This window comes from Glycine soja, chromosome 14 (genome assembly GCF_004193775.1).
Source record: "Glycine soja cultivar W05 chromosome 14, ASM419377v2, whole genome shotgun sequence".
Classification (NCBI taxonomy): Eukaryota; Viridiplantae; Streptophyta; class Magnoliopsida; order Fabales; family Fabaceae; genus Glycine; species Glycine soja.
The window spans coordinates 46,077,608-46,138,555 of NC_041015.1; the positions used below are offsets into that span (position 1 = coordinate 46,077,608).

Here is a 60,948-nt window from a genome sequence, read left to right on the forward strand (position 1 = left end):
AAAATTTAAAATGATTTAACCATTCATAAGCATGCAATCATATAAAATAGATCTTTATTTATTGTAAATTACATATAATACCTTAAAGTAAAGTAATAAAATATCGATTAATTTTTTATTGTATAAAATTTTGTAATCTTTATCAATAAAATTTCAGGTAAACTATGATTTTAGTACCAGAACTTTTAGACATTTTTAGTTTTGGTTCTTACACTTTTTGTTGATCTTAACTAGTTTTTCAACTTTTTCTTTTGTCCAACATTTTTGTTATGTCCTTTACTTTAAAAGGTAAATGATCAAGTGACATTAAATTTATTATGATTTGGTCTCTAACAATTAAAAACCAGTAAAAATTGAAGAAAATATATAAATAATAATAAAAAAAACTAGATCTGAAGCCACACGAACCAGATCTCCAACTCATCAATCATATTAGACTCAAGTGTAAACTTCTCCTCACAAACCAAAATCTTAATAAAATCAAATACAAAAACAAAAAAAAATCATAAAAAATATTGTCGCAAAACCTAGAACAAAGCAACCATCAATTCTACATTAATATTTTCACCATGCAGAATGTGGACCAAGGGCAAAAATGTGGACCATCAACTCATCTTGATTTGTTCATCATCATTTTTGCAAACCTTCTCTGATCTGGTGCCCCTCGTCCCCATTTTTGCCCTTGGTCCACATTCTGCATGGTGAATATATTAATGTAGAATTGATGGTTGCTCTGTTATAGGTTTTGTGACAATATTTTTTACGATTTGTTTTTGTTTTGTATTTGATTTTATTAAGATTTTGGTTTGTGAGGAAAAGTTTACACTTGAGTCTAATATGATTGATGAGTTGGAGATCTGGTTCGTGTGGCTTCAGATCTAGTTTTTTTATTTATATATTTTCTTCAATTTTTGCTGGTTTTTAGCCGTTAGAGACCGAATCATAAGATGAGTTCGACCTCCTCACCAACATTGCAAAGGATGATAGTGGAGACACAGAAGCAGCAGCGAACATCTACCTGGGTTGTGGGGGCAGAGATGAGGACATCGTGTGCGGAGGAGATATGAGACCGAGAGAGCATCTGAAACCACAAACACACCATACCACAAACGCTCCAAAATTTTATATCTGGGTTAGATTTAGATCGTGACGGAAGGAGGTGGAGTCATATTTGTGGGGTTTCGAGTGAGAATGGAAAGAAGTGTCAAGGTTGCATGTTATCGGTGATAACAAGAGTTGTGATGGTTGTCTCGGAGGTGCGGAGGTCCACAAGCTGGAGAAGAAGAACATGATCCCTTTGCTTTTGCTTCCACCAGAGTCGTCACCTCGTAGATCTCGCATCACCAGATTCGACAAACTGGAGCAACACCAGAACTTTGGGTTGTTGGTGGTGCTAGATTAGGTTCAGTGGTGGTTGTTGGGGTTGCAATGTGGGGGGTGATGGGTTTGGATGTGGGTTAGTTTAGGACGAGATGTAGTCATGGGTTTTGTTGGGGTGGAGACAAGGGAGTAGGAGGTGGAGGATTAGGCTTTTTTACCAATTAGGGGTAAAATTTTACTCAATTTTCCAATTGGAGGTATATTTTAAAAAATTACTCAAAACAAAGTAAGTTGTAATAGGTGTTACGACTTCTAAATTAGAATTTGTAGCACTATTTTTTTTAACTGCTTTTTTTCTATTCGTACACCTTTTTTGTTTTGTTAACCTGTTTGTTTTTTCTTTTCGTAAATATGTTTTTTCTTTTAAATTTATAATTGTTTATGGTTTTATTTTTATTTTAAATAAAAAAATTTAAAAATATATTTAAATATATAATAAATAATATTAAGTTGACTTACTTATTAGTATATTTTTTATGATTTTATTTGATGTGTTATTATTGTATTTTAATGTTTTATTATTTAAAACATGTTATATATATTTTTAATATAGTTTACTTTAAATGTTTTTTATTAAAAGTTTAAATAATCTATCAATAAAAATTAAAAATAACATAATTAATACATTAATATAAAATGCACAATACAAATGAAAGAAAAACATAAAAATTATAAGTTATTTTAGTCATGTACTTGTTTGTATGGACAATTAGTTCGATTATATCCTTCACTTCTACATAATGAGCATTTCTTAGGCTTATTTGAAATTGGTTCGTCCATCTCATTATGTATTTGAGTAGTGGTCGGCCTGCCTGATGTCTGTCGTTGTTTCGAAGGATCAGACATAAAATGCGGACCTAAATATTGAGGCCATGTGTCTTCACTTCCAAGGGAATGAAAATGATGTTTATAAACTTTGAAAATATTTGCCAACTTGTATACAGGGTCAACAAAGTCATCATAATTTAAATTGCAAAAAGCACACACTGCAATTGTATGCGAGCAAGGTAGTTGAAGTGCTTGAAATTGTCCACAATCACACGACCACTCATTCAATTTGACAGTGCATGCCATTGCTCGTCAACCAAGTCGCGTATTTGCAATTTCTTGAACCTCAAACTCTCATGTTTCTCGAACATACATGCGAACATAATGTGAGGTAGCAATGTGTTGATTTTCTTGCATCATGACATACACGTCTTCGGAGTACCTATGTTCTGCATTTATCATATTCATGATTTGGATGCCGTTAGTAACAAATGAATCATTTATTTTATTAAATGTTTCATTGACTAAGGCAGTAATAGGTAATGCTCAGGCTCCTTTCAAAACAGAATTCATACATTCAGCAAGATTGGTAGTCATATGGCCATACCGTTTTCCTTCATCATAAGCCTGAGTCCATTTACTCTTAGGAATTTGATCCAACCAATCTGCTGCTTGTGGAAACTCTGCTCGCATAGCGAGTAACTTAGCCTCAAATCGTGGTTTTCTCATCTCATACCCTATGCGAAAAGATAGAACAATGAGTAATAAATTTAGTGAACATGTAATAAAGCAAGAATATGATGCATGAAATAGGAAGAAACATACCCATATTGATGACTTGTTTTTTTTAAGTCAACATTTTAAAACTGTTTGTTGAAATTTGATGCAATGTGGTGAATGCAATACACAGACGAAACATCTGGTCCATTCCAGCCAACGCGTTCGGATTGTAAAGCTGCTAGCAGACCGGTTCCCTTGTCTGATATAATGCACAAATTTGGTTGCGAAGAAGAAGGACTCACATTTCCTCTTGCACAAAGGTGGTCTCGTCCAAGGACCGAAACAAATATTCCCACCAATTCAGTAAGATTGATACACATCATATTTGATAGATTACATATTAATGAGGTCCATTTTTTAATTTTCATGAAATAACTATTTTTTCTGGTTTCCTATTCGATTATAAATATTTTACAATAATAATGTATGTGTTGCAGTTCTTGTGGACTCCTTATGATACACCAGAAATAAGGCCATTAATTAATGATGTAAAGGTATCAATGATTGTTCGGGCAAAAGTTCCTCTCATATGTTTTGCAATTGTGGAATGACATCCAATAGACAGGGTCATGAGACACTTCGGACTGCGACAAATTATTCCAGATGACCCACCAAACCTAGATCAACTCCACGACATAGATATGAAAGGGAGAACATATATTTTTTGGCCTCACCATCATCGTCACTGGATTGTCAAATGGAATCATTGGAATAATAATATTGTTCATGGTGAAATGGACCAAGGTCTTTTACATGAAAATTCAGAATACATGCAATGGTATATACGTCGAACTAGACGATATATATCGCGTGAAGGAGTAGTATCTATTGAGGTTGTAAATCTACTTTACAATTTTAATCATTCTTAATATTATTATTCATTGTTATTTCTAACTTTGTAAATTTAAATCACAGCATTATCCTGGTCATCACCAACATCAATCATATGCAGAACCCAATGTATCTCCAGTGCATGTTCCTAGAATTTATGTCCCAACATCATCCATCACAAGCATAATATCAATCAACAAGTTTTTCGGGTCATGCGTCTCAAGGATGTCAACAAAGTTTTCAACCACTAGAGTTCTCATCATATATGCCTTAATACTCATTTCAAGTCTCTTCTATCTCAAATGTTTTTTATGACTCCTCACAAATGTTTGCCACCATTTTCCATACTCCACCATCTGCATATAATCTAGCACCATCGAGTTCTTGTTATCGTCCATCATTATCTACTCAAATACATGACATGGGTCACGAAGATGAGGACGAGGATGAGGATAACAACAGTAACAACGATGACGATGATGATGGTTAAGGTGATGATGATGATGACAATGGTGGTGATCATGTTCCTCAACAACGACGGACAATTACACGTGAGCGTCCTAGAATAAGAGGAGGTAGAGGTCGTAGACCAAGAGGACATCCAATCCAACAAGATGAGAGATTGAGATGCATATCTCGAAGAACTCGTTGTGAGACATCGTCTCATTATTAGTTTAGCAAATATGTAATTTTTATTTAAATATAATAATTTTTTAAATTAAAGTCTTTCAAATTGTTAATATCTCATTTTAATTTTTTTTGTATTTTTATTGATAGATTATTTAAACTTTAAATAAAAAACATATAAAGTAAACTATATTAAAAATATATATAACATGTTTTAAATAATAAAATATTAAAATAAAATAATAACATATCAAATAAAATCATAAATAAATATACTAATAAGTAAGTTAACTTAATATTATTTATTATATATTTAAATATTTTTTTTTTAATTTTTGTATTTAAAATAAAAATAAAACCGTAAACAATTGTAAATTTAAAAGAAAAAACAGATTTATGAAAAGAAAAAAAAGTAGGTTAACAAAACAAAAACAGATGTACGAATAGAAGAAAAAGAGTTTTTTTATAAAAAAAAGCAGGTTTACGACTTCGGTTTTAAAAAAATAAATTTTAAAAAAAATAACAGTTGAACTGAAGTCGTAAATAATTTTACGACTTCAGTTAAAAAAAATAAAAAAAAATAAAAAGTCGTAACAGATGTTATAACTTCTGAGTTAGAAGTCGTAACACCTGTTACGACTTATTCCGTTTTGGATAATTTTTTAAAATATATCCCCGATTAAAAGATTAGTTAAAATTTTACCCCTAATTGGTAAAAAAGTAAGGAGGATTAAGGGTAATTGGAGAGAGAAAGACAAATGTTGGAGCTTGATGTGTTTCTTAACTCTTTTGAAATTGTTATTTCTTTTTCTATATTTGATCGGTTTTTATCTTTTGTTTAATGTTGAAAGATTAAAAGTTTATTTTTTTTCTAATAAAAACAATTTTAGATGATTTTTAGTCATCAGAAATTAAATCATAATAAAATAATAATAAATTTATATATCACGTCATTATTTAACATTCTAAATAGACATAAAGATAAAATGTTGGACTAAAAAATAATTAGATCGAGGACTAGTAAACATCAACAAAAAAGTATAGGCACCAAAATAAAAAATGTCTAAAAGTTCCAAGACTAAAAATATAATTTACCCTAAAATTTATTTATTGTAAAATATCATTAGAAAAATGTGTTGCTAAGTTCGGATGTTTTCTCCTTTTATAGAGATAGATATGCAAGTATGTAGGGGTGTGTGTTGTCTCACAGAAGAAACATGCCAAGGCATTATGGTATTGCAATTAATTAAAGAGTAACCGTCTAATATTCTCATTTCAAATCGGGGCAGTGTCTAGATTCATAGACCATAAGCTAATACTACTTTCGCTGCTTCAATAATTACATCATTTAATAAGAGGAGAAATAAGACTATGGTGCAATTACCATCACAATATACAATCTATCAATATGTAGGAAGTAGGATGTGTAATCTTGTTAAGAAATCAGATAGACCGCTACTGCATGATGATCTTGACTTGTGTTATGGAATAACTTTTTCTCTGCTTTAATACCTTCCAAATGATAATCATGTATATATACTACTTTCTTCCATATGTAGGATATATAACATTTTAATTAATTAATAGTCACTGCATGATGATCATGATGGCCATCTGTGGAAGAACTGTTTTTCATGTCATGTATTTTTTAAAAAGAAAACAATAATTATCGTGTGAAGATGCGTCTTCCCCGGCCCTGAAAATTTTTGCTATACGTGAGTCGTGACTAATAGCAGTATTCTGTTGTCACATCACTACTACGTATCCCAACCCTTTGTACTTTTGTTAAGCATATATATGCTTCACCCATCAATGCTATTTTTTTTTATTTGGTATAGATACTATGGCAATATTGATAGGACTTGATTTCGTTTAGGAAACTAGGGACCATAATTTGGCTTTAGAAAAACACACACGACATCTTCCACCATTTTGATGATCTGTTCAGCTGACTAAATGAGGAAAAAGGATTGCACCTAATTAAAATATAAAATGAGGATTCACAAGAGCCTATTTATAATAGGTGCCCCTTATTTAGTTTGGTGTAGTTTTCGCACAAAAAGTTATCCGAAGAATAAGAAATAAAACATGTGATTCAGTTTGATCACTTTGGTGCAATATTCAATCTAAAAAGAAGCTCTCTAATATTATTAGGTCAAACAAATAGGATTTACTTCTTAAAAAAACATAATTACTTTTAAAAAAACAGTTCAAATAAGCATAAAATTACGTTTCTTTTTACAATGTTATGAATATAAAGTATCTATTACCCACTGATGAATAATTTCTACTGAAAAATTACCTTTTTTTTAGAAAGGGAATAATTTACTTATTTTTTGTTAGCCAAAAAGATATATTTATATAAGATAGAAGTTACCAGTGGTACCATAAACAATTACTACAGGTCTTTATAGAACCAGGTTACAGAAGGAAAGAACACTTCCCATGATCCTCATTCCCTACATAACTTAGCCCTTCCAAAAAGTTTCCTTTTTCAAACCCATCATACATAAAAACAAACCATATAACCTATAATATAATTTACATAAATTGTCAAAATATTATTGATACCAAATCTCTTTTATACAATTTTTTTGTCATCAGGAAATATCTATCGCTTTTACTTATGATTGATCTCTTTTATATCAAAATATTAATCACCTTTAATAAGATTTTCTTTTACAATTACATTTTTTTATTTATAAAATTCAAATTAAAGACATTACTTAAAAGGATTTAACGAGTTCCATTCGAACTAACAACATGTGATCTCTTTTACACATTATTATAAAAACTTAATAAATAATTAAAAAAGAGTACACTAAGGTTGAAAAGTAAATTAATAGTTTTTTTTTAACAAAAGTAAATTGATAGTTGAGATAATATAACAAACATTTTTCTGTATTCATGATCTGTTCTACAAAAATATATTCACACCTTTTAACACTTTAATTTCATTAATTATTATTTTGTTATATTTAAATAATTTATCCAATTTTACACCAAAGTAAAACCAATTATAAAATACCTTTGGGTGATTAACCGACTTTTTGGTACATGACCTACGTACCTGACCTCTTACTTTACGTTTCCACATATTTTGAATAAATTAATGCTACTCTTAATCCAACTTAGTGAGTTTGGGCCATAGGTCGTGAGAACTTTTATTTTAGTAGGCAAAGTCTGACTAACCTAAGCTCCTATGAAGAAGAAAAAAAAATCCACTCTATAGTATATTTTGATCAGTAGTCCCTCAATGGTATATAAATGAGACAACTTTTAAAAGGTAAGTTTAGACACGTGCCAACTTGTTAAAAATTTAGTTTTTCCTACAAATTATTTTGAAAACATTTTGGATAATAGCATTTTACTTGCCACATTGTTGAGGTATGTCTATCTTGAGAAACATTTTTTTTCTTTTTATTTTTCATTTTACACTTTTTGAGTGCCTGTAAAGTCTAATCTTTTTCATTTAAATAATTTCTCTAGCAGTTGTGAGTTCTTCAATGCGATGTAGCTACATTATTAATTTTTTTTAAGAATATTATCTTGCTCAACTGTTAGAACTTAGAAGGAACCCTACACATTTTATAAACTAAGTACCTAATTTAATTTTTACAATTTATTTTCAATGCAATTGATGGAATATACTATATAGTGGAAGAACCAAATGACTAATCTACCCACTACTTTTTGTTGTGTTTACCTTTTTCTAAAATTGTTTTTTGAACACCTAAGGACGCAACGTCTGCTACTTCTCTTTTTGTTTTAACCTTCCTGGTTTAACATATTGGTGGTGAGTAATTTTAATGGTTAATGGCGCCATTCAATTTTTTCTTGAAAACTATTTGACAAATGTTCAATGTGTATTTGATTTTGTATTTGTAAGTTATTGCTTCAACGCCTTTCCTTTACATCAGTTCATTGACACAATGGTCGGCTTCCATAACCACACATCTATTGCTACTTCTATTTAAGTTTTTTTTTTATCTAAATTATTTATTTTCTTTGTTAGTTAAATAAATAATGAGTGTATTTTAAATAAACACTTCTATTTAAGCGCTTTAGTTGTACTTGTTATTTGATCATAAATATGAAGCATAAGAGAAGTTTAAAAACGACAAGACACATTAAATTCAAAAGGCCAAGTTAGTTAGATGATCTACACAACAAATAAGTTATTTTAGAAAGTAATAAGGTTCGTTAACTTTTTCAGAATTTTTATTCCTTAATCTAAATTTTGAATAGTCAAAGTTCTTAATTCCTGAATTCACTGTTTTATGTGAATTTTAAACTTACTTTAATATAGATTTAACTAAATTTTTTGTCTTCATACTATCACCATTTTATAAATTTGGTCTTTTAATTTGTTAAATTTATATATGTTTTTAGTCTTTTAAATTTGAGATAAGCTTGTTTTTGGTCCAATAAATTTAAAATTAATCTTTTTAGTCCGTTTAATTTGAAAAGTGTATATTTTAATCCTTCTGTCTAAAAGTTTTCTATTCAAATGTTGTCAAAATAAATCCTTTAAAAGAAAAACACTCTTGTCATAGGTTGTTTGATAATAAGAATGCAAGAACAAAGTGACTTACCATCTAAGCTAATTTGTTAGTCAGGCAACCAAATATTTAAGGACATTTAAGCAAAGGTACCAAACAAAAGCTTTTTTCATATTACAAGAACTAAAATGATCAATTTTAAATTTAGGACAACAAAACTAATCTTATCCCAAATTTGAGAAATGAAAAATACACTTGAGACTTCTTTGTTTATGCAAATTTAGTCTTTCACTATTTTCTTTTGTGTATTCTTTATCCATTTGTTTACTCGACATCTATTATCTATTATTTAACATAAATGATGAAGTGACACTCCATTACACTAATGAGATATATCTTGATGTAATACTCTATTATTAAACTAACTTAAGATGCACAATTAAAGTGGTGAGATATTAAATTGTCAAAAAAAAATGAGGACCAAATTCGCAAAATAACAACCACGAATATCATCACATTTATCTTGAATAAAAGCAATAGTGCACACAGAGTCAGACTCCATAGCTCCTGAAAACCACGATTCCATAACTTAGCCTGGGTAATTGAACATCTTCCCAACTTGGACGAATAAGAGAGTATAACTTCACCAAAATGGTCACGCAACAATACCACTTTCCGCTACTGCACCATTGCAATTTAGTTTAAATTTCCCAACCATGTGTGGCGTCCATGCTATTAGCATGTTTCTATCAACACTACTCCCTCCACCATGCAACACTGCATGCAGAATGCTTCCAAGTATGGATAATACTTGCCCATGTATGTCGGATATTACGCAGATCATTAGGAAAGCTCTATTCATAGCCCTTGAAGATCGAAAACCCAATCCTTCAGATACTTTTGGGGCACAAATTAATCTCATTCCATGCTGTTTGTATTTTCCTTGCATCTTCTGTGTCTCCCCAAATGAAAGAGCGACATTGCACACTAACACAGGTAACAACATTGATTGCATTATGTAGGAAGGATTGCAATGCCGATTTCGCAAGAGTAATCCTGCCTGCCATAGATAGCAATCACGACTTCCAATTACTGAGTCTCGAGTTAACCTTCTTCAAAAGAAAATTGAAAAATAAAATTGTAAGTCTGCTTATTGTTGAAGTCCCACGTCAAATAAAGATAGTGTCGAAATAAATTATATAAGTGAGAATAATTTTATAAGTTGATTTTGTAGAGTTGAATTAAGTTTAAATTCACTTTCTAACACTTATTAGGACTTGAATGGAATATAAACGCACCTAAGTACTTGCCTAGATTGTCCTGACTTTGAAATCCACATTTCATTTGGATTTCTTCTTTCACTCTCCAATTTACATTATTGTAAAAGAAGATCATAGGGTTAAACTCCTCAAGAGCCTCCCCATTCCAAAGCATCTTCATCCTCACTGTGGATATGTAATTCCAAATTAGGTTGATGAAGCTACTTGAAATACCAATGTTAGATAAGGTATCTTTAACAAACTCCCACTTTAACCTATCATAGACTTTTTTCCAAATTCACCTTGATGGCCATCCACCCTATTAAGTATTATCCTTCTTATTGCACATAGAGTGCAATACATCTTGAGATTGAGATACTTTCTCTCATTGTTGATCACTCCTCTTATAATCTTAATTAGTAATAATTCATAAGAATCATATCTTTATGATCTTAGTAATAATTGTAGTAAAAAATTATGTTAGTAATAAATTTTGTACAATTTATAAAAATCAAGCATTTTTTATTTAAATTTTGTACAATAATAAAATAAAAAATTCAATTTCTCTTTTTTGCAATATGATGCAAACTACAAATTTCAAATTGAAGGAACATTTTTCCAACGAACACCATGGTCCATGGTCCCATCCACGCCAGTCAGTCACTCACCATGCGAGTGCGTGAGTCACACCTTTCCGCCACACGAAATCAAACTCCCCGTGCTTGCCAGCTAGCTATCTATTCCCCTCTCCCTTTCTCTCTCTCTCTCACAAAGCAATATTCTTGTTAACAAATTAACTAACTAATATAAAACACGAAGAATCATTCCCATAAAAATTAAAATTGATAATAACAAGAACACAAAAATAGAAGGAAAATAAACATATCACAGTAAAAACAAACACAAGATAAATAAATAAAATTAAAAGAAAAAAATTACTAACCTCTTTACATTTGTTCTTATAAACCTAAGATTTAATATATTTAACCCATAAGTATTCAAATAAAATAGTCATAATTTGTAGTCTTAGACTTTTTCTTAGACCTTAAAGTTTTTATCTATGTATAACATGTTTTGGGTGATGGTGAGATAAACTAAAATCAATTATCAAATCACGGTGAATATAAAGCAACATATAGTTGCTTTGGAAAAATCATGGTGACACCATGATTTTTGAGATAGTCACCATAATTTTAAAAGGTATCCAAACATGTTAGTAGTTGATTTACCCTGCCTTGTAAAATAAGGGTCATTTGAGTCTTTAACTCTCCATTAATTGTTATTATGGATATTTGTATCCATACTTCTTGATCACTATAGAGGAGTTACAAAGTTATTTTTTATTATTAGTGTGGGTTGATAGTTATCATCTATTGAGAGATGCATGAATATGAAGATGATTGAAGTCTTAATTGGTTGACATCCAATCAGAATACACAATCTTCCGTCTCAAATATGTAAACACAAAAAATCTTGAAATTTTGAGTCAATTGACATTGAGATATAACTTTCAATCAAACATAATCAATTCATATTTTTTATATATTTATATTGATTGATAAATTTACTTATTTTAAAATACATGTGAATTTATTTTCTCTTAAATTTTTTTAAATATAATGAATTATTTTATAAATATTAAAAACTAAATTTAATGCTCATATTCTGATAAAGTACAATTATAAAGTCTAAAAACACATTTTAAAGAGAAAAAAAATGCTATTTTTGTCCTGATCCAAAGGTGGGGATTGCGCGCGTCAAAAAATAAAAATAACCCCCCTCGAAAACGCAATCATGGGTGGCAGAAACAGAAGCACATCACCACGAACCAATCCCAACCTTTCAGTTTCCCCACAAATAAAATAGTTACCACAACCCACTATTTGTTGCTTGCTGCGAGCGAATCCCTCTCTCTATCTCTCACACACACTTTCTCTCTCTCTCTCTCTCTCACCCAGATCTTGTAGCAATGGCGAGCGCTCCCACTCCACGCGAAGAGTTCGTGTACATGGCGAAGCTGGCGGAGCAGGCCGAGCGCTACGAGGAGATGGTGGAGTTCATGGAGAAGGTCTCCGCCTCCGCCGAGAGCGAGGAGCTGACCGTGGAGGAGCGTAACCTCCTCTCCGTCGCCTACAAGAACGTGATCGGCGCTCGCCGCGCCTCCTGGCGCATCATCTCCTCAATCGAGCAGAAGGAGGAGAGCCGCGGCAACGAGGACCACGTCGCCGTCATCCGCGACTACCGCTCCAAGATCGAGGCCGAGCTCTCCAACATCTGCGACGGAATCCTCAAACTCCTCGACACGCGCCTCGTCCCCTCCGCCGCCTCCGGCGACTCCAAGGTCTTCTACCTCAAGATGAAGGGAGACTACCACAGGTACCTCGCCGAGTTCAAGACCGGCGCTGACCGCAAGGAGGCCGCCGAGAGCACGCTCTCCGCCTACAAAGCCGCTCAGGTTTACTTTTTCTTTTTTCTTTCGATTTTATGATTTTTATTTTTATTTTTTTGAGATGTAGATCTGTTTGCCATTTGACTGATTTTGTGTATATTGTTCGCACGCGCGGGAGGGAATCTCACGCGCGCGCGATTTGGTGGATTTTAGGCGAGAATAGTGGAATCTTTACGGTAACGGTGATTTTTTTTAAAGCGAAGGAAGTTGATTTTTGAAATTACTTGTTTAAAATTGAAAATATTGAACTATCGAATTGTTTTTGCGTGCGTGTTTGATCTATGGTTCAATACATGTGATTCTGCAAATTTTAGGTTAGAAATAGTGGAATCTTTACGATAACAGTATTTTTGAAGCGAAGTTAAAATTTTGAAATTACTTGTTTAAAATTGAAAATATTAGATTGTTGAGTCGTTTTTGTGTGCGTGTTTGATCTATGGTTTAAACATGTGATTCTGCGTTGCAAAATTTAGGTTGGAAATAGCGGCTTTTTGAACCGAAGGAAGTTGAAATTTTGAAATTGCTTGTTTAAAATTGAAAATATGAAATTATTGAATCGTTTTTGCGTGTGTTTGATCTGCGGTTACTTCCATTTTGTGGTTTGAAATTGATCTGTGAATTTTCTTTTTTTTGAATGATTTGCTTTGATTTTGAAGTTTGGATTCCGCTTTTTTTTTGTTCTGATTTTTTTTTTGTTTGACGGTGTTGCGTGCACTGCAGGACATTGCTAATACCGAGTTGCCTCCAACTCACCCTATCAGGCTGGGTCTTGCTCTGAACTTCTCCGTGTTTTACTATGAGATTCTTAACTCTCCTGATCGGGCTTGCAGCCTTGCAAAACAGGTTAGTGTTTAGAGAAACTGATATTTTATTTTACTTTCAATAATCTCCAGTTTGATTACTTACAATTTTTTCTGTGGTAAAAACATGATTATGGTAGGATGTAGTGAAATATTCGAAGTTTGTTGTCCATGAATTGGAAAAATATTCATTTCATTGTAAACACTGTATACTATAATTTCAGTTATGTTGAAGTAATGTTGTTTTGTTGTGGTGACTAAATAGGGGATTGTTTAATGATAAATGATTGGTACTTGATAAATTTGGTTCGCTTGTTCTAAATTGGTATTTAATCGTGTGAACATTTCTGTTAATTTTGATATTTTCACAGGCTTTTGATGAGGCTATTGCTGAATTGGATACATTGGGAGAGGAGTCATACAAGGATAGCACTTTGATCATGCAACTGCTACGTGATAACCTCACCCTCTGGACCTCTGACATGCAGGTATGGCTCTTCAGATGTTCACCATATCTTTTGCATCTTATTCCTTTATTGTCTTTTACTCCTTAGTGAATCTATTTATTGATTACGGTTGTTATTTTGTTGTGGTTTCAGGACGATGGTGCAGATGAAATTAAAGAAGCCGCACCCAAAGGTGACGGGGAACAAAATTAAACATACCATACTCTCTGCTTATTAGTCATTGAACTTCCCTTCTGTAATGTTTTCAAAGGGAGAAGGTGTTGAATGCTAATCTCAATGTTACTGAGATTTTGGGCATTCGTGTTCTTCGTTATGAATTGTGGATGTACTGGGCTATTTTAGTTTGTCCTTCCATTTATACGCGTTTCTGAACTGCCTATTTTCTTAATGACACTGAAATTTCCATTATGATGCTGTTTAGAATATTACCAAGATGTTGTTCTCTTTAGCAAACTTCGTATTGCTCATTATTTTAGGATGCGAAGGTGTGACACCTTTCATTTGTTTTTATTCTAAAGCCTCGGAATCATAACTCTGATCGATTTTAACGTGTTTTTTGTTGTGAGGGTTTTCAACTTCACTATGTTTAGGTAGGGTTTTGTTGTTCTTGATCGCTATTTTAGTGCAATGCACATGGGGTCATGGAGAAGTGTTTGATATAAAAAGTATGATTTCTAATTTTCAAATGTTTCTCTTCGTTTGATAATTTAAGTGGCCGGAATGGAAGTAGTGAGGAAACGTTAACTACAGTGACTTTGGAGTTTGCATAGATGACTCACGATGCTGTCAAGGCTTTCGGTGGAACCAAGGCGGAGCGTGAAAGAACAAGGCACAATAAGCATGCGTAGTATCAGAATAGGCACAGAATTAATCATGGGTAATAAAAATAATCGCTCCCTTAACAAGCCTAATAACAAGGCACAATAAGCAAAGAATATAAAAAGCACCTTGATTATAATCCTTGAATATAAAAAGCACCTTGAATATAAAAAGCAAAGCTGGTCAATATGAACAACTTGACATGTGAAAAGTGTTAGGTTGCACGAATCAATGATGCTCCTGGTTCCATACACCTTTTGACTATAATCCTTACCAATGCCAACGTCAGAAATCGGCATGTCCCTTAAAACAGTGAACAATTACGAGATAAAATAAAATAAAAATAATGAGATGTTATATTGATACAATAAACATATATAGATAAGATAAAAATAAGGAACAAAATATAAGACGAAAAATATGATAAAGAAATAAAATAGAAAAAAAAAGTGTAATAGCTCAATTATAATTTGATTCCTCGGCAGATACGTCCGCATTCCGCACAACTTAGATTGGAGCATGAAACAATTACATTACAAGCAAGTTGCAAGAAAAACCAAAAGAAGTAGAATTGGCATCACACTGAACACAAAGTCATATGTTCGGTTAGTTTAAAAAATTACCTTGGAAGCTGAAGAACTATTTAATAACTAAAAGTTGATAATTAGTAACTGCAGATTATTGAATTAAATTACTATAAGTGTTGAATAAAATTATTTGTCAAATACTTGATAAATGTAAAATGAAATAAATATACATGTTTAAATGATATTTTCATATAATTTTAATCATATTTTATTATTAAAAATATATTTTGAGATATTTATAATTTTAGTTGTTATTTAATTTTAAACTCTAGTAATTTTTATTTATTGATCAATTATTTTATTACATTTTTTTTACTTTCAATCATCTTAATTTCTTGTGTATTCTATTATTCATTTTTTTCATGTTGTGTCTTCTATTAAGACCCCTTAGTGAGATTTTGGATTCAAGTTTTGTGAAAGAAAAATAATATTTAATTAAGTATATTAATAAATAATTTTTTTCTTAAATACTATTGATTATTATAGATACTAAATAATAGTATATAATTAACTTCAAAAATATTATTAAGTATTATGTTTATTAAATTAAATAAATAAATATAAGTTAGCATATAAAGTAGATAATATAAATATAAAGTATATTATAAATATAATTTATTAAGGTAGATGTCCCATCATTATTATTTTATCTTATTTAATTATCACAAAATTCATTAGGAATAATATTCCTTTGTTGTTGAATAGGTTATCTACTAACATGGTGTGACATAGATAATTTTATCCTTTAAATATATATATATATATATGATCATAAATTTAATCCTTGTGCGCAAAAAAAATATCTACTTGAAAATGTTAATGCCTTGAATAGTTCTGAGTACCTTGAGATTAATTATTGACTTTGATGGAAGGATACCTTGATTCATTAAAAAAAAAAAAATAGGTTGTCAAATGGATAGGTTTTGACGATTCACTTGAATATATATATATATATATATATATATATATATATATATATATATATATATATATATATATATATATATATATTGGTCAAATCAAGCGGTGCACCAAAAACATAAGCTATTCGATCCATTTACCTGACTAAATTATTATTATTATTTGTTTTTTTGTTTTTTTATTGTTATATGAATCAACGTGTATACCATTTCGTGATTTTTATTCATTCGTTTTTAAATGGTTCTTAGAGTAAAGTTAGTTAATGTTGTTGAGTCATAAGTGTAATGAATCCTTATTAAAGTTTGTAACAATAGCAGCAAATTAAATATTAAAGTATTTAGTGGTGTATAACTTGTTCCTTCAAGAGAACTGTACCAAGGGTTTGAAGGTACCCTCAATAAAATGTAATCATATTTGCGGAACAGCTTAAATAAACATTTTGTATTCTACTTATCGATAGAGAAACCATTAGTGGGGATCAAATTAGAAGGGTTTTTTTTCTTTTTGTTTTACTCAGCAGGGATCAAATTAGAAGGTAATCCATAAGATACTAGAAACGTTTATACCATGAACAACACTTTGTCCATTGACACTTTCTATATTGTTTACTGAGTTTGACTGACTATATAGGTTTAGTTACCGTGGTATTTTTTATCATGGTAATTTGATCAGAACTAATTTCCTTAGAAGTTTATCATTCTTCGTCATCTTTAAAATCTTTTTTATTGCCTAATTGCCTGAAAGAGTGTTTTGGCATTATACACATAAACATGGACATACCCAATCTGTCAGTTTTGTTTACGTTGAAATAATTTTAAAATGAAGAAGATAAATTATTTTACTCTGGTTTCTAAGTTTGAATAAAGTTTGTTCTTTTTTCTTGCAAAAGTGTTAATCATTGTGACATTCAAGCAACGAGTTTGATCAAATTCGTGATTTAATCCAATCAAATTTTGGGTGGAATGGGTTTTTTTTTTTATAAAAAATTGTGAAATCCAATTAATTCACTACCAAGTTGGTTTGAGTTTAATTAATAAGTCATGATATTAAATTTGTTTATTGTTTTTAAAAATTTAATATTTTAGAAGCTAAAATTTTATTAAAATGCACCTAAATTTAACACAAAATTAATATCATACAACATGATGCATCCTATACCCTAATTTATAAGCTAATATAAAAGAAATAAAACAAAAAAAATACATAAATAATAATAATATTATAATAATCTATACTAATAATAAAAAAATATTCTCATTTGGTGTCTATTTTTACCCTTAAATCAATTCATAAACTTTAAATTTTTTCTTCTAATCTACTATAACTTCTCACTACTTCTATATTATTAGTTTTTTATACTGTTAATTTTTTTTTACTATATTTAAATTTTGTTTTATGTTTTTATTTATTATTTACAAAATTTAGAGAGGCCTTCCCATAATAATAATAATAACAATAATAATTTAATATTAAATAAAAAATGAACAAATCCGAACTGAGTCAACAAGCTCATAAACTCAATTCAATAATCAAGAAGTTTAAATGATTTGATTTAGATTTGATCGAAATACATTAAATAAAAAATAAAATGAGTATTCACTTTCCTTTTAAACCACAAACATTAAGTCATATAATTCAGATATATATATATATATATATACTAGAGTGTTATGATCCGTGTCATGTACAGGTAAATATTTTTATAAAATATATATTTTAAATTTTTCTAGTAAGAGTTATTTATAATTTCAATTTGTTTATTCTAACCATTTAGTTATTAGTTATTATTTTCTATTATTAATGGTTGTTATATATATATAAAATAGAATTTTAAAAAAATACAATGACAGAAATAATAATTAATTATATGTTTAGTAGGTTAGTGATTTATATAATTGTTGAAAAACAATATTACAAATAATTTAAACTTAGAGTTGTAGACTATAATAAAAAAATCAAAATAAAATATTTATAAAATGACATTTTATATATTTTTAAATTAAAACTTAAATTTATGTGGCGTGTGTTACTCTTAACATATATGTTGATTTCTAAAAAAATGATATAAAACATTTTAAAACTATAACATATAAGAATTTTTTAAAATTTTGAATTAAGAATTATAAACTACAATTAATATTATTGTTTTAGATATCAATAATGTATCATAAATATAATGTTTTTAAGTTATTAATTATTATTGTATAATAAAAATATGGAAATATTAAAAATAAGAATTATATTTATGTTCACTCAATAATTTTTTTTATATTTTATATTAATTTGAATATGTTGTAATTTTGAATAAAAATATATTAGTGTTATTAATTAATCCTAATTAAAATATATATTACTCATAATTAATTTAAATTAAATATTTTAAAAATAAATGATTGAGTATTTCATGTTGAATATTTTTATTTTATATTTAAAATATTTTTTTACTTATTGAATTACATTGAGTTAAGGATACTCATGTAGTCTATGACTCAAGAATAAAAAATATATAATGATGTTGTATCATACTTGATAGAATTATGTATTTTAACACACACACACACACACACACACATATATATATATATATATATATATATATCAAATTAATTTTGTTGTTGATTTCTTATGCAAATAAAAGATATTCCTATTTGTTTCTAAATTTTAAAATCTTCTATTGACATCAATTTTTTTACTTAATTTACATATAAACATATGTAATTATTGATATGTATAGTTACTCCAGATTGAATTATCTTTGAACATACATTCATTTGTCATTTTTTGTTTCATTGACCACATCTTATTTTTTTTAATTTGTTTGAATTAAAAATAAAAATATTAGATATTAATAATTTTCATAATTACCTATAGTGATTGTGAAATTATGTTAAATCAGAAGATACTATAAAAATTAATTTTTATTTTTGAATGTCATAACTATCTTAAAACTATTTTGTATGTAAATAATTGTGCATAAATTATTATGTGTGCAAATAAGTGTAAGACTAACACATAAACAAAAAATAGTGGAGGGCACCAAACAAGGTTATTATTCATAAATGACAAAGATATTTATTCAATTTCATATTTATTATTGACAATTAAAGCATCTGTTATTACTTGTATAATAATAATAATAATAATAATAATAATAATAATAATAATAATAATAATAATAATAATAATAATAATAATAAATATATGCAGTAAAAAGGTATAATATGTATAATTATCAAATAATTTATAGTCATTTTTATTATTATAATAATATAAACAATAGATTGCAATCAATTATTATAATTACATTACAATTATCATATAATTTAAATGAATTCTCTTTTTAAAAAAATCAAATGAATTTATTGCTTAGAATTCTTGACAACGACACATGTAAACATTCCTATGGAAAAGCATTTTCGTATGTATGCATTATTATCATATAAAAGATTTACTAATTTATACTCACTTAAATTTAAGGGGTTGGTACATTTAAGGGGTTGGTACATTAGTGCAAAGCCTCCATGTAGGGAATGAGAGAATAATTTATGTTTGATTCACATGGTATAAAATTTTTTTAGATCAACAATATACATCACGAGTGAGATTAATCTTTGAATTAATGAGTTAAAAAATACCTAAAATATCTGATTTAGGATAAAAAAATAAAATTTACACTCACTTATTTTTTAAATTTCTTAAAATATATTCGAGGAATAACTTATTAACTTATTCAAACTATAGAATAAGTGGATGATAACACCCCCTCGGTCCCCCCTAAAAATAATAATTAGTGAGAATACCTTAAAAAACATAAATTTAAGGTTAAGAATACTTATATCAACATTGAGTAAATTACAATATCTTCTTTTATAAAACTTACACATGTCTTTTCTGAGATTTAAGAAAATTATACATTTTTTTTATTTTTAAAATCTACACAAACTCCTTAAATATTGTCTAAACATTTGACACTAATGTAAGCTGACAACTTTGATTAAAAAAAGCTAAAAATATATTTTTCATCCTCATAAATATAAAAATGTTTAGAACCCTAAACTTTTTTTTTTATCTATTTTTATACTTGTAAAATTTAAATATGTTACTTTTTGCCCCAAGTTAAATTTAAGTAAATCTCAATCTATATGTATATTATTATAAAAAGTGATATGTTTTTTTTAACTTTTTTAGTCTTTTTTAATTAAAACTGTTAATGCGCATGAGTTGTTATTGTGTCAATTACTTAGATGACATTTAGAAAGTTTGTGTAGGTTTTAAAAAATAAGGTAAAAACATGTATAATTTCTTTAAATATTAAGAAACATAATTTCCTTAAAACTTCAAGAAAAAAAATAATTTTTAAAAGAAAAAGAAACATATATAATTAGCAAAGTCATGAGTCATATACTCTAATATCATCCGTCGTGGATTTTACACCATTTCTAAAAAGCCAACACTTTTACGTCCAACTATTCTTACTTTAGAAATATAATCAAATCAAATTACAAATTATATTAAACTACATATAACATCATGACTCACGCAACGTACAAAACATACCCCAACAAAACAAGTTCAAAGATCTCTCCATCCAGGGCTCGAAACCGGCACAGTCGGTGAAAGGGGCACCAACGAATTGATGCATCCAAAAGTGACCGGTGAAAATGGTATCTGAAACTCCGACTCCGAAGAAGACGCCACCGAGTTCCGCAGAAAGCTGCGCATGTACGCTGAGACGGGAGACTCCGCGTGGACGGTGGGAAACGGCGGCAGAGGCGACGGAGGCGCGACGACGACGTTTCCGGATTTCGGCGGCGGAGGGCGGTTGCTAAAAACTTGCGGCAGCGGTGGCGGGCGCAAACGGTGGAGGCGAGAAGTTGAAACCGGTTTGGGCTGCGGGGAATGACCGGGTGAGCCGGTCAGCTTTTGGACCATGTCCCTGAAATCGTTCTTGCTGATGTTGTACACTTGAGGCTGAGACTCAGCGGGGAGAGCGTGTTGCTTGTTGAAGGTGTTGTTGTGAGTGAGGCTTTGAGAAGAAGAGACAACAAACGTGGGTTTCTTAATGTTGTTGGGTTTGGAGATGTTATGTGAAAACTTGTTTAGTTGTTTCAGATAGTGGTCTCTGTTAGTCGTAGTGGTCGGAAAAGATGATGATGGGTCTAAAGGAGATTGATAGTGTTTGTGATCCATTACTCTTCTTTCTGATCTCTCACTCTAGCTGGGTTAGTAGAGACTAGAGAGACTTGCAGAATAAGGTGTATATATGGATATACGCAACAAATGTTTCAATCAATTAATAAGAACAAATTCATATTTTATAAAAATTGATTCGATTTTATTGTTAATGTGAAAATCTTTTTAATAGATAATATTATCACTCATTAAACCTTGTCAGAGAGACTTGAAGAGTAATGTGTATATATATGGGTATAGAACTAACAAAGTTAATTCAGTCGAGAACAAATAAATTTCTATCTCATAAGTAAGTTATTATGATTTACTTTTTGTAAGTGTTTATTGAATAATATTAGTAAGTACTCAAAATCTAAGTCGCTTATAGCTATTAATTTAAAAAAAAAAAAATGTATAAAGGAGGAGACGTGGGGGGAAGATTAATTTTTTTGGGGGCTTAAAAGATGAGGTCAAGTTATTCATCAAAGTGTTTGTTGCCAGTCACTATAAGAATAATTAATGAGTAAAAGAGTGAGTGATGAAATTAATAGATGGGGAGAAAAGAAAAAGGAGACATATATGGCCGTTTGTTTTTCTTTTTAATGGATGTATAATGTAGATGAGGGGTCGACCTCATAAGAGGGTCGGTTAATAAATCAAACTTTGACTGTACGTTATACAACAAATTTGAATATAAAAAGTGTTGTATATATATATGTATACTTCTAATAAATTTCATTTAATTTTAATATTTAGAACAACAATTATAATTATATATCCATCCAGCCCGGCCATGAAGTAATTTTAGCTTAATTTGTGGCATCAATAATCGAGTGATGTAATTGTATTTTGGAATATCTAGATATGTACTACATCATTTATCACTTGTTTTATTTTCTTTTTTTTTCTCCTTCCCTTCTTTCTACCTACATAGTACTAACAGCTCTACTTAGTTTAAAAGTATATAATTTTAGCATCAGCACCCATCATCATCATAATACAAAAAGGAATTTTACTATGTAAAAAAAAATGAAGGAAGAGAGGAGGTACGTTACAGAAAGTGATATTTTAAAAAAATATTTTGACAGATTTTCTTTCGAACTACAACCCAATTGCTTGAAAGAATCAACTTTCATTAGGTAAAATTTAACTGGTATATATATATATATATATATATATATATATATATATATATATATATATATATATATATATTCATGCAAGCCTCTTAAATACGACAAATTATTGGTGCATGGTTAGAGACCACTATATATATGTTTATAGTTTTAACTAATATTCATGGGACATATAATCAACATGCAGAGATTAATTAAAGCAACAATAATCTTGGATCATATATGTAATAATTTTTCAATACGAGGGAAGTGTGTTTGATTTCTTAAAACAGCTAGTGTTTTTGCAGAGTCTGCGGAGAAAGTATTTAGACAGCATTTTTCTTTTCTTTTCTTGCATTATGTCATTCAAAAGTAGAAAAAGAAAACACCAAAAGTTCTGATCAGAAAGAATTGGAATTCAATTGCTCCTTGGTTCTTACCTTTTAGTGATTAAAAGGAACGTAATGGAGGTCTCAATTCTAACGTGCAGGAATATCCTAAGCCCTAGCTAACTGTTAATCTTATCTGATAAAATCTTTGAAGAGTTAGTCAACCTTTTCTTTTTCATTGTGTATATTTTTACGTGCATTTTTCGGGTCTGTAATAGGTTCGCTGTTCTTGATTTGTATATTTATTTATTTATTTTATATACATTAAATAATATTAATTATTAGTTTGTTAAGAATTCTAACCCAAAACTTATTTCTTTCTCTCTTTTCTCTTTATTACCAAACCAATTTTGTATCTCTTATTTTTTTATTTGACACCTTTAGAAACAAAATTATTAATTTTAAAAGATAAAACACACCAATAATTATTAAACACATAAAAATTAAAATTAAAACTAAAATTTTGAAACATTTTTTCTTGATGAAGTTATGATAGTTTCCAAAAGAGTTAAAATTAGGTTTAAACATATTTTGGTCTTCGTAAGTTAATATATTTTTTTAATTTTAGTTCTTGTAAATTGATTTTTTTTAATTTTAATTTCGGTAAGATATTTTCTTCATTTTAGTTAATGTAAATTTATATTTTTTAATTTTGTTATTGTAAGATTATAATTTTTTGTCATTTATAATTCTCATAAGTTTATATGTTTAGAAAGATCAAAGTTAAAAAAATACAAATTTATAAGAACTAAAAATGAATAAAATATTTTAGAAAGATTAAAATTAAAAAGACATAATTTTACAAGAATTAAAATTAAAAAAAAATAATTTTATAAGAATTAAAAATAAAAAAATGTTAACTTAAAAAAATAAAAAGCATATTTAAACCTAAAAATTATTATCTTGGGGTATTAATATCTATGCAAGGAGGATGAGTTAACGTTTTTTTAACAAATATTTATATGTATATTTGTAAATCAATTTTTTCTCACCTGCTTAAGTGCATGTTTGGTTTAGTATTTCCAACCAAGGATTTACGTTCAATTTGAAGCAAGTATTGTATTGATTGATTTTATATTTTTATATGAATTTAACGTAAAAATTAGGAAAATATGCGCTTTCAAAAAACTTAAATCTAAACACTCAATAAAAAACAATATTATTTACTAACTATGTCCTATACTTTTAAAACTTACCATATTCCATAATAAATAAATAAATAACTTATTATATATATATATATATATATATATATATATATATGAATTTATATCTTTTAATTAAGTGATTCAAAATTTAAATTATAATTAATTATTAAGTACGAAATAAATCATATAAAAAAATATTCAATTTGTGTGTACTGCCTGCAATAAAGATTTATTATTGTTTTCGAAAAAAAATAACTTTATACAATGTCATGGTAAAAAAAAACTTTATATATATATATATATATATATATATATATATCGTTTTTTTTACATTACAATGGTAGCATGATTGTTAACTGTTAAAATTAACCATTATAAACATATTTGACCTTCTGAATTACGTGAAGGGAGTTAAAATCCATTTTTATAACTTGGAGCCAGTGATTCACGGGGTGAGTGTCAGTTTCAGTCACCGACAACACCCTCTGTATAGTCAAACTTGCTGCAGTACACATGGTAATAACGTTTGAAGCTTGCCTTGGTTGTTATGCTTATGAACCGATCTAGCCACCGCACATAATGAATAACAATATTTAAATTCAATTAATTCATCCATCTATGCCCATGGTCAATGATAGAGTGAATAGGATAGCCACATGCAAAAAAAGATAGAAAACTAGTTTTATTCTTTTCTGCTCAACATTTTTTTTATTGTTTTTAATTTTCTAAAGAAAATGTTAAAATATTCGTGTTCTTAAAACATTAAATGTTTTTAATTTGAATATTAATTTTTCTTTAATGTATATTATTTTAAATAACTTAAAAGATGTTAAAAGGATTTTTCATTGATAAAGAAACCAGCGAATATACTTAGTATTATTAAAAATTTACTATGTAAAAAGGAATTAAAAGTATATAATTTTAGCATCAGCACCCATCATCATCATAATACAAAAAGGAATTTTACTATGTAAAAAAAAATGGAGGAAGAGAGGATGTACGTTACAAAAAGTGATATTTTTAAAAAAAGATTAAAAAAATATTTTGACAGATTTTCTTTCTAACTACGACCCAATTGCGTGAAAGATTATTATTTTAGATACCTACAATCCAAATCCAACTCATCATGTAATTAATTCTAATTTTAATAATAAAATATTATTTTATTTTCATTATCATATTTCACTATTTGATTAAATGGTTCATTTGATAACGTCTTTGATTAAAATTAAAGACTTATTATTATAATAAAGATTATGATAATGAGAAACATGTTTGTTATAATTTTAATATAAATCGTTTTTTTATCATAGGATTATTGTAAATAGGATATCAATAATCCGAATAGATTAATATATATGTGATAGTATTTATTGGATAAATATTAATAGATCTCATTTATTAATTTGCATATATATGTGAGTCACATGTTGATGTGATCATTGAACTGACTCAATTGAAATCTTTTAATGATTAAAATTTATCATAAATTGTCAATAGAAAATTCTCAAGAAGAGGTATAATAGTTTTCTTTGACATGAGATTGTCATATTATTTAACAGGTTATTTGTTGTATTTTGATTCCAGACACCTAATGCTTTATAGCACTTGTTGAATGAATATTAGATATGATTAAATACTTGTAGAATTAATGATTAATCAAGAAGGAATCCATCAACTCTTGGTAATGAGTTTGAACTCTATGAATAAAATTATATCCTAACCAGGAAAATTAAATGAAAGAAGAAATGAGTTTCTTAAGTCATTATGAGTTATCTCGACATGCATGTTCATGTATTTGTGTTTTGGAACTATGATAATTCTACCACAAGAATAGGATCCATGAATTGGTGATTTTCTTGATTGAAATAAGTTTTTTTTGTTTAAATTCTACTATTATACTTTTTAATTTTGCAATCCAAAAATTCCCTGTGTTTGAATCAAACTCACAATGCATGTTTACTGTGTCCTTGAGTGATGACCTGGGTTGGCTAGGTATTGCAAATTCAATTGGGGAATCTAGTATTTTTTATAGCACCTCAGCAATTGCTATCACTAACCAAACATATTTTACTCATTTCTAGGAGTTATGATTAAAAGAAAAATAAGTTAAAATTTGAAAATATTTTTTTGGTCATGTTAAAATTAAATTTAAAGTTTGATTTTTTTAAGTGAAGCAATGCACTTAAAAAAATAAAATGCACTTACAACCATTAACTAAAAAATGAATAAATACCCATTGTGATCCCTGAAAGTATGAGGCGCTGATAGATATAAAGGTTTAGAGAAAGTGTGGTTTCAATTCAATATTATTCATTGTGCTAATGACCATATATATATATACACACACACACACACGTGAGTGAAACTAAAACTACTAACAACATGCAATCTATTTTATCTAGGATATTTAGATAATCATTGTTTCTAATTACCTAGAATACATTTGAACTTTAGATAATCATTATTTCAAATTATCTAGAATACATTTGAACTTTAACTCCATTGTTGTTATCTTTAATTCAAATTGTTGTTACGCACTAATATTCCCCTGCAAGATGTAGTTTCCTTCGACAATGTGCATCTTGGTTTTTAAGTCCTTGAATCTAACAATTGCTAGTGGTTTGGTCAGGATGTCAGTGATCTAATCCTTGGTGGAGACATATGAGACTTTGATTTTTCCAGCTTGGACCTATTCACGGACAAAGTGATAGTCCAAGGATTAATGTTTCATTCGTGAGTGCAACATCGAGTTTAAGCTCAAGTATGTGCACTAACATTGTCACATAAAATAATGAGAGACAAGCTAAGTGGTACTTGGAGCTCTGAAAGTATGTTGTGAAGCCACATAACCTTTATGCTTGCAATTGTAACAACTCTATATTCAACTTATGTTGTTGATTGAGAAACGGTGCGTTGTTTCCTAGAGAGCCAAGAGATAGAGTTGCTTCCAAAGAAAATAGTGTGAGCTAAGGTCAAGGTTTTATCGTCAGCATTATGCCCCCAATCTGCATCACTATAAGTAATCAAGTCTAGTGGGGTTGATTTCTTAATGATGATGCCAAGGTTGATGGTGGATTTGATGTATTGAAGAAGCCTTTTAATGTGTTAGAGGTGGATATTTGTTGGTTTATGCATGAACTAGGCAAGTTTATTGATGGCAAATGAAAGGTCAGGTTGGGTAAGGTTTAGGTATTGCAAGGCTCTAATTATTTGACAATATTGGGTGGCACCAATGGTTGGTGTTCCATCATGTAACTTGAGAGTTGCTGTTATAGATAGGGGAGTGGGAGATGGTTTGGATTCTGTCATGCCAAAACGTTCAAGGATGTCTCTTATGAACTTATGTTGGGAGAGTTGAATGCCAAAGGTAACGGGAACTAATTCAACACCCAAGAAATAATGTGGTGTGCCTATATTTTTTAGAGAAAAATGAGGTGACAATGAGGCTTTGAAGGCAACCATGAATCTTGTGTCACTACCTATAAGTAAAAGATCATTCACATAGACTAAGAAGTAGGCTATCACATGGTTGTTGGTGTATATAAAGAGAGATATGTCACATCTACTTGTGTTGAACCCATATGATATAATGACCGATTTTAAAGCATTGTGAAAAGCTCTCGGTGCTTGCTTAGACCATAGATTGCTTATGAAGTTTGAAAGCATGATCATGGTGTTGAGAGTCTTTGAGGCCAGGAGGTTAGGTCATGCATACTTCTTCATGGAGGGATCCTTGAAGGAACATATTGTTGACATCAAGTTAATGCATATGCCAGCTATTGCCTAGGGCTATGGTGAGGATGATCTTGATTGTCTATGGGTGAAACAATGACACAAATGTTTCTTTGAAGTCAATTCTGAGGTATTGCATGAAGCCTTTAGCTACCAGACACACCTTATAGCGGGCAACTAAATCATCTAGTTTCCTTATGACTCGAAAAAGACATTTGCAAGCAACAATGTTTTGACCTTTGGGCGGAGGGACAGGAAACTACGTACCATTCCTAATGAGGGCATCAAATTCATTTGATATAGCTTGACACCAATGATGATATTGCATGGCCTATCACACATTGGATGGTTCTGTGTTCTCTAAGAGAGGATGTTTGGAGGTAGTGTATGCTCTCTTTAGTTTAAAAATGTTTTTTTGGGACCTTTTTATCATGGAATATGTATGATTTGGAAAAATGGTTGCATTGATAGGGTTAGAGGAAACAAGATTTTCTTGAATAAGTGATAAGGGAGGAGAATCATTACCTGGTGAGGACAATGGTAACAAGAGTTTTGCAGGCGTGATTGTTGAGATGGGGAAGGCATGGTGGGAGTTACTAGGTTAACTATTGGAAGTGTGAGGAATAAGAGTTGATTTGGAATGGTGTGTGGAGTTGTTTGGGTTTGGATGGTTAGAAGTAATGATTGGTATGAGAAATTTTTTTTATGAAATGATACATGGGAGGTTTATATTTTATTTGCAGTTGGGTCAAGACATTGGTAGAAATTTTGGGTGGGTGAGTAACCAAGGAAAATGCATAAAGTGGATCTTGTTTGTAGTTTGTGATTTGTGTAGGGTTGTAACCATGGGAAGCATAGACATCCAAAGGAGTGTAAGTGTTTAGGGTTGGGTTCAGTTTTGTGAAGTGTTTGGAATAAAGACTATATGTTTAGGTCTGGGGTAGGCAGACTATTGATGAGTTAAGTAGTAGTTTTGAAGGCAACGATCCAAAAATTTGGTGGTAATTTAGAATAATGGAGAAGAGCATGACCAGTTTCTACAATATGGCGGTGACATCTCTCTGTAGTGCCATTTAGTTCTAGTGTATAGGGTGGTGTTGTATAGTGAGAAATGTCATGAGTGGATAAGTATGTTTTCAATTGAAGAAACTCACCATCGTTGTCAAAATATAATGCTATAAGAGGTAAATTAAAATAATTTTCAACAAGATGTTTGCATTTTTGGAAAATAGTAAAGAGATCATGGAACTCCTCAAAACCAATCGGATTTTCATGTGTGAATGGCAGTAGTGACTTCTTTACATTCCTTTTCAAGACCATTAAGGGTGTGGATGATGACATCATCATCATCCATGGGAGTGGTGACAATGGGAAGTTCATGTGCAATGGATTTAATACCTTGAAGGACTTCAATGACAAATTTGGTCCCTTTTGTATAGCGAGAAAAACATTCTTTGAAATGCATGATGCATAGTAATGATATCCCACACTTCCTTGGAATTCTTGACATTACCAAGCATAGTAATGACAATCAAATTCATGAAGGTGATGATGGCATGTAGGATTAGTTGATCCTGCCGAATCCAATACTTGTAATCTTAATGATTAGAGGTTGGGCACATGTTGGTGCCATCAACAAATCCCATCCAGTTGTAGCCTACAAGGAGAGCATTTATTTGGACTCTCCAGGCTAGGTAGTTTGACCCAGTCAACTTGATAACAAATTGAGTATTGAGGACAATTATTATTGAGCAGCTTTAGGGGTATGGCAATGTTATTAGCTGTGAAAGTCATGTTTGTGGCTGTTGGATCAGTGCTGCTAAGCAAAGCTATTGGTAACATATAAAGGTTTAGAGAAAGTAGGGTTTTAATTCAATATTAATCATGGTCTAATGACCATATATATACATGTGAAAGAAAGTGAAACTATTAACAACATGCAATCTATTTTATATATGATAATTAGATAATCATTGTTTCTAATTATCTAAAATACATTTAAACTTTATATAATCATTATTTCTAATCATCTAGAATACATTTGAACTTTAATTCAACTTTTGTTATCTTTATTTCAAATAAATTCAAATTATTGTTATGCACTAATAACGTATTAGTCCTTGAAAGATGAAAATTTTAAATTTAATCCTTGAATGTGCAAAAATATCATACAAATTTCAATTATTCTTTTTAAAATTTCAATATATTCAAATTTCAATCATTAATCCTTGAATGTGCAAGATGATACAATCATTAAGTCTTTTTCAAATTTCGATCTACTCCCATGTTGCATACAAATTACTAGCATAAATATCATCATATTCCCTCACTTCTATTCTTTATCCCTCACATTTTTCACCTTCCTCTTACTAATTCTGCCATTTAGATTATACTAAAACATGAACCTAATGTATGAATGATTACATAGTAGTAGTTAACGACTAAATCCAATATTTTGTTAACAAAATTTTATAAAGTTCCAAACCAAATCTTCTACCCAAATCAAGTTATGATCTTATATACTATTAATATGTGTACAATGTTAAGTTAATTAATTCATTAATCTATTTTATAGAATAACATTAATCACGAAAAGACAGTTAAAAAAACTTGAGAATCACAAAAGGGAGAAAAGTAGAAGCATTAGAACAATTTCCTTACATACCCTTTCAATGGGGCAAGTGTAATACATTTCACCCCTGTTTTTTTAGTCTTTTCATTTTTTTTTCACATCATTGTTCAAGGATTGGATATTAGAGGACATAATCCTCTGGTGGCACGTGAAGCATGTGTCATTTTTCATTCTTTTGATCATATTTGGAGTGTAAAGAGTGAAAAATTTTAAGGATGAAAGAGGTGTAAGTGGGAGGGTTGACATAGGATCCATGTGATCAATTGACACATGATTGTTGATCAAAGTGAAATGATCAAACATATCAAAAAATATAAACATATCTAATTGATTTAGTTTGTCTTAACAAACAATACCTCTCAACGTTGGGTTTGTATACATATGAATATTTAATGTTTTATTTATTATGTTTGTTTTATCTTGCATAGAATAAATGAATATTCTTTATAGGATCATTAAAAAAACATGAAAGAGAAACGAGTCAATAAAAAATGCTACCTACTTTATCAAAAGGTGTGCCAAGAGTTAGTTTTATTGCGCAAAAGCATATATGTTCTTTGACACAAGATATGGAATGTGAAAATAACAAGATAAACAAGTTACTTTATCACATCAAAGGTACAAGTTGATGATTTGCATTAAATGCAATATTAAATATCCCAACGAACACTTACATCAACAAACAAAGAAGATAACTTAACAAGTCTCAACAATAATTACCTCTCGAAAGCTACCTATATATACCTGAATATTTGAAGTTTTCACATGAGAAACTACACACGTGAACAAGATGCCTTTGCATTCAAATTTTCCCGTATAATTCTCTCAGTTATATACATAACTCTCCTCATTTGTATATCCTAAGAGTTTGAGCTGAACTCGTATACTCATTCGCAAGATGATACAATCATTAAGTCTTTTTCCCTTAACCAAATCTCTATGATTTGGTGGATTTGGTGGATTAAATGTAGTCTTAATGGTGGAGACAAATCAATATAATATCCTGTTGTGTCTTAATGTCTTATTGTTTTTAAGTGTTTATCTAACCTTGAATTTTGTTTCAAATATAAATAAGATACATAACTCTCAACTCATTTATATATCATAAGAGTTTAGACTTGAATTGAAACTTTGTATACCTATTTGTAAGATGATACAATCAATAAGTCTTTTTCCTTAACCAAACTTTGTGATTGGTTGAAGTCAGAAAAGGTTTTAATTCAAAGAATACTTATGAGTTTGTTTGAAGGGACAATTGTAAAACTACATGGATTTAAGCCCAAAGTGACTTGGGATAAAATACTTGTAACCTCATACAAGTTATAGTGCATCCTTAAAATATTTATTAACTTTCCTTTTTACTATTTTCTACATAAGTTAGGATTTTAGTATAAAACTAAAATAAAATTCTACATAAATATATTTTTATCAATATAAAAAGCATAAACATTTCTATCTATATCATTTTATATTTATCAACTATTTAATAGATAATTTTACTCATCACTTATAAAATAAAGGGTATTGATGATCAGTGTCCTTAAGGCATTAGCTAAAGAACTAAAATGATAAAATATTTATTATAAAAATTATAGGAAAACATTAAAAAAAATCATGAACATAGTAATTTCATACATCTAAATAGTTTTTCTCCTTTTAATCCCTTAATCAAGGCCTTTAGGACACTAGTTAACACTTGTCTAAAATAAATTAGCTTAACTAACCTTTCAATAATTTTGCTAAACCTAGTCTTTATCTATCGTTTTTCATTACGTGTCATTTTCGGGTTGATTGTTAGATTTTTCTTTATTTTAAAAATACATTTGAAAGTTGAATAAATATACTAAAAAACAAAAACTAATAAATTAATTAAATTGTATCATAAAAATTAAGGAGTGTAGTTCAATTGGTTAAATAATGCAAGTAGGTTGTTACAAATTTTGCTAAACCTAATCTTTATCTATTGTTTATCATTATGTGTCATTTTCAGGTTGACTATTTGATTTTTCTTTATTTAAAAAATACATTTGAAAGTTGAATAAATATATTAAAAACAAAAACTAATAAATTAATCAAATTGTATCATAAAAATTAAGGAGTATATTTCGATTGGTTAAATAATACAAGTAGGTTGTTACAATTTTTTTAATATCTGTATTTGATTCCTACGAATAAAAAATAATACTTGTATAATAAAAATCATTTTCTCCATTGGTTTGGAATTGATATTACATCCTTATAGGAGTAAGTTGTTATATTTGCTTTAAATTACATTTTGTCTCAAAATTGAATTGTTATGGATCCTTCACCAAAATGATTTCTTTATCATACTTTATTTATCTTTTAGTCAAATTTTGAATTAGTTAAAATCTCATTCTTTAAATGAACCACGTAATTAAGATTAAAAAAATCAAATTATGAATATCCATAGTAAAGTTTGTATTGTACAAGCTATAATTTATTTAGAACGAAAAATAACACTATTAAATATAACAACCAAATCTAATAGTGGTATAATTTATCAAACGGTAGAAATCAATCCATGAATATTTTAATATAAAAATTTAAAAATATTTTTTTCTACCACTATACACAGATCAACCCATGTAAAATTATTTTAGTTTTAACTATTAATATCGAGTAGGAGAATTTGTGATGATTTTGGAGGATTATATCCTTAGGATTCAAATCCAGTTTCTTACAAAATTTTCTTACCTTAATTATCATAAGGATCAACGCGGGTAAGATTTGTGATGATTGAAAATAAATATAATTTTTTTTCCTTACATGAACTTAAATAAAAATTTATAATATCTTCTTGACTCTTGAGTATTTTAACCCAAAACCTTACACACATACATCAGAGGGACACGAACTCAAACCGTTTAAGCTTCTCCGAGTTTTGACCTACAACACTCTCGAATCCCCTCTTGTGTGTTGTAGCCGCCCCGTGACCATCAATGGCGGAAACTGCTGTCGACAAATCCCAATCTCTCGCTGAGGTACTCTTTCTTCCTTCATCTCTCTTGAATCTCTTTTCTCCTTTCAATTCCGCTTCCAGAATCTTCGTTTTCATTCGAGTTCCTTTTATCTTATCAATCAATTGGAAATTACAAATCAGACCCTGATTTAGTTAATCCACAATCTGGAGTACTTTGAACTAAATCTTGATTAGGTTTCAACTGTACATTTTTTTTTCTTTGGTAGGATATTGTTTTTAAAGTGCTTCTAGTGTATGTCATTAAAAATTGAAATTTGAGCTTAATGTAATCAATCCATGACATTTTCTGATCTGTTACATCTACCGAAAATTCTAAGCCTGATCTATATCATGGGCGCCAAGTTAAGTCTCTATATTGGCCAAATAACGTTATTCTAGGGTGTATTGTTTTAGGTTTTGGTAGAATTGATGTTAAATTAAAATAATTGAGGTTTGAGACTAGTTTAGAAATGAGAGAATAGAAGGGTTTATTTTTGTTTTGATGATAATGTAAAATCACTTTTGAACTGTAATTATTGATTTGTTTTTGTGGGTATGTACACATTGAATCAGTTTTGTCAACGGAAAAGCAGAAGATTTCCAATTCTCTCAAAAAGTCAAAATCAATTCTACTCATTGCAGAATGATTTTGTTTAAAAAAAGCTCAAACATGAGGAAATACTATTGGAATGAATTTTATCTGCTGCAATTGGGGTTTTGAATCAACCAATCTGACATTAATCTTTCATTCAATTGTTGTATTTAAACCTGCTGTTTATTTTATATTGCTTATAGTATGAGAATGACAAAAATAATTGATACTAGGTAGACAATACAACATTGGGGATTTTGCAAGTTATATATATATGTCTGTATGTATGTATGCGTAGTCCTTTAGTATATGGCTAAATAATGGAGTTGCCAGCTTTATTCACTGTGGATGATAAATCATTTATTTGAACTCCATGTCATGGACATTGGAATCTTCATAGATAGAATTGCTGAAGCATGGTGGCGTTGCTAGCTTCTATCTTTCCAGATAGGTAGTGATGGCCTTTTCCCTGAATTTCCTCAGTTCAATGTATAATGTTTTACGCCTTGACTTTGTGTTCTTTATCATTATGATGGTCAGTCTTCTGTTTTCATATAGAGGGTAAGATGAAGATAGTGAGTGACAATTGTTTTCTTGACTTGCAGGAATATTATGTGAAGGATAAGCAAACAGCTGTAGTTGAAAAACCTGTTGAGGTCAAAGAAGTTGAAAACCCAGAGGAGGCTGCTTCTGAGGAACCCGTTGCTGAGAAAACTGTGGAAGAAACAACTCCTGTTGCCCCTGCAGTTGCTCAGGAAAGCAGTGAAGTCACCCCTCCTCCTGCTGAAGAAAACACTGAAGAGCAAAGTAGTGGAAATGTTGAAGAAAACTCTGGCAATGAAGATGCAGCTGAAGAGACCCCTGAAATTAAGGTAACATTTATTTAATTGAATCACTTTTCTAGAATTGGTACTTGAGTGCATGATAAGCAAGGCCAATATTCCTTCCTTCAATTTGTTCATATTTATGCTATTTTTTTCCAGCTTGAAACTGCTCCAGCAGATTTCCGTTTTCCAACTACAAATCAAACCAGGCATTGCTTTACCCGATACGTTGAATATCATCGGTGAGTCATACTTGGTTGCCTTTTATTTCCACTGAGCTCATTGTTCACACTTCACACACACTATTCATTTATTTTAATCTTCGAAACTCTTGTGCAGATGCGTAGCTGCCAAGGGAGAAGGTGCACCAGAATGTGACAAGTTTGCCAAATATTATCGTTCTCTTTGCCCTGGTGAATGGGTATGTATTTTAGCATTGGACATTGTTGATTATCTGCTAAGTGCTAGGGTCTTCTTGTCTAATGAGATTTATTTACTGACATTTCTTTTTGCTAACATAAAATTTCCATCCGTTTATGGTCTTATTGTATTCTATTTTATGGAAATGGAGTTACATCTTTACTAGTAATATAAATTCTTGTAAAAGATTTTATGATATGCTACAATTTTAGCATTTCTTTTTGTTTTTTTATCCACTTCTCATGATATTTGACTTCATGCTAAATAGAAAAATATTGAAAGATAGACATTGATATCGATGAAAAATGACACTAGAATAACAACCTTAGTTATTAAATATGTAAGGCTGCTTTATGGAGAGGAAGATTTCCTTGTTTTCATGTATAGAGATTAGAGGGAGGTCTTAAGTTGTGGTTAATGTTCCTATATATTAGTAGATGCATGATACTATGGACACTCAGTTTTAATTTCTAGATGTTTAATTTCTATCAGGCTATCAGCTAATCTATCTCTTTATCATCTTTAACATGTTATTATTCCTTCTCAGATAAACCATGCTTCAGTTACATGATAAAGTACTTCATATGAAGATCTTCATTTTCTTTAAATGATTAGAACCATTTTTTTGTTGTTTACAATAATTAAAGCCCCCTTGAACGGAAAAGCCCCACTTGATTGACTTGTAAAGCATTAACAAGAGAATAAACCCAATGTAATAGAGATGAGTGTTATGTTGTATGTGTGGAAATCCTTGACAAGATAGGATCAAGAATGAGTGTGTTAAAGAGTAAGTTGGAATAGTACCTATTGTAGAAAATATGGTAGAGTCTTGTCTTAGGTGGTTTTTGGCATATGTGAAGACCTATAGAAGCTCTAGTAAGGAGAGTAGATCATACGGAAGAGAACTCTATAGCTAGAGAGTAAGTTGGGACTTGGGAATTGATAGAAACATAGATCCAGAGGTGGGCCTTGATATTGGGCCCAAACCAAAGATATGGAGGGTTTACAAAAGAAAGAAAGGAAAGGGAATATAGAATGATAATGGTGACGTGGCTGATGGATGCCTGATGTGCATGGGCGTGTGGCTATATAAGCTGTTATGGTGAGAGAGAATAGAGAGAGAAGAATTCTGTTAGAATTGTGGGGTCATTGTGAGTGACTTGGGGAGCACTGTGTGCTTGGGAATTGATAGTCTTCCACTATCAGTTTGTTATCGGTATTCCTTGCCAATATTCTTGTAATTCTTTCCACCATTTATATACAATTACAAGCACTTTTCATCATTCTGTTATTATCATTACTATTTCATCTAATTTTTCATATATAAACTCATCAGGAATGATAGTACCTATTGTAGAACATATGGTAAATCTTGTCTTAGGTGGTTTGGGCATTTGTGAAGACCTATAGAAGTTCTATTTAAGGAGAGTGGATCATGGAAGATAACCCTATATAGCTAAAGGTAGAGGGGAGAAACATCATGTCATCATTTGATCCATGTAGTTGACCCCACTTGGTAGGAAAATGCCTAGTTTTTGTTGTTGTTAATGTTCTAAACACTTTTGGAGAAGATTAATGTCTGATATAATTCACACAAGTAGTGCGTAGTGATCCGAGCTGGCTTATATATTGCTTAAATTGATTGTCACTTCCCACATGTGTGAGGGCTAACCTCAAGTTTCACATTTAGAACCAAAAAGTGAGTTACTACTTACTTGGCTTTAGAGTTCAAAATTATCATGGGTAATATTTAGTATTTACAGTAACTTGGTATTTTAAATAGATGCTTGATGAATACATTTCCAGTAGCAGTTGCCATCAGGTCAAATAAACATAATTTTGATTTCTTTTTCATTTCTTCTTTTTCTTAATGGCTTATGTAGACATTTCAAAAAAATTGTTTCTTTTTTCCTGTTACTACCAATCTTGAAATTGTGAATATGTGCTAACATCCTGTTTTGATTACTTTGCCTATGCATCAGATTGACAGATGGAACGAGCAAAGGGAGAATGGAACATTCCCAGGCCCGCTGTAGGTGGTGTGCATAACTGAAATGGCTGCACAATTCGTTTTTCAGTATTATATTTCAAATTGCTAGAGATAAACTCCCATACATTTGGGGAATGTACGCATTGGCCTAATAAGAAATTTTGGATATATGTTTGAACTAAGCTTGAGTTATACAATTTTCAGGAAACGCACCTGGTGAAATGTCCAGAGATATATGCTATAATTTGACTGGATTCTTTAAGCTGAGGGTTCTTTGGTATTCTATAAACCCCATCCCCATCCCCTCCGGAATTCAAGATGAAATCCATGTTACTTCAGAAAGAAAAGAAAAACGTTTATTTTTGTCATTTATTTTACCAAGTTTTTGCAATTAAGTAATAGTCTGAGAAAATAATATTCTTTGAACATGAAAACAGATTTACTGTAGCTTTTGTTTGACTTTGGAAAACATGTTATTATTCGTTTTATAAAAAAAAATGAATATTTTGAGAAATAATATGTTGTTCTCTCCCCTTCGAAAAGAATATTCGAACAGTATGCTTCTATGTGGAAAAGAACTAGATGGAAGGAAGAAAGTAGGGTAGAAAATAAGCATAGAGAAAATTAGTAAAAATTGGACAAATTTTCAAGTTTGGATTGAGAGAAAAAGTAGGGAAAAGGAGAAAACGCGAGAGTTTTTCTTTATTTGATTGAATTGTTTAGTGGAAAGGAAGAAAATAAATTAGTGATATATTGTATTTTTTACCCAATAAAATAAGAAAAACAAAGTTTTGCACTGAATAAAAGAGAAATAGATGGGTAGAATTAAAGAGTACATTATTTTTTTACCCAATATTAATTCGTCTATGATTAAACATTGAATCTTAAACTATAGATCAGTGTGTTGACTAGTTCAATAACCATTTTAATTTTAAAAACATTGCATAAAATAGTATAAAGTGAGAGATGAAAGCAGGTTTAAAGTAAGGATTTAAAATATTTAAATGTATAGTGAATCTTTAACGGTACTTCAATTACCAATGATTATTGATTAATGTTCTATGGTGAAAAAGAGTAGTTTTCTTTTTAAGATAAAGGGGAAAAAAAGAGAGTAGTTAAGCTGCTTATTTCATATATATTTTTTTAGAAATGCGTATTTTAATACAATAAATATTTTACAATGTACTAGATCCAGTAAAATAAAATAAAAAATTATAATGTACTAGTAAAATAAAAGACTCTGATGAACAATGGAATATTTATGGTCCCTAAAGTCGGGGACCATTAAGGATTCTCGCAATTTTTAAAAACAAATGGACCATGGGTCAGAATCGTTCACTTTGAAAACAACAGATTATCAATGGAACTAAATTTTGGGATTGGGACCATTGAAACTGCCCCGTTAAAGAATTTTGTTAACCCCACTTGATGGATGCATTTTGCCCCCCTAGAAAATTACTTACTCTATACTTCCGATGGATTTTTATGCGTTTCTTTACAGAACTTTAAAAACACAAAAAAAATGTATTTTTCTAATTATAAATAAAAACAAATTCAACACTGAGTAATGAGTATTTATATAGTTTCATCTGAGATTAGACTTAGACTATAAGACAACTATGTAGTTCCTAATTTTTTTTTTTAAAAGAAATTGGAGTCTAGGTTATAAAAATACAAAATATATATGTTCATGATAAGGGTAACATTTATCTAGGGATAAAATTTGATAACTAATATTAGTATATTTGCATTAATTCAATTTTCAAAAAACTAAACCAAATCAAAAAAAAAAAAAAATACAAACTTTTAAATTTTTTTAGTTAATAGTTTATTTAATTTTTGGTCCTTTAGCCGCATATATGGAAATAAGTTAACAACGTGATTTATCAAGATGCAAAAGTTGAAACTAGTAGCTCTGAAAATCTACGTCAAAACTGCCTCCAAAAGCATCTCCAAACACGCTATTAATCAGTTTAGTGGTTTGTAACAAATTTAGATCGTTTCTTGAACACTCTTAATTATCTCACTACATGTGCATGAATAATTACATAGAAGCTCAAGGTTTCCAGTTAAAAAAAAAAGAGAAAATTTTAAAATAAGTCAAAACTTGAAATTCAAGGTCTGTCTTGAGGAGGAGGAAAATAATATGGTACTACCATATGCTTTACTTTTACAATTTGAGTTTGGTAATGTCGATCTTTGGTGGAGGATATGTATATGCCTCATAGTTGATTTGTTGGCCCAAGGTACTCAGTTTTGTGAAAGTGGTTATCAGATCAACCTATAAAAAAAAGTAAAGCAGCCAAAGAAAACACAAAGTGAATTTTCAAACCAAACAAAAGCTTCAGGAACTTCATTGCTGTTCTGGATGGAGCTATATACATAGAGAAACTTACCTCATAATCTGTCTGAGAGACTGTTTCACGGCTCCGTTGGTATTTCTGAACCCATGGAGCAACATCAGGATCAGTGGCCAATAAGGTCTCTGTTGCAGTCTGATCAGGACCTAAGAATGCAGATAAAACAGCCAGCTGACCAAACACAAAAAGGAAATGAATTAGTAATATAAATGATTATGCTTTTTTTTCCAATTTATTTTTATCCTCTAGTCTCCATTTTGACATTCCAAAAGTCTGCAGCAGTGTGTATGAAAAAACATAATAAGTAAAGTAAAAACACAATGGATCTATGAAGTGTTCAACAAAAGGTGGGAAGGAACAACTTGAGCAAGAAGTTGTAACTTGCAAGGCTAACAACTAGTCCAAGATGGAGGAAACTAACAAATTTGTTAGTATAAGTGAACATTTGTATGGCCATTGAATGGTAAAACCAATGAGTCATGGAACAAGGGGTATCCATATCTTCTCACTTCCACACGATTCGAGTTAAAATATGCAAAGCCTTGATGTTGCTTTTTAAAGCATAATCATCAATTCATCATATAGCATTATAGTTTCGACAGACTTCTATGATCTGGACAAATAATGGTTTATTTAATAGAGAATTCGCTAGACTGAAAATGTCAAGACTTGCTTTTGTGATTTCACCTTGTTTATTTTATTTTAGATGTGAAACTGCTTTCATCTTTTCTAAAGCCACACTGAAGAGGGAAAAATACTGATAGGCTAGGTTGAACTTTGAACTTGCAGCATCTAAACCATGATCACAATTTCTACTCTGAGCTGTGCACATAGATCTTTGATTGTATGTATGACTTACTACATTTCAGTTAGCAAAAACAGCGATGAAATATGTGAAGTACCTGGCGAGGACCAAAGCCTACAGCAACAAACTTGTCTTTCATTTCCTGTACACTTGCCTTCTCCCATATTGGAACTCTTCCCTCTGGATCTGGGTCTTGAGTATCAGCCCTACCAAATTGCCTATCGAACAAACCCCACTGTTCCACAATAAAAATTGTATGAGTTTGCGAATAAGTAAAGATATTATTAAGCATATTATCAAACAAACCTACATTTGAGGATTGCCACCATAGAGATGTTAGTAAGCAGATTATAAGTAAAGAATATGCAAACCTGCCCATTCGATCCGTATGCATTGTACAGTGTTTTCCCTTTCTCCTCATTTCCACCACATTTTCGAATGGCAGCAGCTAAAAATGTAGCCTTGGCAGCACTTTGCGCTACAAAAATTAAGTCAATAAAGTCAGGGGAATTAGAACATATCTCCACAACTTCTACCCACCATAATCACAAATAATTTTTAAATAAGAGATCATATTTAACAGACATAGAATATACATGTGAAACAAGTATTGTTAATATCTATTAACCATTAACTAGGTGATGATAAAAAGTATAACCTGCAAAGTGGATCAGATCTGCATAGGAAATGGGTCCACCTTTGGAATATGAGTCTATTTCCTTTTTTGCTTCCTCTAATAAATTCATGGCAGCAGAAAGCCCTGTATTTTCTGGTCTACCTATTTCTGAGCTTCAGGCAGAATAAGAAAAATAAAAAGGAGAAAAGATTATGATTATTAGCAAGTAATGAAGCCAAAATTTCTGATGCATACAAGTGAAGGAGACCAGAAATTTAAGATACACTACTAATAAATAAGATAATAAATAAGAAAGCACAGCTTCCAATGAAAAAAAAAAATCACCTTCTAAGAAGAGAGGGAAAACCTAAAAAAGCAGGAGTAATGGATGCAGCAATAACAACAATCTCAGTGTACCTTAACTAGTAGACAAACTGTTCTATAAAGAGAATTACAAAATCCACCTACGGTTATTTTTGTTAACATCATTGAATGTAAATTAAGGGGTTGTTTCATTTGAGAAAACGTTTTTTGTTTGCACTTTATTTCCTTTTTTCAGAAGTTTGTATAGAAAACAATGAAAACAGCTTTTTTATTGTTTTTAATTTGAGCATTGCTATTTCGTACGATTCTTTTGTAGAACCAATTGCATGAAACAGTACATGTCTAATTTTGAACCAATAACATATCAACAGTTACACTTGACAGAATTCAAGACACCAAAATTTGAAAAAACAACCAATAAGCTTGTTTCGTATATCTTTTACATAAATACTTTCATACCACTTAGCATTTTCCTTTTAATTTTCATTTCCTGTTTTCACTTTTTCCTATATAAACTTCAGAAAATAGGAAACAAAGTAAAAATAGAAAATGAAAACAGAAAACATTTTCTCAAACCAAATGCCCACTTAGGTTCTATTAGTTATAGGGTACAATCTCATGAATATTAAACCCGGAAAGAAGTACCTGAACCGTATAGAGCCATTTGGACCACCCGATTTTGTTGCCTACAAACTTAAGCATCCGCAATCAGTATTCATTTTAAATGATGGAAAACAACTATGGTGCAGATGTACACACTTGTGTGTTTTTCTCACCTTATCATAAGTCAAAGCATCATTTAGAGCCAGTGTCAGTAAGGATGGGATAAGATCAGGATTTCCCTGAAAAACAGTCCTATGTCAAATTAGATTATATCCACAATAGGAGTTCTATTTTCTGGATGAATAAATAAATGCACCTTAGGAATTGCATAAATGTATAGTCAATTTTTACAGTTAAATGCAAGTCAAATATTATACCTTTATGGCTGTAAAAAGTGTTTCCTTAACCTTAGCTGTAAGAATAGAAAGAACTAACTCAGCTAAGATGAGAGATCAGTTGAATTTGACATGACTAATAGTCACATGAACATGTAGACCTAAAGAATCTTACATTGAAATTCAGAACGCTGTCTGCGCTGTATCAAGTCAGCAGCATTAGCCATTCCAACAAGCGATCCGGAGCTTCCAATCAATTCCTAAAAACAGATACAACTGACCGAAACTCATCATCACATTAATCTTATTCACAAGTATATATTGCATTAGATACTCAAAAGAACAATGCTATATGAAAACAGAAACAAAAGAAGGTAACAAATATGAAGAACCACTGGATTCCATGTTGACTGTAGAAAATTTGGATTAATCACGAGGCACGAGGCAAATCTAATGGTGCAACATGTTAGCCTTCCTACTTGAATTACTCTGTGATGATAACATAAAACTTGGAACAAAAGAAGAAAATAACACACACATAAAACTTGATGACTTTTTTGATTTCACTTGGACTTTGTCCTGAGACTTAGTTGTGCAAGATTTTGCAAAATTATCTCTAAAAAATAGAAGATGAAATGCTGGAAGCTATGGGAAGAAGAGATGTTCTTTTTTTCAAGGATGAGCTAGTGCAATCTTGAGATTCTTGACGTGCAAATCCTTAAAGAGAATTGAAGCTGTACCAGTTTTGTTTTATAAAAAATGACACAGGGATCTTTTCAAAGACAATTGCTGGACCTATCTGTAGAAGATTATATTACACAACAAAATTGCAAAGAAAAATGGCTAAGAAGTAAATCTACTAAAGAGTCCATGACTTTGTCCTGATATGAGTTGCTGCAATTTGTTGGTCTAAAACCACTTATTAGATGAGACACTTGAAAACTGAAAAGGCTATGACCTATCTGGTGAGCATTTTTTTGATGCAAAAAGTCTTAATCCAAATGAGTCTAGAGCCTATTGGAATGTCTCACACACTTCCAAAAGATCTTGTAATGTTCAAATATTGTAATAAAAAGTGAGGCATCCAGATCAATAAGCTATCTTTTGGAAAATATCTCATTAGTCATTAAAGGACGGGCTTTCATTTGAATTTTGTCCTTGTGCAGATAAAAAAGAATGCTGCAATGACTATGCAATTTCTATAAATGGTCAGCTCCTTGGACAGGATAAAAACTAACTAGACAAGTTTTCTTTCCACAATAAAGCTTCTTTGAAGACTCAATCTTCTTGTACTCATTCAGTTAGTTAGTTGAATGCATTTACACTAAACAAGAGTGTTCAATCTTTCTTAATCTCTTGTAAATTTGAGTGTGGGTGTTTAATCAAGGATGTATGATGTAGATTGGGTCATTATCTAGTTAACTATTATTTAGGGATTTTGGTTAAGTTTAGATGTAAGAATTTTGCCTCGTCTTTTGATTTGACTAGTTTAGATTTTATTTTTTTAGATATTATTTGATTTGTTGGTCTATGTATCATAAACCTTAACCAGCTTAGGTTATTGAATAATATTGATGTTTCCATTATTTAGAGAGAATCTGAAATTGGGTTGGAGAAGCACTCAGCCCTAGAGTACTCTAGGTTTAGCAGGGAGCACCCTGCCAAGAGAAGCACTCTTGGATTTGTTTTCCATTCTATTCCATATCAGTCAGAGCTAGGGATATTGGTTTGAGAGAGACCATGGGGCTAACGGTGAAGAGTTATGGTGCAACTAATTGTTAAGGCTAGACGGTTCAAAGACTACTAAGTTATCAGATAGTGGAAAAACCTCACATTGGGTGGGGACTAGATGTAGCTTCCATGTTAGAGATCAAATGTTATGAGCAGAAATTCTGCTCAATGGATCCTAGCGTTCGAGGTCTAGGTACCTCCAGAAAGAGAGATTAAGGAGAGGAAAATTCTTATCGTATTGCTTCCTTCCAATTACATTCTCGGTTCATATATATAAGCATCTAATGCACAGCTAATTTATTCTTTCCTCAGCAGTAGTGGGTCCATAACCCTCAGGTCCTAGGGAGCAAATAACAGAATGAATAACAGAATGGATATTCTAGCAGACAAGGCATCTTCTCCTTCCAATGACATACTGCCAGCTCAGCTTTTAGGTGCAGGATGAGTCACGAAATCATCCAAGTGGTGTGGCCTGCTCGATTTCCTTTTAGTGCTCGTCTCCTTCTTGTCTGCTAGCCATTCTTCTGTGCTGGGTTGCTTCATCATGACATCAAACCTGCATAAAAATCCTTGTGCAAGCACTTTCTTCCATTTCTCTCTCATTTTTGGTTTTATTGGTTGCTCTTGTTTGTTGAAATTTTCATTTTTGTTTTCTGACATCTGCCATCTCATGGCACAGATAAGAAGCTACTTGCCAGCCATCTGTCTTACTTTTATCAGTGGTGTTTTGCTGTGTTAAACATCTTATAGGTATATGAGCTACCTAACTGACATCTGAATCTTATTAATTATTTTTCTATTAAGTGACTCATTCTCTACATAAGCTAAAGTTATATTATAGTTACCAGTATTACACTTATAATTAGTTTTTCCCCCCGCTCCCTCCTCAGATCTTCTTCCACCAATACAATGGGTATGAATTGTTTGTATGGGTAAAATGATGTTTATATATCATTAAGCCATTAAAAAGTCATAGGTGTTGGGGGAAAATGAAATAGAGAAGACTATTCGCCTATCCCGAGTCATTTTAGGCAATATTGTTGCAGTAACTCTTAAAGCCCATCATCACCAACCAAAGAAAATTTGACAGAGCTTCAATTATGGAAAGGAAAAGAAAAAGAGAACAAAATACAGATAACATTGTTTCAAGACCAGAATTAACATTTGCAAGCAAAACATTCCCACCATAACCACTGTTAAGTGAGAACAAACATCCTAGTGAATTCATGTAAAAAAACATGAAATTGTAAAAACATGAACTTAATAGTTGTACCAAAAAAAAACAGTTGTACAAATAATGATTCTATTTGTATTAGTAAAGCATATTGGAAAAGGTAAATAAGAAAATAAAAAGAGAAAAAATATAGGGAAAACTTTGGATTTTCCAAAAATTTGTAGTAGAATGGCTCTTACCAAGCCAACGGTTGCCCCAGCGCATTTAAGAATTTCTCTCCTTCTCCAATGGAACGGCTCTTCATCACTAACATTGCTTATGGTTTTATTACAACAAATGGACACCTAAGAACACATTGAAGTATTGAACAAACAACGGTTATAACCGACTTAACAATAAGTAAGAAACAGTTGAAGTTAAAATGGATGACAAAAAAAAGAAGGAAGGAAAAGTTGAAGTTAAAATGATCGAGTATTTCTTTGCCATATCGATGCAAAATTCCAAACCCATTTCTCAAATTCTCATTATTAATTCACAAAGCGACATAACAGCATCCGTGAACTGGAACTACATTGTATGTTGACAGACACTAGTAGATCAAAGTGGAAACTTACTGAACGAGGTTGGTATCTGGTGGAGGGTGGTGTATCATAAGCAACGAGTGGAAGCAGGGAAGGGCAAGTTGAGAGGAAGGAGACACCCATTGTTTGCTGCAATCACAACTACCTTTGTTTGGTGTCGAGAGAGAGAGAATGCAAAAGCAGAAAATTAAATGGAAGTTATTCAAGTTATGTGGTGGAGTGTACAAGGTCACATGAACATGATATGCGTTATCCAGAGAAATCTGTAACTATTGGATTGTCTCATATCTGACCCAATCCTCACATATATTTGACCCAACTATGTCACTAAACTAAACTATATGTAGTATAATAGTACCAAAAAGACTACACACATCATATTAACATATTTCATTCATTTTTAATATTTTATTTCTAGAAAATTATAAATAATTAGTGTGCGTTGAAATTTTTATAATATAAATCAATCAGTGTTAATATAGTTGTTAAAATAATTATAATAAAAGTCGATAAATTTATAGCTTATTTAGGATTTTTTTTTATCCAAATAAATTTTTAATGTAAACTTTCTCAAAAATTGACTCAGGACAATAAAAAAAGTTTCCCAAAATATGAAACTAAGCTAAGCTGATGGTATGATTTTTACTTGAAGCTCTTCTAAGAGCTTTTATAGAAATAAAAAAATTAATGAAACTGATTTGTCCAAACATCATTTCTAAGCAAGAAAGGACTTACACTGGTATAGAAGTTCCCACAATCTCTTTTCATGGGATCTTAATTAAATATTGAAGAAGCCAAACAATGAATTTATACCGGTAGATAAACAATGGAGGATGCACATATAGTTTATCAAATATTTTAGCCATAAAATTAGTTTATAAAATACTTAAATTGCTGTCATAACAGTTTTCAAAGATTTTGGTATCAAATTAGTTACAAATTTAATCTATCACTACGTTTGTTTCTGAAAAATCTAAAATGTTTTCATATTTATCTTATAAAGAACTAAAGTAAGGATAAATATATTTAAAAAAACTAATTTGGTTACATTTTAATTTTTTTATCAACTAATTTAATAACAAAATCTTCCAAAAATTTAAAGTTTAAATAAATTAAATACATGCATTAAAATACTAAGGCTTCTTATTTCATAACAACAAAACACTTTTTCACTCTTTCATACACTAAGGGAATTTCACTCGAAAAAAAATGTTTCGTACTAATGATTTGAGTCCACAACCACATGTCTAAGTATATGAAATCTTGTAGCACTTAATTACTAATGAGACCATCTTGATTAGTATTATACCAAAAAAATTCCATCATAGTCACTAATATAATTAGATTTGTTTTTCATTTGACAAATTTAGTATTTTCAATTTCAAGTAAGGTCAATTCAAGATAATCAAATCCTTTTCTATCATGTGGGAAAAGTTTGTTTCACAAAATGTACTTCTAAATAGTTATTTTATAGATCCTATATCTATTTATATGAAGAGAAAATCATATGATTAGAGGATTCTTATTTGTACAAATGGTACTTCGATCTTGGTCACTCAAGAACTTTGGTCTCCACCTGATGAAAAATATGAGATCACATCTTATGGACTCATTCAAAATAAGTATGATCTACTTAGAAGTAAAAGATACTTTGATGAGATCTTCACGTAGTAGTTAGTTTGATAATGATTGAGTAATATTACTTTCTTCTATTTGAACTTCGAAATCTCTTAAACATGATTCAAAAATAAAATATTAATTATAAATCATTTTATTAGAGCATCTCCAATAAAGTTCATCTAAGCCACTCAATTTATGCCACCTCAATCTTAAATAACTCAATTAATTTTTTCTCCAATTGATATTTTTATTAACAAGTTGCTTATTTCACAAATATTCTATTTATTTCTCCTATATTTAAGACAAAGCTAAGCAATGAGGAATAATTACTTATATAAACAACTTTCTTTAATTTTAAGCAACTCAAAATCACATGTGACATATTAAAACAAATTTTTTTGTTAAGCAGCCCATTAAGCAAACCTTATAGTGTGTTTGGATGGAGCAATCTAACAGGGAAATTTATTTTTTCAAGGAATTTAAAATGATTCATAATAAAATAGCTTGTTTGGATAAAGTATTTGAAATGAGATTTAATTTTTGGTATTTTTATGAATAATTTTGATTGACTAAAATAGTGGGATTTCAAATTCTCTTAAAAATATAGAATTTGAAATTCTTTTCTCGGAGATGCTCACTCTAACTCACGTTCTTACTCGCGACTCTTTCACGCTCAACACTCACAACTACGGGTGACCAAAGTTTTTAAACTCGATATCGACATAAGTTGTTTTTCACTGACGTTGACAGAGATTTTTCGGTCAGAATTTTTTTGTATGATGTCAATCAAAGTTATTTTTTGCCGATAATCGCTAAGATTTTTTTTAGATGATGTTGGTTAGGGTTATTTTCTCCCTGTTGCCAGTCATGGAAAATTTTTGCTAACGTCGGCCAAGGATTTTTTTGGTCATTATCATCCAGATTTTTTCAGTTGATGTTGACCAATGATTTTTTTGGTCGACGTTGGCTAGGTTTTTCTAGCCAACATCAGCCAAAACTATTTTTTAGCTAATATTGGCTAGGGTTATTTTTTAGTCGATGTTAGCTAGGGTGTTTTGACTGATATCAACTAGATTTTCTTAGCCGACGTCGGTTAGGATTTTTTTGCTAACATCAACTAGGGTTTTTTGGCTGACATCAGCCAAAGCTATTTCTTAACCACATTAGCTAGGTTTTTTGGTTGATGGTGGCTAGGGTTTTTTTTGCTAACACCAGCTAGGTATTTTTGATCGACATCGGGCATGACTATTTTTAGTCGACATTGACTAGGTTCTTATAGTCGACATCCATTAGAGTTTTTTCGATCGACATCGGTCAAAATAATTTTTTAGCCAACATCAATCAAGGCTATTTTATAGTCGATGTTGGGTAGGGTTTTTTGTTCGACATCGGTCAGGGCTATTTTTTAGCCAACTGCGACTAGGGATTTTTCGACCAACATTGACCAATGATGTTTTTCAGCCGACATCGAGTAGGTTCTATTGGTCGACATCGACCAAGCTATTTTTCAGTCGATACTGGGTAAATTTTTTTGTCAACGCCTGCTAGGATTTTTTAGGTTGACATTGGCTAAAAATAGCCTTGGTCAATGTCGTTCGAAAAGACCCTAGCCGGTGTCGACCAAACAAACCATAGCCAACATTGGTAAAAAAATCTAGCCAACATCAGCTGAAAAATAGACTTAAGCAACGTTAACAAAAAAATAGCCCTGACTGACGTCAGGTGACAAATATTCTCAACATACTTTGACAAAAAAAACTCTATTTGATATCAACCGAAAAAATAGTCTTGGTTGATGTCGGTTTAAAAACATCACTGGTTGTGGTCAGACAAAACAACCCTAGTTAAAATTATCAATATTTTGTATTTATAAATTATTAAAAATTAAAAATATTTTTAATTAATATTTTAAAATTAGATTGTGTTTATATTTTATAAAATTTAACATTAAAATTTAATCTATTTAAAATATAAAATTGAAATTTTGTATATGGAGGAAATTGAATTGCCCTATCTAAATAAAGAATTTAAAATGAAAAAAATAAGAATTGATTTATCCAAACAAAACATTTAAAAAATGAAAGAAATTAAAATTAAAGTAATTCAAATTTTAGACATTTTAAATTTTTTAAAATTTTAAAATTTCTGATCCAAACATAGGATTAAGGTAAATGCTCTTAGTTGAGAAAATAATTAAGAATTTTATTTTGAAACAAACCAAAACATTAAAATAACAATAATAACAAAATTTAGGTGCAATGTTTTTGGATATCTCTAATAGTAGTATATAATCATTAATCAAATTAAACTTTGAAGTCATTAATTAAAGTTGACATTTAACACAGTAATTGTTAATGAATTTTATTTTGGTGACATTACTGGATTTTTTTTGGTACATTGGGAAACATAAATAATTGTTACTGGATTTAATTACAGGACTATATTAATAAAAATTTAATTTCAATTAATTTTTTTTAATACCAAACCAAACAAGAATACCGCCACTAAATTCCGTCCTTAATATAATAATACTTGTTAACAAAACATAATCCGAAGGAAAAAGACCACCGCATAGTGGCAGAATGTCACTGTACAAAACACGGAGAAAAGCCAAAAACCATACCAAACACAGCATAATCCGCTTTTGCTGTCATTTCATGCCCTTCGATTTCAATTCAGCAAAACACACTCATCACGGTCTCTCACAACCCCAACAAGTGTTCATCCGCAGAGATTAACACTGGTGCTGCGCACACATCAACACATCAATTTCATGTTTTCTTCTTCTTCTTCTTCTTCTCTTCCCCTAATTGAGTCTTTTATTTTTTTTCACTTTGGGCTAAATCAGTGACCCAAAAAGTGTGCGAGAGAGAGAGAGTGGAATGAAGAAACGCAAGTGGATTCCGTTGGTGGTGCTGAGAAAGTTGCTCATTGCGGCCATATGTTCCATAGCGTTTGTTGCTCTCTTCTCTGCGCGCGTACACATTGTCCCTTCTTCTAAAGATCAGAGGTTCAACGACAAGATCTCCACGGTTTGTTCCCTCTTTCTTTCTTTTTATCTTTCTGTTATTCATTTCCCTCATTAAATTAAAGAAAAGTGTTTAGGGTCATGTTCCTATACCAAGTTCTTTGATTTTGTTTAGGGAGTTCCTTGATGCTTTCCAACAGTTTATTATTATTATTGTTATTTTTCAGAACAAATTATCATTAATGTATGGGTATAATTTGGGCTTATGTTAGGGTTTTTCTGTTGACACTGTTATTTTCAGTACTTTGGTTTATGATTTTCTGTAATATTTTTTGTGTATTGGATTTTGTTTTAGGAAATTTTGTTTTTGGTGATGTCGATTGTTACCTGACTAATGTTACTGATTTTTATGGTTTTCATTTGTTTTTCAAATTTTTGACAGACTCAGGATCCGCAAAGCTGGATGCGGGAGCTCGCCCCACCTCATTTATCCAAAGCTCCACTTCCTACTCCCAAGGTCTTGTGGTTCATGCCAACACTGTCAAGTAACTGATTTGGTGGTCTCATAGGTTTGGAAGCTGAGAAAATGTGATAAGGAAACAGAATCATGTAGTACATTTTAAGAAAAAATTTGCTTCATATCAAATATGCATTTTTATTCATTTATTTATGATATATGATAAAGTGCACCCCAAAATTGGGTGTATGGGATAGAAGAAAAAGAGAGATAGAAAGAAACAAGAAAAAGAAGGGATAAAGTGATGGAAAATGAAGATAGAGAAAGGAAAAGATGGGTGGAAAAAGAAATTGATGATAATTTGGTTGTGCTCATTGTTAATGTTTATGAATCTCATCTGATGTGTAATTATGTGACTTTAAACTTGATTTAGTTTTAGCACATGTCTAGAGACAGTTGGTGTATCATGTATGTAGGAAGATATATATAAATTATGAAAATCAGTTATGTGCCATTCATGTTTTTGCTTCTTGTGATTTGACAGTTGAGTGGTTCAAAAGGGAATTTAGATTACCAGAAGCTGTGGAAGCCTCCATCAAATCGTGGGTTTCTGCCCTGTACAAACCCTACACCTAATTACACCAGTAAGGAAGTTAGACTTTCCTTGTAGGTTGCAACTTGCAAACATGAATTGTTTTGGTGCTTAAAGTTGTAAGTGTTTGTTCAGCTCCTGCCGAGTCACAAGGATATCTTTTAGTTCATACAAATGGCGGGCTCAACCAAATGCGTTCTGGGGTCTGACCACTCTCTCACTCTAAATTACTCATTCATATTATAAGTATTAATGCATAGTTATTTGATGTTGAAATCTTGCCTTGCTTATTTGATTGTTATGCTGATGGATGGCGATATATTGAATAAGGACCATGGAATATTGAATTTGTCAATTTTGGATGTCCCATTCCATTGTTAGCTGAAGATTTGTGTCCTTTGCTGCAGATATGTGATATGGTAGCAGTAGCTCGAATCATAAATGCCACTCTTGTAATTCCAGAACTTGATAAAAGGTCTTTTTGGCAAGATACTAGGTATTTTTCAATTCTGCCTTTTACTATTATTTTTTTTCTTTTGTCTTCTCTCTCTGTATTGGATATCACTTAATTGAATTTTATAATTTTCTTTTCAGCAATTTCTCTGATATTTTTGATGAAGAGTATTTTATGAATTCTCTTGCTAATGATGTAAAAATCATTAAGAAACTTCCCAAAGAATTGGTTAATGCAACCAGAGTCGTCAAGCAATTCATAAGCTGGTCTGGCATGGATTACTATGAGAATGAGATTGCTAGCTTGTGGGAAGATTACCAAGTATGTATGTTGGAAGTTATTGTTTTATAGTGCCGTTTTGTGTTTCTGTTTATTTTCCTTATTTCTAACATATTGTGCAATCATCTAATTAATTATAACACCTTAAGGTTATTCGAGCTTCCAAATCTGATTCACGATTAGCAAACAACAATCTGCCTCCGGACATTCAGAAGCTCCGCTGCCGGGCTTGTTATGAAGCACTTCGCTTCTCTCCTCGCATTGAACAAATGGGAAAAGTATTTAAAGAGATCTCAACTCTTATTGGTTTCTTTGTTTTTAATCTCCTACTTGAGCTAGTACAGTAGTACTGTAGGATTTTTTTTTTCATTCTTTAATATTTTTTGGGTCTTTGTAGTTATTGGTGGAGAGGATGAGGTCATTTGGTCCTTATATTGCATTGCATTTGCGTTACGAGAAGGATATGCTCGCATTTAGTGGGTGCACTCATGATTTATCTCCTGTTGAAGCTGAAGAGCTACGATCGATCAGGTATGGAACTATGATACTTCAAATTGCGTAATTGAATCTCATGTCTTTTCTCATATATGATGTTTGAAAATTATTGCGTGCAAATCATGTAGAGAGAACATTTCCTATTGGAAAATAAAGGAGATTGATCCAATAGAGCAGAGGTCCAAAGGGCTTTGCCCCTTAACTCCCAAGGAAGTTGGGATTTTTCTTACTGCTCTTGGATACCCATCAACAACTCCAATATATATTGCTGCCGGAGAGATATATGGGGGTGAGTCTCACATGGCTGAACTGCGTTTCCGTTATCCATTGTTGATGAGCAAGGTAAGGAATTGTGATTCTGTGTTTCAATATATTGTTGATGCTTGATATAGCCTACTTTTTTCAATCATTTGTGGTAAATGAAGTTTGGTCAAGCATTAGTATTTACTTTATCTGCTTGTCTACTATTTAATCAAGATCAACTTGTAACTTAGGTTGATAATGTAATGACTAGTAATTGATGTTTTTTTTGCGGAGGTTTATATAATGTCATGTTCCCTAATACTCTTATTTAGTTGAATAGAAAGCAGTGTCAAAAGGTTAAGATGTTTTGGCATGGAAACCTAAAATAAGGAGACGATTGCCCCTTCCCATATTTTTTAAATGTATGGGGACTTCGGAGTGTTACATCATAAGTAGGACACTGTATGGTTAGTAATATATAGCGTTTGGTTAAGCTCATCTGCTCATGTCTCTATTTAATTACATAGATGCTGTCATGGTTAATGCATTATGAGCAAACAATTTCTAGAGTATTCTACTAATACAATGCTAAAAAGCACCAGGGCTGAGCTGGATTATAAAGGACTAATTATCATAACTTTTCCATTGTTGCAGAAACTACTGACAAATGATTGCTCCATTATTGATGATTAAAAAGCCTTTTTTTTTTCCTCCTTGGGTGTCTAATAGCTTCTTTTACCCACTCACTTGCATTAACAGTCAAATAGAGAGGAAGATAGTATATATTGTTGTGTTCAACTAACCTAATAAAAAAACTGAGTCCTGCTTTTCTGGGCAATAGCAGCCTGCTGAGAAACATTTGTATCATGTTGATTAACCTAACCTACCTGTGATTACTTTCAGGAAAAGTTGGCATCCATAGAAGAGCTTGAACCTTTTTCTAATCATGCATCCCAAATGGCTGCTCTTGACTATATTGTATCTATTGAAAGTGATGTATTTATACCTTCTTATTCTGGAAATATGGCAAAGGCTGTTGAGGGTCATCGCCGTTTTCTTGGACGTGGAAGAACAATATCTCCAGACAAGTAAGGCTGTCATTTTCTTTATGTTTATTGATCCTTTAAAATTGTCTGATAAACTCTTTGAAATCATCCATTACAAAGCTGTTCTGTCTTTCCTCCCATTTTAATTAGGAAAGCCCTTGTTCATCTGTTCGATAAACTGGAGCAGGGAATAATAACTGAGGGGAAGAAACTATCAAATAGGATTATTGATCTCCACAGAAGACGGTATGTGATTGGAAAAGCCTTTTAGTTCATGTTTTAATTAAATTTATGGATGTTCAAATATGTATGTATATACTAGGGGTGAGCATCAGTCGGATTCGGGCCAAGAATGCTCAATCCGACCAAAACAGAACGCTGCCATTTCAGGACTGTATCCGACTGTGAAGCATCCTCGGGTTAGTCAGTTACGAACTTGTCCAGTGGCAGTTGAGCCGGGCGGTTTCAGACAGATTTAGATACAGTGCCTACAACATTGATCTGAACCTGCATCGGGTTAGTTGTTAGAGGTCTTGAGTAGTTGGAGAAAACGGTGCCATGTTTTACAGTAGCAGAGGTAGCGAGCTATATTGAAGCCGACATAGAAGGGAACGAAGAATGCAGCTGTGATGGAGGGGTCATCGGTGAGGCAGTCATACTGCTTCACGCGGTTGCTGACGAGGACGTTGACGGTGAACTGGTTGGTGTTGTAGCAGTTGGTGTCGGAGAAGACAGTGTTGACAAGGAAGACTGAGACTGGTGTTGGTGGACAGTGGTGAACTTAACATATTGGTTCAGAGGTAGGCTTCGTTGGGTTAGAAAATGGGAGAGTGAGAGATAGAACTCACAAAAAGATGGAAGCCGAAATTGGAGAAGGTAGTCTTGGGTGACGTGAAAGGAAAAAAATAAGCTTTGTCAACTGTCAAGTCTAGGACCTGCTATTGCCTCTTAGTACAGAGTGAAGTCATGGGTGGCATGTTCAAAAATTAAGCTCATTGTCCTTATACGTGATGCTTCGGTCGGGTGCGGATATTAATGGATTTCTCTTTTCTAACCCACATCCGTCCGAATTATCCGAATTTAATCAATTTTTTTTATTAAATCGAACCCAAAGCCCAAACCCGACCATTCGAAAACATTGTTTTTAAGCTGGGTTACTCGGTTTTCAGTCAGGTCAGTGATTTTTGCTCACCCGTAGTATATACTATATATTTGTGTTTATGGTTCTTCCACTTTGACAATTATTGTTCTACAACTCCCCTTTTTTATTGTGTCATATAATAATCATAAATGATGAATCTACTTTCCATGATTATTAGTTATTCTCGGCACGTCCTCTCCATAGACCATTAGTAAAACTAGATATCAAGCTTCATAGGTAAGTATTAGCCAAACACTGACAGCAGGTTGGCAATAATGTTTTTTTCTCTGGGGAATTAGCATGTTTGTCAAGTACATGGCATGAAGATTTTGTATAATCTTCCTCATTTAACCTACTGAAGAATCTGTTTCTATATTACTTGTTTTTATAATATACTGATCACAAGGTGGAACCTCTATTTGATTTTTCATTTGTTACATGTGTTGCACAGACTTGGTTCTCCCAGGAAGAGAAAAGGGCCAATTTCTGGAACAAAGCACATGGACAGGTTTCGGTCAGAAGAAGCCTTTTATGCTAATCCCTTGCCTGATTGTTTATGCCGGACAGAAACAGAACCACCGCCTCTGAATGTCTCTCAGATTGTTTGATAGATCAGATACTACTGAACTTTTTCCTTGGAAATAATACTCCTTGGAGAAAAGATGGCACATGTGTAATCATATACACAAAGTTTGAGCATAAGATCTGATGTGCAGCTGGAAGGTGGTACTGTGGTGGCAGAGTGTATATACCGGTATCGCAGTTACACGTACCCTTTAGTTTGGGGTGGGGAAATAAAGGAAATGAAAGGAAAGGAAAAGAAAACCCATATTCGGGTTTTGATATAAAAAAAATTAGAGATTGGGATGATTAGTTCCTGGGTCTAGTAGGGTAGGATGGAGTGTAGAGCCTTAGTTGTGTGGACAAGCCTTAGCTATTTATAAAGTGGTAGAGTGTAGAGTTTTCGGATATGGCCAGGGATCTCAATCACCTGTTATTTGTATTTCTTCTTGAGCAATATAGTTCCACATTTTGTAGTTTGTTCTTGTTGAAGACAACAAAATGCAAAAATCTTTTATTGTTCCAAAATGCGTACGTTTATTTATTTATTGGGGATAGGGAGAAAGTGTGGCAGAACTTCGTCTGTCGTTTGGAAACATGCAGATATTTGCAAACAGAAAATTAAAAAATTCGGCTTAATTTTGTTGAAGAGCCAGACTTCCTAGGAGTCATGACAGCCTGAAGGGAAAACTAGAATAGGAAATGGTTTCAGAATCAGTTTTTTTTTTTTTTTTAAAAAAAGAAAATTCAGTATCAACTCTAAAAAGGTTTTTTAGCAATTATAGTTGTATCTTTGTATGTACAAGGAATCTTGCATAGATTGTTCTGCTTAATTACCCCTCTTCAAGCATCTATTTGATTATTAATTGTGAAAATTGTATCTATTCCACAAAAGGGAGGGAAAATATTTTTATGATAGTAAAAAAAATTTTATTGAATGATTCTATTAATAAATAAATGTTTAAAAGTGAGACATAGAATCTATTTTTTATTGAGAGTTTTTTTTAGTTAAACAAATAAGTTCATAATTTTTAACTTAATCGAGATTTGTTTAAAATGTAATGCAAATTATGATAATGATTTTGATAAACATATCCATTTTAGTTATAATAAGTTTTAATTCATAAGATAATATAATGGCTTTTGATAAAAGTGTTTTCGATTTAGTAATTAGTTTGTAAGTAATTTCAATAATAATAAGAAATTGGGATTGGACAAGTAAAGTTTTGAGAAGAAATGAAGATTAAAAAAAGTCTATGGTTTAAAATTGTGCAATAAATGGATTTATAAGAGTAGAGAATTGAATACATACAGGATGATCTGCTGAATCTTTATTAATTTCGATGGTTCGTAATTGTCTTTGTATAACTTCTCTACAACAGTGCCAACTGGTACTTCAATTTATCAAAAAAATATTTTACTCTCCAGCCCTTTCCAATCTCAAATGCATAGATGAAATAATCAAAATCAACCATCTTAATCGAAATCGCTCCCTTTCATCAAATAGCCTCCTTTCTCGAATTTTTGCCCATGTTCCAATCACTTTTGAAGGGATTCTTCTACTCATCTCGAATCAAGTATATCGAAAATTTATCTTCATAACTTAATCAAATTTCACATAACAAAGATAACAGTAACACTCTAAATTTCTCGTGCTTGCTAGTTAGTGTATAAATAGGAGTGACAAAGTTGATTAGACTCATCGACCCCATATATTTTGTTCGTTTCTTTAGCAAGACAGAATGAGGTTTTCAACCCATTAATTCACTTTAGACCCATATTGCTTGACCTGGTAAAAACATGGGTAAAGGATTGATGGGAGGATCAATCCACCAACTTGTTTTTTAATTATTAATATTTATTTTTAATATTGTGATAAGATTTACAATTTTAGAAGTCTCAAATATGAATTTTGTTTAATTTATTTTATGCACTGGATGTTAAAATTTTTAGGGATTTTTTTATCTAAATAAATTAATATTCAAAATAATGTAATTTATTTAAGTTTTTAAAATATTTTATTATTTAATATTTGTTACAGATAAAATTAATTAAAAAATATATAAATTTTATTTTTAGCATTTTGACTCACCAACTTGCAACTCATTTCATTTTCAATTTAAGCTCATTTTATAAATATTTATTTTAATTATATGAAGAATATTTTTTCACATTTTGAAAAAATAATTATAATAACAAAATTTAAATATTGAATTTGATCCATGCAATACATGTTCTAAAATACTAAAAAAAATACTAGTTAGATATATTAGTTGAATGAATTAGTCCATTAAGAATAAATTACATTATTCTTGAAGTGGTGTGGGTCCTTTTTTTGAGAGGAAGTGGTGTGAGTTTGTGTCACAAAATATCACTTAATTACTTTAATTGAAACTAGATCTAAACCTGTGGGGTGCACAAATTTGTAAATAAGATAATTAAAAGTTCAAAATATTAAAAACATATAAATTATTATCCTTTTAAATATTTTTAACATATATGGAATATTATAGCCAATAAAAATATAAAAATTAATTTCAAAAGTCTGTTTAAAAATATAATTATAAATAGTCAATTAGAACGATTACAAAACAAAAAATTTATACATTAATCTAAATTTTTTAGAATAAATTTAAAATCCAGCAACATTGACATCATATCTATAAAAGGAACAATATCTTCTCTATCATAATTAAACTTAACTACTGCCACAAAGTTATATATTTTTAAAATCTTTTTGTGTATAAATATTTTATATGTTTTTTGGAGGAATATAAATATTTTATATCTCAAATTCGTTTTTGGATATCTCAAAATAAAAAACAATTCATTTTTGGAAGTGAAAATGTTTCTAATAAATTTCATTTCGATTTTTAATTTTTCATTTTATACAATAATTGTGAAGTTTAAAAAGTAACGACTTAAATTTAAATAGTTTTATAATTTATTTTATACACACGTGTTCATTATAATTTTAATCACCATTTTAAAATAACAATTTATTTATATTATATTATTTAAAATACTATTCACACCTTCAAAGATTAATTTTCTCTCCTTGAGTAATATATTAGATAAACAAATAATGTGAGTATACAAATAAGATAAAGTAAATATTTAAGATAGATGACTTAATTATAGTTGTATTACTTGATATGAATTCATTTTAAAATGTGTTTGGATAGAAAATTTTAACTGAGGAAAGCAATTTATCAGAGAATTTGAATTTCTGTAATTTAGAATTCATTGTTTGGATGCTTTTTATGAAGAATTTAAAATTTTGAAATTTTAAAACATAATTTTAAACAACTAAAAATTTGAAATTTCAATTTTCTTCTAAAAGGTGAGAAATTGAAATTCTCTTTTTACAATCTTTTTCTTCAAGAAACACAGCTCCTACGATATGAATCAGGTGTCAGAGGAACACGTATAACTAGCACACCAATCATATTTTTTCTTTTTTTTCATTCATTTTTTTCGTCCTCATAATTTTAATTTTTTTTATCCAAATATAAAATTTTAAAAATAAAAGAATTTCAATTGAAGTATTTAAAATTCTTAGAATTTAAAATTTCTCAAAATTTTAAATTTTTCCATCCAAACACACTCTTAATGAATTTTACAAAGTTGCTACTTACTTTCATTTATATTATAAATTTATACATCCGAAATGAAATTACCTACGTGCTGCCAGAAGTTTACCTAACCAAACTTCACTTCTCCATCAACAATCTTGAGCACTTTATTAGTGTCATATTGAAAATCCATGGAAGAGGAAGAAAGTGGCTACACAATAAAGAATTCCCAAAATAAACTAAAAAGTATGCATTGAACTTATTTGTTTCTGAACAAATATTTAAATGTGATAAACAAAATTGAATACGCATCCATTAAATTATAATAACAGTGCCATAAAACTTCTCGAAAAAAAATTGTGAAACACCTAATACAATTTCTATTACAAAAATATGACGTAGCATCATTCAAGCATAACAAAACATGTATTTGCATAATTCAAGCATTATTAAACGAAGTGGTTGCTACAAAAGCCATTGCAGTGTCGACAACCTTCATTACAGAATCAATATCAAATTCTTATGATATTGAATCCACAACATCACCGATCTCCCTTTCAAACAGTACAAAATCAACCCATTCAATTATCTGACTTTTCTCTTCAGTTTTAGTCATAGCAGGTTTTACTTGTAATTATCTCAAGCAAAACTACCCCAAAACTAAACATCATTTTCCTCCTTCAACCTGTTTAATCTATTCTACATGCAGAATATGAATAATGAGAAGCTAACATTACCATTCTTGGTATATGATTTGGATTTAGACGCGGTTCCCTCCCTATGCATGAGGATGCTATTGCTTAAAACCACTTGATTTCAATTGGAGACTTTCATATCCGTTGGCTATAGATAATGTCTAATTTTATTTTATTTAATTGTAAATACATATTTGAAGTATAATTATATTAAAATATCAATTTTATAATAATTCATAACACATAATTTTTAGGGTTAGAAATCTTTTAGTCCCTCTATATGGCCTATTTGTTTAAGTTTATTTTATTTAAAAAAAAGTACTTTTTTAATAAAACTAGTAATTTTTTTTTTGCTTCTTAAAGATTTTTTATCCTTCATTGTAAAATTGTTCACAACCAACTAATCTATGTCATTAAACTCGTAAATATCAAGCTAATGGTGATACAAATTGTGGTGATTTCTTTTACCAACAAAAATGCAAGAGTATGAGTTGGCCACTGAGACGAATTTTGACCTGCGTTTTCCGATGAAATCCCTAGCGATAATGGAGATGAAGAACTCTTGAAATGCTTGTTGCGATTGGATTGCTAAAAAAATCTAGTTTAAAAGAAAAACCATAACCAGTATTAATTAGTTATATAATAACGGGTTATAAACATTTTTTAAAGGATTATAAACATTTATTTTATATAAAACTTGTTTTTAACAAATTGCTCGTTTTTAGTATCTTGAAATCGTATTCAGAGTTAAATTTATAATAATATATTAAGAGAATACAACTTTGTGTAACTGTTTCTTGTTTTTATATTTTTTAGATTATTTTGTTTTTATTCTTAATAATAATAATAATAATAATAATAATAATAATAATTAATCCTCTTCAATCATGCAGATTAAAATTAGATAACCACCCACTAATTAGTCTTCACTTTCATTCGACAATTTACCTTTAAATCATTTTTAAAATTTTAAAATTTTCTTTTAAGTAACTTTCCATTATTTTTATATTATTAATTTTTTTATTCTATCATTTTTTATTAACTGTATTTAACTTTTATTTTTTTTATTTAAAAAATTTAGAGAGACGCTCTCTTCCCCTAATAAT

At 30.6% G+C, this 60,948-nt stretch overlaps 5 protein-coding genes and 1 non-coding gene across 6 annotated transcripts; 3 read left to right on the plus strand and 3 right to left on the minus strand.

Annotated features, from left to right (window-relative positions):
• Positions 1 to 11,948: 11,948 nt before the first annotated feature.
• On the plus strand, positions 11,949 to 14,373 carry LOC114384727 (14-3-3-like protein). The gene is made up of 4 exons (XM_028344483.1): positions 11,949 to 12,602; positions 13,317 to 13,439; positions 13,768 to 13,884; positions 13,996 to 14,373. Exons 1-4 carry the CDS (start codon positions 12,117 to 12,119, stop codon positions 14,053 to 14,055), a joined length of 786 nt encoding a protein of 261 aa, XP_028200284.1. The 5' UTR covers positions 11,949 to 12,116; the 3' UTR covers positions 14,056 to 14,373.
• A 6,219-nt stretch (positions 14,374 to 20,592) lies between these two features.
• Positions 20,593 to 21,517, minus strand: LOC114384538 (VQ motif-containing protein 9-like). Its single transcript, XM_028344230.1, has one exon. The coding sequence runs from the start codon at positions 21,378 to 21,380 to the stop codon at positions 20,763 to 20,765; it is 618 nt and encodes a 205-aa protein (XP_028200031.1). The 5' UTR covers positions 21,381 to 21,517; the 3' UTR covers positions 20,593 to 20,762.
• Positions 21,518 to 28,990: 7,473 nt separating this feature from the next.
• LOC114385560 lies at positions 28,991 to 29,106 on the minus strand. Its single transcript, XR_003660928.1, has one exon. It is a non-coding gene; the product is annotated as a small nucleolar RNA Z247 (small nucleolar RNA).
• Positions 29,107 to 33,217: 4,111 nt separating this feature from the next.
• LOC114382976 (cytochrome c oxidase subunit 6b-1-like) lies at positions 33,218 to 37,452 on the plus strand. Its single transcript, XM_028342531.1, has 5 exons — positions 33,218 to 33,383; positions 34,559 to 34,825; positions 34,937 to 35,019; positions 35,117 to 35,198; positions 37,180 to 37,452. Exons 1-5 carry the CDS (start codon positions 33,342 to 33,344, stop codon positions 37,231 to 37,233), a joined length of 528 nt encoding a protein of 175 aa, XP_028198332.1. The 5' UTR covers positions 33,218 to 33,341; the 3' UTR covers positions 37,234 to 37,452.
• Positions 37,453 to 39,122: 1,670 nt separating this feature from the next.
• Positions 39,123 to 46,003, minus strand: LOC114385361 (thylakoid lumenal 29 kDa protein, chloroplastic-like). The gene is made up of 11 exons (XM_028345407.1): positions 45,750 to 46,003; positions 45,375 to 45,479; positions 42,406 to 42,490; positions 42,273 to 42,307; positions 42,069 to 42,134; positions 41,938 to 41,978; positions 41,011 to 41,141; positions 40,724 to 40,830; positions 40,450 to 40,587; positions 39,584 to 39,718; positions 39,123 to 39,468 (listed from the first exon to the last, which is right to left on the minus strand). The coding sequence occupies exons 1-11, from the start codon at positions 45,837 to 45,839 to the stop codon at positions 39,358 to 39,360; spliced, it is 1,044 nt and encodes a 347-aa protein (XP_028201208.1). The 5' UTR covers positions 45,840 to 46,003; the 3' UTR covers positions 39,123 to 39,357.
• A 3,898-nt stretch (positions 46,004 to 49,901) lies between these two features.
• On the plus strand, positions 49,902 to 56,100 carry LOC114385148 (O-fucosyltransferase 7-like). Its single transcript, XM_028345143.1, has 13 exons — positions 49,902 to 50,079; positions 50,185 to 50,368; positions 50,747 to 50,821; positions 51,306 to 51,405; positions 51,489 to 51,556; positions 51,761 to 51,849; positions 51,948 to 52,128; positions 52,236 to 52,364; positions 52,484 to 52,617; positions 52,710 to 52,923; positions 53,728 to 53,912; positions 54,021 to 54,116; positions 55,463 to 56,100. The coding sequence occupies exons 2-13, from the start codon at positions 50,219 to 50,221 to the stop codon at positions 55,617 to 55,619; spliced, it is 1,578 nt and encodes a 525-aa protein (XP_028200944.1). The 5' UTR covers positions 49,902 to 50,079; positions 50,185 to 50,218; the 3' UTR covers positions 55,620 to 56,100.
• Positions 56,101 to 60,948: the final 4,848 nt, after the last annotated feature.

Excerpts from the sequence above, each read along its gene's own strand:
- LOC114384727 (XM_028344483.1), top strand. The coding sequence starts at position 12,117 with ATGGCGAGCGCTCCCACTCCACGCGAAGAGTTCGTGTACATGGCGAAG. Across the intron at positions 12,603-13,316 it reads CCGCCTACAAAGCCGCTCAG|GACATTGCTAATACCGAGTT; the intron begins GTTTACTTTTTC and ends CGTGCACTGCAG. Across the intron at positions 13,885-13,995 it reads TCTGGACCTCTGACATGCAG|GACGATGGTGCAGATGAAAT; the intron begins GTATGGCTCTTC and ends TTGTGGTTTCAG.
- LOC114384538 (XM_028344230.1), bottom strand. The coding sequence starts at position 21,380 with ATGGATCACAAACACTATCAATCTCCTTTAGACCCATCATCATCTTTT.
- LOC114382976 (XM_028342531.1), top strand. The coding sequence starts at position 33,342 with ATGGCGGAAACTGCTGTCGACAAATCCCAATCTCTCGCTGAG. Across the intron at positions 33,384-34,558 it reads AATCCCAATCTCTCGCTGAG|GAATATTATGTGAAGGATAA; the intron begins GTACTCTTTCTT and ends CTTGACTTGCAG. Across the intron at positions 34,826-34,936 it reads AAGAGACCCCTGAAATTAAG|CTTGAAACTGCTCCAGCAGA; the intron begins GTAACATTTATT and ends ATTTTTTTCCAG.
- LOC114385361 (XM_028345407.1), bottom strand. The coding sequence starts at position 45,839 with ATGGGTGTCTCCTTCCTCTCAACTTGCCCTTCCCTGCTTCCACTCGTT. Across the intron at positions 45,480-45,749 it reads CCAGATACCAACCTCGTTCA|GTGTCCATTTGTTGTAATAA; the intron begins GTAAGTTTCCAC and ends ATGTGTTCTTAG. Across the intron at positions 41,979-42,068 it reads ATGCTTTGACTTATGATAAG|GCAACAAAATCGGGTGGTCC; the intron begins GTGAGAAAAACA and ends TTAAGTTTGTAG.
- LOC114385148 (XM_028345143.1), top strand. The coding sequence starts at position 50,219 with ATGAAGAAACGCAAGTGGATTCCGTTGGTGGTGCTGAGAAAGTTGCTC. Across the intron at positions 51,850-51,947 it reads TCTTTTTGGCAAGATACTAG|CAATTTCTCTGATATTTTTG; the intron begins GTATTTTTCAAT and ends TTTTCTTTTCAG. Across the intron at positions 52,924-53,727 it reads ATCCATTGTTGATGAGCAAG|GAAAAGTTGGCATCCATAGA; the intron begins GTAAGGAATTGT and ends GATTACTTTCAG.